This window comes from Trachurus japonicus, chromosome 4 (assembly GCF_045865225.1).
Source record: "Trachurus japonicus isolate A0001 chromosome 4, Traja_1.0".
In the NCBI taxonomy this organism is placed as follows: Eukaryota; Metazoa; Chordata; class Actinopteri; order Carangiformes; family Carangidae; genus Trachurus; species Trachurus japonicus.
Genome location: NC_140910.1, coordinates 19,017,853 through 19,089,272, shown reverse-complemented (window position 1 = coordinate 19,089,272; position 71,420 = coordinate 19,017,853). Strand labels below are relative to the sequence as shown.

Here is a 71,420-nt window from a genome sequence, read left to right as displayed (position 1 = left end):
ATTTTACTTTACTTGATAATGGTAGGAAATAATAAATAAGAAAAATGTAGTTACAAAGTCAATAATAATCCATGAGCCACTTCTTTAAAGAAACAGTATATGATCAGTATATTTTCAAAATTAATATTGTTGCGTGGCACATAATCCAAAAACCTGCAATTTATCAGTCGAGTTTTATAACATTAAATATTACTGTAAACAAAAGATAGACAAACAGATAGATATATACGTGGCAGGATGAAGGAGGGCCCGGGCGGGGTTTGAACTCTAGTCTCCCGGGCAGGGCCGTTGTATAGGGGAGAAAGGTGATGATAACTCTAGGGGCCCAGCGCCCAGTGGGGCCCATAAAAAACCCCAGTAGTCTAATCTTTGTATGACTGATTTATTCTGCGTAAGACCCTGACTAATACTCATAGTACACTGTAAAAACTCAACATCTTTCCAAGAATATTTGTCTTATTTATTGTCCAAATGTCTCATTTCTGGTCAAAACTAATCTCTTTCCACTTGTTTTTAGATCATTTTCACTTAAATTCACAATAAATAGAAAACTCTGCCAGTGAAAGTAAGTTTTTTGTGCTTGTAATAAGGAAGAAAAACTTGATCCACTATCAGATTTTTTCTACTTATTCCAAGTGAAAATATGCTTGAAAGAAGTAAAAAGTGTCTAAAAACAAGCTACTTTTAATATGATGTGTCTTATTTTAAGTATAATGAGATTTGTTTTGACTGGAAATTACATTATGACTAGAAATAAGACAAATATTCTTGCTAAGATACTTGAGTTTTTGCAGTGTAATGCTGCATTAGCATCAAAACAAAGAAGGCTAAATAAAAAACGATAATACATACGTAGTCTAAGAAAAAAAAAAGGAAAAGTTAGGGGGAGGGGCCCACTTTAGTATTCTTTAAGGGGGCCCAGAATTCCTAGCAACGGCCCTGCTCCCGGGTAAAAGTCATGTGTGCTGACCATTCGACCAAAGGGATATGCCTGTGGTCAAGTAGCCAGAGCACATGATCAATTGGAGGCATAGTGACAGGACCGTGAACTGTCATGGATGGATGGATGGATAGATAGATAGATAGATAGATTCTCCATCCAAAACACAGTCTTCTCTTGTGATGACAGTACATTGTTACATTGTTGTTTAGATCCTGTGCAGTGGTGCTGTAAAATAAGCTATCTACTAGAGAAATAAATACTTAGCAAGACAAATGCAAAAAAAGCAATTTTCATTTTAGTTTGTGAGAGAATAAATAAGACAAAGAAGCTAAAGAGTCTTCTCTGGATGCTTTAACGGTCTGTAGCAGTTATCTCTGTGAGTTTTTTTTACCATCTGAGTTTTAAGGTCACCTGAAACGTGCCAGCCCGTCCCACTGTGCCCCGGCTCACGGGCTTCGGTCTGTTGTATCGGCCACCAGGCCTTTTCCAGGAAGTCTGCGGTCTGCTCGCCTGTGGAGAAATGAAGGGTCGCCGCAGGAGATGTTTCCCTCCATAAAAACACCATGTGAGCAAACGCCGAGAGGGCCAAGCCCCATTAATGGCGCTGCGACTGCCAGGGCCCAAACTACAGAACATATTCATGTTAACAAGTGACCGAGTCCAGCGGTGACTGAAGTCTTATTTTCTTCAAACAAATAGAAAACGCCAGTCAGATGAGATCATTTCACTGAACTCCAACGCAAACCTTGTGCAAAGTTTTTGGAATTCCGCTAGTTTAAGGAAAATTTTAATGACGGACACTAAATTGCACAAACTGCAAGTTAAGGCGTTTTTTTTTTTTTTTACGACTCTTGTGCTGTGCAGAGCTGATGGTGGAGTCTGCCTGATCGATCGCTGCTGTTTGGTGATGACGGTGATGAATTACACCAAACCGTATTGATCTGAAATAGCTAATTTCAAGAAGAAGATGAACACTGCGGTGATTTACGACCGTGTTTGACTTTTCTACAAGGTGAAAGGGTCATGAGTCATCTCAGATAAACAGAGGAGCGTGTGAGCTGTTAACAGGCCACACCAATAGGATATTAGATCAGCAAAAAATAAAAGAAATAACAGCCAAAAAGTAATGCGTTGATACTGCGGCACGTGCAAGTGCTGATCAACATATCGCCTTGAAATAGTAAACTGACATTTGAAAGATGTCAGAAACTTCAAGTTTCTCAAACTTTAGAGTCTGCAAAGGAGAAGTCGTCATCCTGGCTGAAATACTTTGGTGTTTGGTGCTTCTAAGAGAACAATCGTGGCCCCCAAATCCTTCGCTGTACGCCCAAATCCTGGCTCCGCCCGTGTTCACACTGAACAGAAAGGTTCAGGTTTCATATTTTGGAGCAGGAATCCAAACAGTCCTCCTGCCTGTATATTTCTAAATCATGCTGATGATGAATGGATGGATGGAGGGCATGAATAGGAGCAGTGTTAGAGGTGCACGTTCATGTCCTTCACCACTCTTCAGACTGACTGGGAGGAGGAGGAGGAGGAGGAGGAGGGGGGGGGGCAGTGGCTGTTGGTTGTCAGACAACGTGCAGTAACATGTTGTACCATGCGCCTCCTTCACCTCCCTGCAGATCTACACTTCATCCTCCAGAACTAGTGCTTGTTTAGTTTATGTCTCCGCAGCGTGCCTTCCCAGAAGAGGCCGACCCAGCTGCCTCCACTCTTTTTTTTTTTTTAATTCCATTTTGTGCAGATATTTTTTTCTTTCTTTCTTTCTTTCTTTCTTTCTGATTGAAGCCTCCCCAGAGATCAGCGCTCCACACCGGCGGTGAGCAGTCAGCCGTCAGCCTTTCCAACAGGTCTCCCCAGCTGGGGGGAAAACGAGCCTGCTGCTGCTCCTCCTCCTCCATCAGGTCTGGTGTCCAGCTGTTCTGACACTCAGAGGATGGAAAGCTCCTCTCTTGGACAGCTGTGCTCCTCTTGTCCTACCAAACATTTACAGTGGGAGCCTAGAGGTCAAATATACAGTACAGTATGACCTTTGTAACTGATTAAAGTCCTGAACAAAGAGACTAAAACAGGGATAAATCTGTTAACTTTAGTTATAACTCTGTAAACTCTGTTTCTTGTGGACAAGTCTCTGCTATCAAATATTGTCTTTCAAAGAACCCAACTAAATGTTTGTTTAATACTGGAAAACTTTTAAGTTTCAGTCCAAGCTGATTTGGTGACACTTGTGGTTACAATTAATTTTAATACCACAGCAATTCATCATCCAACAGCTCATGGAGGCTGCCTACTTATTTCAGGACTCTCTTTCTAAAGTAAAGAGTCAAAAATGTTGAGACTAAGTTTTTTGACAACAGAAATGTCAGTGGCTTTTACTATTTCACAATAAAAAACCACCCTCTGTTTACCCAGCTTAAAAGCAACATGTTTGAGGATGTTCAATGAAGCTGATCAGCCAGTAAGAAATAAAATTGTCTGTGTAGAGGTGGCCGTGGACAACTCTGGCAAAATTACACATTATTTTTTCTGGAAGCTTCCCTAGAAATTACTAAGAAGTAATTAGACAAGTCTCTGCTATCAAATATTGTCTGTATCTAAATCTGATTCAGTTTTTTTTATTTTTTTTTATTTTTTTATCTATAAAAACAAAACATGAATGAGCCACACTGTTGCACTTCACAGCAACATGCTCCCAGCAATACAAGAGCTTCAAATGTATATTAATCCTGAAAAATAGTCTCTCTCTCAACTCTCCTGTCCATTAAAGGCCCCAAAAAATATACTTAAAAAAAAAAATCCTGAAAAATTGTCCACATTAAATGCTCCATATCTTCCTGCGATATTTACTAAAAAACAAAAAAGGAAATAAATATTAAATATTAAACTATATATCAGTGTATATACAACTTGTTAAATGGCAGCCCCTTATTGAGGGGGAAAAAGTAGTTACATTTTGAATTTTAAGTAGACGGCTACTAATCAAAATCCTAAGAACAACTATTGTAGGACCATGTGGGAGAAGAGTAATAGAGCAGCTCTTCCCTCCCTAAACATTTACTGCTGTAGCAGCCTTAGGAGACCTCAACCCCCAGCGTCTGAAAGGACAAGAGCGTCACACTCAGGCTGCAGCAAGTGATTCATTCTCCAAAGCCCAAAGATATTTGGTTTATTATCATGGGTGACAAAGAAAAAATGCAAATATACTCTTTCGAGAAGCTCATACAGTACTAGTGATTTCTTTTTAATTTTTGCTTTATATCTTTAATTTAAATTCTTTAATTTTTGCTTTTTAATTTTCTGTCAGATTAACAATTAATTGACTAATCAGTACAGCTCTGATTGTGCTGGGTAGCTTTAAGGCTAATTCTGAATCTGTGATCCTCTTATTTTCCAGTCGTACATTAAAAAAACTATATTCTTATTAATGGGGTATGGGTTTAAAGATAATTATCTCTAAATATCTCTAATTTCCATCTTAATCTACACTTATTGTGCACTTTTTACTCTCACATTTTAGCCCCTCTGACATCACGTTTTCCTCTCGGACAGTAGGCTATATGTTGTTGGTGAAAGAGTCTTTTATCTTTAAATCCTAACGTCAGCTTACTGGAGAACGCCGGAGAGAGTCCTGCTCCTGCAGATCAGCAGTCGCTGGTTTCTTACAGCTCTCGTCGAGCTCAGACCTCAGAGGTTAAAGAAGCTGATTAATCACTGATGTGTTGTGCAGGGATTAAATGCAGTTCTTGGATTTACCACTTGTCCTGCTCAGCTGCTGCTCGTGGACCCCAGCGACGACAGAGAGCGTTATGTAACTCTTCAGACTGTTTTGACATCAGTGGTCCTATCTGGGTTCAGACGGGCCAAGCCAACACCAGCAGAGTAAACTTTAGTCTCCGGGCAGAGTTTGTGTAAACAGGCAGCAAGAGAGCCCAGAACTTCTTGTTCTTCCTGAAGCTGTTCATCATGAAAAACAGAAACTTTGCTGGTGGCACATCACTAACTCCTCAGTGCTACTGGAGAATCTACTACATTTAATTAAAGTTGCATTCAGGCTTAAACTAAAAGTTAGTTACAAACTTTAAGTTGCTTGTTCTGTCTAACCAAATAGTCTCAAACACAAAAGACTTGAAACAATGAGTCGATTCACTTATAAATGAATTAACACAATATTTATTACTTTTAATAATATTGTTTTCAAGTAAAAATTTCATTTCCTGCAGCTCAAGCAAATCTAAAATATAGTAGTTGTGACTGTTCAGACATAATGAACAATCTGCAACCACTTACCCTTGCTCTGGGAGATTGCACAATATGCCAGAAGCATCATAATTAATGGAGGAGGAAAGCTGTTTTTTTGTTTTTTAAATGACTGACTGTTTAAAAAAAATCACTGTTGGAATAATTTTGTTTTCAGCCACATTATTCTTTTTATTCCTACTTTAACAGTAAGGGTTAGGGGTCAATAATCACCTTTGACCCGGTGCAATGATTACATACTGAGTCCCAGTTACCCAGGTGAAACTAATTCATGCTTGTGAACAGGTTGCCATGACGTCTTAAAGCATTGATCCCTGTCAGGGGTGGCCATACTCAATATTAGTCACTGAGAAAATTTGGAAGAGTAATATTGGACATTCTTATGCATTTTGTTTTGTTTATATAGTATACATACATACATACATACATACATACATATACGTATAATTTGTGGTTGAAAAGTTGCAGCAGATCAACTAATGAATGAATGAATGAACTGTCTCAGCTCTGGTTCAGTGACCTGCAGGATTTGATCTTGAGATCATGATGATTTTGACACAGATGTGGCATGTTGAGAGTTGGGGAAAGTGAACTTGTGGTGTATTAACACACTGACTGAGAAGAAACAAGTAAGCACAAAAAAAAACTGAATGTGTGTATAAAAGTCAGTTGGGATTATTATCACAGCAACTGTTTACATCAAATGTCCTCTGAGTTTCTTCAGCATCTGCTGCTTCCTTGTAGGAGGTCTATCTTTTCATCGTCAGAGATAGAAAGAAATTTATGAGCTGCAGGTCGCCGGGGCCAAAATCCACAACATCCTGAGTTTGTTCAGAGTGAACCTCCATCCAGAGGAGACAGAACAGCCGGCCTCATCCAGAGCTCCATCATGGACCAACGGCACATCACTCGCTGGTCCCAGGGTCCGGCCAAAAACTCTGTGGGACCTGTCTGCGGGCCACACACTGACCAATGGGCTCTCTGGTGGGTCCGCTTGTTTGCTTCACCAGACAGCTGACCCTCCGGGCTTTCATCGACACCGTCACCATCACCGCATCCACAGACGGTGACTACATGGTCCGACTGCTCACACAAACCATCGCCCCTCTCCCCCTTCCTTCCCTTCATGTTTGCTTTTTCAGGTTACTGACAGACGTTAGTCGCTGCTGGTCCGCTGCCTGACTCCACCTCCACGACTGGATGCCACCATGAGGCAACCCTCTGGCCTTGTATGGAGCTCTGCACTTGTGCTCATTGGGGAATTACTGTAGGAGCGACAGCGTTTCATACATCCTAAAATGTACAAATCTAAGTTCAGAGGTTGGAGTCATGGGTTTGTAAGCACGAGGTCACATGGTTTGATTCATAAATTCTGTGGCAACACAAGGACATTGATCGGTATACTACACTGTACAAACTGAAAACCTGTTGGAGTAAAATTTGATGCCTTAAAGACTGAACGTTAAAGGGATAGTAGCATTTTTTTTAAAGTGGGGTTGTATGATCTACAAATAGCCCCCAAGTACTTTAATTGCAGTAGCAGACTCTCTACACTCCTCCCGTTAGCAACGCCAGCCCATAGCCCTGCCCAGAGATTTACAACATACATTGTTGTGAATGGACCCAAAGAAATGGCTGGAAAAACACAGTTTTTATTTGGACCTAACCAACTGCTGATCGGCGGGCGCTAACCCTGGGCCGGAGGGATACGTGAGTTGGTTAGGTCCAAATAAAAACTGTGTTTTTCCTGCACCTTGAGGGGCTGGAAAAAATTGTATTATAGTGAACAATGGAACTGTGTATTTTTTTTCAGGTAAAACCTCTTTTAGGCCACGAAAATAGGCCGTTTCTTTGGGTCTGTTCACAACAATGTATGTTGTAAATCTCTGGGCAGGGCTATGGGCTGGCATTGCTAACGGGAGGAGTGTAGAGAGTCTGCTACTGCAATTAAAGTACTTAGGGGCTATTTGTAGATCATACAACCCCACTTTAAAAAAAATGCTACTATCCCTTTAAAACACAACACAAGACAATTCTTACTTTCCATTTTCCACTAACTGTATGTGACATAAGAAACTGTGCCAAGCAGGGTGGTGCAATGAGAGCCCTGTTATCCTCCAAATCAATCACAAGCCGTTTGCATCTTCTCCTTCAATGATTTCTCTGTCCCTTGCAGATAAACATATGTAATCAATTGAGGAGTCTTAGGAAATAACAAGAATCATTTTTATGTTGTTATACCAAATAAGTAGAGTGTAAAAAGCCACTCATTGACATCAGCCTCAACCAGTGTTATCCATCTTAGACCCATTTATATTCCAGCTTCATGGTTGTATACATCCACCAGGTTCTCAGGATGCAGAAAAGTCTTGAGTTACAGTTTTTATTAACCACGAGAACTGTATTTTACATTATGATGTCACAGTGAAGGTAAACTTTGCCCTTTCGGTCATAGAAAATCATTATCCAATGATTTTATCCTTTTAGACATTAGTGTTGAGTTGTGTCATAATTACAGAATTAATTCTTGAGTTATGGCCAAAACCATGTCTGGTAAGTCACAGAAAAACTTGACCTTTACAGACTTCCTCACAGCGTTACTGAGCCATTCATGTTCACAAATTATGTAGGAGAGACCGATGGACCACCCGAATGCTTTGTTTCCACGTAGCTCCATTTGAATCATTTAAAGTCCATTCATTCCAGTATTAACCTTTGTGATCGCTGACGTGTTGAGTCTGTTGGAAACTTTGAACTTTTTTGAAGTAGATTTTGGTCAGACTGTTTGATACCAGAAGTTAGCATAAAAACAAATCAGCTAATGGGCTATTTCACTCAAATCAGTCACTGGCCAATGAAATTTGACTCATTTTATGATTAATAAATCAGTTTAAGTAATTGAACACAGTTAATTTAATTGTCATTTTAGCTTGCAGGTTAACCCACCGACTGTACATCAAGTGGGAAGTGGCATTTCTGTGTCTATCCACCTGTAAATAATACATACATCCCCTTGCGTTGAACACTAGAGGGCGTATTACATAAATTATCTGCAGTAGAATCACAGGCACAAAGCAGAGATGTGTGGAAATAAGACAGTAGACTTCATACCTCTGGCCATAGTTATGGAGGTACACTGCAAAAACTCAAAATCTTACCAAGAATATTTGTCTTGTTTCTAGTCAAAACAATCTCATTATACTTAAAATAAGACTCATCACATAAAAGCTTGTTTTTTGACACTTTTTACTTCTTTCAAGCAGATTTTCACTTGAAATAAGTAGAAAAATCTGACAGTGGGGCAAGTTTTTCTTTCTTATTACAAGCACAAAAAAAACCTGCTTTCACTGGCAGATATTTCTACTTATTTCAAGTAAAAATTAGTTTGAAACAAGTGAAAAGATCTAAAAACAAGTTATTTTTTAGGAGACAAGTCTCATTTTAAATGGAAAGAGATTAGTTTTGACTAGAAACGAGACATTTTGACAAGAAATAAGACAAATATTCTTGGTTTTTGCAGTGTATGAAGTCTGAATAAGAGTCTGCACAGAGCACCGAACATCCCAGGACTTCCACCAGACCAGGACATTCATCTAAAAAGCTCACTGACAGCTTATGTAGCAGAACAGCTGCTAATGGGCGACACAGAGCTTTCCTGTCAGAAACCTGAGAAAATGATGGAGAGCTCTTTAATGGTCTTTGGTAGATAAATAGCTCCTCTCACCTGTTTAGTGTGCCAGGTGTGGAAACAGAGGAATGAGGAGGACGATGTGCACTTCTTCACAGAGAAAAAAAGTGAGCGTATACGAGTAGTATCAAATCAAAAAATCAATCAAAATAAACTTTAATGTCCCCGGAGGGAAAATTGTCATGGACAATCAATGCTGTACATCCTGCATACAGATTTTAAAACCATACACCATTTCACATACTCACACACACAACCAACAGAGATCACTTACAGACAGTACGACTAAGTTCCTGGTTCATACAAAGTAATAAATAATTATAGTAATAAATAATTATTGCACTTTCTCCTATAGCCTATTGCATCTTGCCTCTCAGTATTGCCACAGTCTCTGGGTCTAAATTGCACCTTTTGTATGTGTGGACTCCACCATCAGCATCAATTTAAAGGTGCCGAAGGAATAGTATATGTATCTATTAAAAAAAAGAAAGACATTTATATAACAATTAAAATGATGGATATAATACAGCAACACCCTTAAACATCATTTAAAGTACACAGATAATGACCAAATACCTATAAAAAATAAGTAAAAAAACTGTTAAAAAAAAAACTGTGCTACTGTTTAGCAGATTTGTTAAGCAGAGCAATAGATGGAGGCAGGAATGAATGTTTATAGCGATTAGTTCTGTAACTGCTCGCTCTGCTGTATCACACATGGTAGCTACAGTCAGTGGCTGTGTGGAGATTTTTCCACAGCCAGACAGATCCCACCACGGCGGGTTTCACAGGGACGTTACGGGAAGTGGAGGCTGCAGCAAGTCCTCTGGTCTCGTTTTAACTGGAGGAGAGCGTGGAAAAGGAGAAGGAGGAGGAGGAGGGTTTTTTCTGTGACTGACTAAACATTCCCTCCTATGGGGACGACATTGGGGTTACAGCATCTTCAGGAATGTGATCCTGTAATAGAAAGTTCATCTCAGCCTCTATATTTAGGATGCTCTCCATCAGTCAAACAGCAGATGCTCTTTGTTACATCTCCCCTGCATCGCATCACATCACGCTGAGTGGTGGTGGTGATGATGATGAGGATGTTGATTATGGATTTTGCTGATAGGGTCAAAGTGTGTGTGCTCTTCCTCACGATCTCATTCCTGGGCGACCATGAAGAGGGGAGAGATTTCAGAAAGACGGTGGAGCTGTTAAACTGCTCTCCATGACCAAGAATCTGGGAATGTGGAGGGGAGGACTTGATTAGACTAAATGTCTGGCCAAAATGTACATGTGCCCGGGTCTCTGATGGGAATCAACTAGCAGCAAATCATCTCTGACGACCACTTACTTCACAGCAAAGACGTTTTTTCCACCAGTCTTACGCATTAAGAATCATAGGAGAGGCATTCCAACACATTTCATGCAGGGAGCAACTGACTGTGTTATCATTTGCTGATCGCCTCTCAAACCACTTTTTCCACATGAAGCTTCATTTACCAAATATAATCATACTTAAGTTGAGGAAACCGGTCACTTGAAGACAATAAACTTGATCTCGGGTTAAAGGCGAAAAACCACATTAAAATAAAATAAATTCTTCTGCCGTCTCGAGTCTATTTACAAGGAGGATGTTTGGATAGAAGTTTTAATGATGGTGAGTTTTTCAAGTATAATACTCAAACACTTCAGATTAGACTCCTGTTGTGATTCTTTTCTCTTATAAAAAGGACAAAGGGATAACAAGGCTGCACAGCTTCAGCTGCAGAGAAACAAAGGAGCTACACACTATGGTTCAGAGAATAACTCATTAAACAGAGTCAGTTTAATGAAGTTGTTATTGTTATTTAGCTAGAGCAGTGACTGAAGAATCTGGTGCTGAAATGAGAAACTTTGGCACTGACAGAGTTGTAATCGAATAGAAAAAAATGCATTGGCACCAAATTAAAAGTTGCATTGAAAAAACAATGTTTTTTGTCATTGGTTTTGACTAATTTTCCATTTTAATTGTTTTCCACTGATATTCTTCTGATATTTTTTCTGATATAACTACTACTAAGTATTCAATAAGACTGTTACATAAGATTTTAGGCTGAAAGCCACGTTTTTATGGCCTGATTTTTATAAAGTATTTCAATGGCAATGTGCCCTTTTTCTTTTGATAAATTGCTGATACAGTCATTATGTAGTTTTTGCGCTGGTTTTAAAATTTGAAATTTAAATCTTATTTTTGTTGTGTTTAAAGCAATCTCAACCACTTTGGATGGTGCTTGTCATGGGAATGAGTAGATATAAAAACAGTATAACATGTAGATTTGATCACTGAGCCGTCCACATGGTCCACCATTAACACCATATCTAATCTGAAGAATTTACCGGGCGTCTCAAAGCATGGCCAGTGCCTAAGGAAATGATTTTTCAGTAGATATCTCTTTGGAAAATGCATGTTGTGTTTATAAAAGTTCATAAACATACGATAAAAACTGCATTCTTAGAAGCAGAAAATTAAACTAATGTTTATTTCAGTAGACAGAAAGTCTCACTGTCACTGAATTAATCTGAACAAGAAGTAAACAAGGAAAGACAAAATGAATGTTCAAACAGAGGAACCGACTTCAAACAAAGAAACCAACCCACTGGAATGGATTTTAGACTTTAAAAAAACAACAACTTCTTACAGCAATTGATTTCCTGACTTTTGACCTTCCAGACTCCCACAGAGTTATTCTTCTGAAGGCAACCCCCCACTCCCTACCAGCAGCTCCCCGTGTTGTTTAGTATACATACAGTAGAGTCAGCTTACTGTACGAGACAGACTGCTGGGCGGACGGCAGCAGCTGCTGCTGAGTGCAGAAAACGTAAACCAGTGTAAATGAATGGGATTAGAGAGATTCCCCCAAAGCATTCCAAGCTGAAATATCCACTCAAATAAACACATACTCTCCAGTCTCTCCAATATATATCATTTTTATTTTACGGACAGAAAATTATACAATTTGAGAATGTAAAACATTCCTCGTCTGGCAAATGAGGAGCCAGAGCAGGAAAGAAACGTGTAAAAGAGGAAGTAAAGTGTGGGGTGGGCTGGAGTGGGGTGGATAGATGGATGCACAGAGGGAGAAACGCTGGACCAACATGCTGAGATCTCACTTCTTCTGATGCCTGAGGAGAGAGAGAGAGAGAAAAAACACATGCTGATTAGAGATGATTTATTTAGTAAAATAAAAACCATAAAAATGTTTAAATATCAAGCAAACGTCGAAAATTCAGGATAATCAAGTTAAATGTTCCATCCAGACCTCTCTTGTTAAAATCATTTCCACTTGGAATCAAAGAGACGTATCCCACTCACTTTTCAAAATCCCATTTGATTAACAAACTAAAGCAGCACAAACCTGTGTCCTCTCACAGTCCAACCACCGAATTTCAGATGGAAGAAACTCTGAGTTAATTGTTATGTTGAAATGCTCATCTGAGCTGCCTTCAGTTATAACTGTGTGGTCACAGCATTTAAACTTTGTGAGGAAAAAAAACCTCTCCCTATTCCAGGTAAAACATTTTATATTTAAAGCAGAAGTAAGCGATATTTTTGTGTTAATATAAGTCTTAAATAGTTATATCTTCCGACAGCAATCACTTACATAGAGTGTTTTGACCGAAACACGGGTCTGTCAGTCACTCTGCTCTGCTCTGAGCCGAGGAGAAAACTTTTCTCGTATCCTACAAGTTTTATCCAATGAGGAGAGAGAACGGCATGAAGGGCTGTGTGTGCAGCCAAGGGATGCGCCTGAATGTGGTGATGTAGGGACGAGGACCAATAGATCCATGACGAGGGCGGGGTCTGCTAACTCCGTCGGCTGACAAGACGTTATGGTGCGTTCAGGGCAACCCGTAACTCGTGGTTTTCCGACCTGTGAAGTCGTACCAGTTCGATCTGGTACGAGTTCACGGGTCGGAAGTTACGAGTGGCCGTTATAGTGACTTTCACAGGTAAAACAGGTCGGAAAAACACGAGTGGGTTGCCTGGAACGCTACAAAGTCGTAAGTCGTGACTTGAAGCTGTAATTTACGGTTTCAAAAGCCTGCCTGGAACGCAGCATTAGCCAAAACGACCGGATTGCTTACTTCTGCTTTAATCATTTAACATAATACAATCAAAAATAACACTGTAGAAGACAAACGATTTATATAATATTTATCTGTAATAATATTTATGAGTAAGTGAGTAAGTTATTGAGCTAGTCAATTATAGATTTATTTGGCTTTGTGTACACTGTAATTCAAGTGATATAAACTTCTGTTAATGAAGAAAATAATATTTATTGAATCTACAGAGTTGACAGGACTGTTGAATGATGCAACAGCTGAAAACATCTGTTTGAGACTGGACTGTGACGACTGCAGGGACGGACGGGCAGGAAAACCTTTGTTCAAGGGCATCGTGACTGGAGATGCACGGCTTCAAACCCGCGACCTTGCAATAATGACTCGGTCACTCCGACCACTTGGCTGTCTGAACCCATAAGTCAGCCTGACCACGATGTCTGCAGTGTTTAATCTGTCACGCAGCGCCCCGGACCCCATAAAGAGATGACATAGTGCGCCGCGAGGCCCTAATTTGGTCATTGACACCTCATCGGTCTCATCACAGGCCGCGGCGAGCTCCTTCATGGGAGGCAGGCTGAGGCCAACCCAACACAAACACGTTAAAGCAGCCAGGAGTCATTAAGCATCCGGCGTCGCTGCTGAGTGCAGCGGGACGGTTTGCCCTGCGAGCTGGTGGTTGGAGATGGCAGCGGCGTGTTTACATTCCTCAGTCAGTGTAGGGTGAAACTGGGTTAGGCTTGAGAACAGCAGCACAGCTCTGCATTATGTGTTATCACGTAGCACTACTTCCTAAGAAAAATAAAAAACACCTCGCAGCTGTATGGGAACGACTTCAAGCCAGAGCAATATCGTGAGATCAGTGACTCACTACACACACACACTGTGGTTGGGGTTGCTTCTGAAACTGCTGTAGCCTCTGGGTTTGTTTGTTTCCGCTCTGATGTACGATGAGAAACTGATAGATCGAAACTTGGAATATACTCGATCATCTCTCTACAAGTGAATGCACCTGTTGTAACGAGCCCGTACATCCCTCTTTCATTCATCAGTGGTCTTTCGCTGTTCCACCTTTCGTTTCTGTCTTTAGTTAGTTTTGTTTGCACACTGCGCTGACTCACAACGACTGCAGAATGGGAATTGCATTCTCTCAGATTTTGTTTCCACCACTTTATTTACGGTATTTATTTACGGTATTGTAAAAGCTATGTTTTGATGTACAGTATTTTTTTCTTGATAACAACTGTGAACCAAGAGGTCGATGTCAGCTGTGTAATGTAATCTCAACTTGGATGGATTCAGGTTTATCCACATCAGCTGATATCTGAACCTCTGGATTTTAAAAACAACAATGTGACATTTCACTGTGTTTCACTAAAAGCTTTTAAAAATCTCCGGTTTGGATGAAATGATTTCAAACTTTTGATTTTAAAAGACACAGTGACGCAACAGGTGAGACAGACAGATGTGAAAAACAACTGGCATGGTGAATGTTAGCCAGCACCTTGTTTTGCATTAGTTATGAATGAGTGACGAGGCTCGATTTCGAACGATTTCTTTGAACATACCTTTGCTGTGAGAACACCTCTACTCGTCGATGTACTCGAAGGGCTCTGGGGGCTCGGGCTCCTGCTCTTCCTCTTCGATTTTGGGGCCATGAGCCGAGACCGGCTCCACCAGCTCCTCCTCCTCCTCGCTGGTGTCTTTCATGATGATGATCCCGCCTGTCGGCAGCTGGTGACAGACAGAAAGATTCATCAGCCAATCAGAGTGGAGTAGGAAAAAAAAAAAGGTCTAAACTCTTCCAGACAGGCTCATGTATAATTTCGATATTTCTGTTTAAAGTTTCTTTGCACAAAGACAGAAGTGTTTACATCTCACTCTTCACTCTCGGTAAGTTATTTGGTGCTTATGTAACAGCTGCAGAGAAACCGGACTCGGCCTCAACAGACTGCTGTGCTGCAGTTTGGCTGAATTACAATGACTAAGCAGAAAGCAGGTGATGCAGCAAACTGAAAGGTAAAGTGCAGACATCTGTCACAATCGTAAGAATTTCCTCTTAAAAGTATTAACATTGTTTAACGCCCCGGGCCAGACTAATCTTCAAGGGGGCACAGAGCCAAAATGAGCTTTGAACTACTGTGACAAGAAATGTAATGACACACAATCCACTGTATAGACACAATATTTCAATTTGATAAGTGAACACGTGAGGACAAATTAAAAACAACATGTGGGAGGATTCAGTCATTCAAAACTATAGGTCATTAATATGTGAACTGTTTGGAGCTGAGCGACTCCAGTCGTTAACCCTAACCCAGGACCAATGAAAAATTAAGGACAGGAAACTTCATATTAATTTAAGTTGTTTCCCATAATAAAGCTTTCAATAGACCTCCTGACATTGACCAGAAAACCCCTTCACTTCCTAAATCCGTCTTTGTGAGTAAAAACAAAGCCTTAAAAGGGAGGCGGCATCACAAAACTGTAGTCAAGCGTTGGACACCGCTCTGGCAACTTGATACAATAAGTCGCACAATGCAATGCTCTGAGCAAAGCTTACTAGACACAAAATCAAACAGTACTTCCTCTTTACGGGACCGGGGTGAGTGCTGATTGGGTGACTGCACGTCGTCCTGCCGTTTACTGCGGAAAACTGTCAACATTTACAGCAGGACCGTGGCTGTCTGGTTTATAGGCCTGAGGAAAGGGGAGTTTCTGGACTCGCAGATGCTCAACAGAGGCCAAAACCAATGATTTATCTCAAAGGGAGAACTCCTCTCAGAGATAACTTTACAAAGTTAAATGTCAACAAGTTCACATGAAGGACACTCTGGTTATTATTGTGTCCATGCAGGTGCCTCCCCTGAGTTTTTAGATATAAAAGGTGTCAAACAAAGAATAAACACATTTAAATACACCTTATTTGGGATGAGGCATCAATGCCTTCTATATTAAGATCGTTTCGTTTTCTCTTCCATGGAAAAAGTTTGACAGGCTATACCTGGTGTCTCATCATCACCAACCAAGCATGTTGAGTCCTTTCACATCGAACCAGTTGGGTGAAAGACCAAACGAACTCTGGTGTGAACTCCACAACCACACGCCTCTCACTGAGCACTGGTTATGGTTGTAGATATGTATTATTTTGCTGTGAATTCAGAAGCTTACTGACTATTTAATCTATCTTGTGAGCTGTTTTACAGGAGTGCCGATTGTTTGTGAGCAGGGTAACACGGATACAAGATCTTCTGATAAGACTTTTCTGTGGGATTTCCTCAGACCAGTCAGAGTGTAAACAGACGGGCGTGGTTACCGGTTTGAAGGGCTGGTATCGGCAGGTCTCTGGCATGTTGAGGACTTTGAGCTGAGCTGGCATCACTCTGGCCGGGTTCTCCAGGAGCTGGAAGTTTGGCTCTGCCTCCTTCTTCTTTTCTTTCTCCTTCTCTTCATCCTTCTTCTCCTTCTCGCCCTCCTGGACCTCCTGTGACAGAAAAACAGCATTTTCCACATGAGTGCTTCGCTTGTACTGCTCTTGTCCCCGGTGACTCTGCTGCCGTATTGACGTCTCTATTGTTTACTTACCTTTTTCTTAACATTTCTCTTTTAAAGTGCTTTATAGATTGTATTGTAAAACAGAAATTTTAATTAGATTTTTCAAGATAGAAAATTGCTGTTCATTCACTGTGATGGCCAGTATAAACCCAACTTACTTTCACCACAATGAGAATCTATTTTTCTAGTGTAAATTTGACATTATTTGACAGTTTGTGGGAGTTATGAGCAATAAATTCTAGTTTCTGTTGTGATTCAGTCCTCTCCTGCTCCTGCGCCCTTGATGGCCGGTGATTTGTTGGGCCATCAGGTCAACGGTGGAAAACTATAAATAAGACAATGAAGGACAGAAAGTGCCACAGGAGCTGGTGATAAAAAGTTTTGCATTTCAAGATCAAACTACATCATCTCCTGCAGATGTGTCGAGACACTGACCCCGACTTTTCTCCTGACGTTAAATGTAGTGATTAAACCTGTGTGTCTTTTATTATCTTTACCACCAACAGCAGTGTGTTACTAGACCACTTCCCATTTAAATGTTCTCATCCTTAGACAAGCACATTGACAGGTGTTGATTTACAATGCATACGTGCAAATTGTATTTTTATTCAAAATGAATGCAAAATATTTAATTTGTCATATTGTGTAAACCATATCAGAAGTCTTACTTATTCTGTCTTGATCCATTTATCCCGACCATTCTAGTGAATATATTTTAGTGTTGGTTAACGCGTGTAGAAACAAGAGCAAAAAAGAAATGTCGAGTCATCTTTTTAAAAGCATCCAGAAGAGGACGACCAGTTCTGAACCATCCGACCTCAGTTCGAAGCATTCAGCTGCCGCCTCAATGAGTTAAGCCAAATAAAATCAACAGCCTGAGATGTGAGCAGCACGCTGGACATTTCCAGGCTCATCTCTCGACACTGGAGCTGAGATGTAGCGTGGCAGCGTAGATCACACACGCTGCAAACGCCCAGAGAAAATCCCAATGAAAGTTACATTGGCTCTGGACTGACAGAGAGTGAAAAGACTAAGACAGACTCTGTATGAGGGTGAATGTACTGTATGGTGTCGAAACAAACAACTTTACCTACATGCCAGAAGGTATCGAGTGATTTTTACAGGCATGTAAAAGAAAATAATGTGGCACGCAACCCATAAATAAAAAAAAATACATTTTTCTTTTTTTTAGGGAAACCAATTAAATAAAATGAATGACTTAGAAATGTAAAGACGTTATTTTTTAAACGGAATCGAAAACAAATAATAAAATAAAATAAAATAGGGCCGTTAGTTCTGAGCGAGAAGAGGGCATTTCCACTCACCACTTCCATCTTTTCCTCCTCCTTCTCTTTCTTTTCCTTCTCCTTCTTCTTGGCCTTGGCTGTGATGGAGAGAACGGCGGTGGATACCTGCCATGCAGAGAGAGAGCGTGGAGACATTTCCACCATGTAAGACAATACCAGAGACACTCAGACCTTCTACAAACACGGCTTAAAATGTACAAAACTAGTCGACCACAAAATAAACGCTGCTTGGTCTTTCATTACTTCCTTCATGAGCATCTATGACTGTGAAATGAAGCAGAGAAAAATAGGCCATAGATGCTAAAATAATAAACACGACGGGCAAGAAAATGAGGAGTCTGACAGGGAAGGGTTTGAAATGATTCACAAATCAATACGGAACAAGATCAACTTTCCTCAACTAATAATTTCAGTACGAGGAAAGCAAAACAAGTCGATCAGTTGTGGCGCCTCGGTTCTCACCTTCTCCTTCTCCTTCTCCTTGGGAACCTCCAGCGCTGGTGGGTAGGCGAAGGTGGAGGGCTTACAGTTGGAGCGGTACTGCACCTTGGGCATCTGGACAGAAAGACACAAAGATGGTCACTCACAACTTTACAATGATCACTGCCAGGTCCACTGTAATTTACTTTTACTCAATGTTATGACTCATAATTTGTTGGTTGCTATGTTTCTGACAAACACCTAATTTTCCGGTGACTTATCTAATCACCTATTCCTAGCCTGAGGCCTGTGTGAGATTGATGGCTGCGGTTTGAAGTGACAGATCTAGACCAGGATGACGTGCCAGAATAATACCTGCATCAACTCGTAAGGCTGAAACTACGGTTAATTTTCCAATAATGGTTTATATCTGGTGGCTGTTAGGTGAGACCGAGAAAGGCAACAAATTCTCACGGTTGAGGGGTGAAGATTGAGAAATGTTTGGCGTTATGACAAAGCTGAATTTCTTATCAAAACAGTTGCTGAATATACAGACTGACTTGATCAATCGACTAATTGTCCTGATGTTAAGTATTTTGTCATACCAATTTTGAGTGAGTGGGTTAGCCTAGTGGAGTTTTCTTGAAAACAGTGAACAACAATAATAATAATCTTAAAAAAAGCAATTACTGTGTGCATCCTTCAAAGCATTTCCTTCCATATTAAACATTTGCCCATTCTTAGAAAAGCGTTTCAACTCATCACTGTTCATCCATGTCCTCCTATTTACCAAGACAAGGAGGGACTGTAGAAAAGCTGCTCTGGGCTGCTGCTAGAGATCAACATACCCACAGGGAACTTAAACTAAGACAGATCTTTTGATATGTGCTATCTAAAACTGGCGTGTAAATAAACCACAGGGTCAATTTACAAGCTACAAAATGATCCCTGGTGACTGTTTTGTCAACTGCTGCTTCCAAAGTCAAGGACAGAGTCGACCAGACAGACTTGTTTGTTGATGTCCTCTTCTCGAACCTGAACACGACTTTACTAAACACTGAAATCAACACAGAGCTGAAGTACGGCCACTTCTTCTGCTAGCTAGCTTTGTTAAACTTGCTCGTTCTGCGTCAGCACAATAGGAAACACACATTTACTCCGACACATGCAGAATCTTATTTCAGGAAAATCCCCAATGAGAAAAAACCCACTGATGTATCAGCAGTTGTGGAAAAGGGAAATAGGACACGATCTAAACTTTGGGTGGACAATGATAAAATTTTTTCTTTTTACAATACAATATAAAACCAAAACGTTCATTCATATCTATGTACTATTGGTTGAGTTAGTGGTTGACGTCCTCTTGTACCGCTGTCTAACAGGTATTTTGCCTCAAATCTCCTCTTTACTCCAACACAGTAAGATTCATACGTAATTTTATCATTTAAACGTTGAGTTACTTTGTCTTGACATGAAAAGGAACGTGTTGTACAAGACTTGGTGCTGCTTTAGTTGTTGCGCAAGAAATCTAAGAAAAACACATTGTATCCTGTGAAAGACAGGATAGTCAGAGGTGCAAAGACCTTCAGTTATTCAGATTTTTATATAAAATTTCAAATGAATAAATGAATATATAAATGAATGGTCATGGGGTATATGTCTTCTGTCCATGTGAGCCTTCGATTTAAACCATCTCTGTGGTCCAACGGAGAAGCTAAGCAGCACCATGTGTGACTGATCAGGGGCATACCTTATCTTTCTTATTCCCTCATAACTCAGCCATTTAACTGCATTATGAAGGCTGAATAGAAGCAAAGGGTTTTCTGCTTGTATAGCATTAGTCCAGGAGCTAAGGTGCTGGTCCGCTGCCAAGTAAGAACAGTCGGTAAATGGCAAGGCTGTCCTTTGTGTGGTAGTGACAGGTAAACTCTGAGAAGGTTTGTCCTGTGTAGTTCAACAGGTGCTGAAGAGCCTTGGCAGAATGCAGCACGAGGTTTGTTCAGACCTGCAGCTCTCCCACTCCCTATTTGCGCACTAGCTCTGGTGTATTTATGCTTTATGGGCTTTACACCATTTATTTTCTACAGCGCCTTGTTAAATTGGGGACGCACTATACACAAAGGTGTACATGCGTCCCTGGTGTCTGGCGCTGTTGATTCGGGTGGTAATGAAGAGATAAAGCCCAGCTAATGCCAGTTTAAGACCCTAATATGTCACACTGATCCCTTGGCATGAGTGTGCGAGTGGCGGGGGGCCAGAGCAGCCCACAGTCAGGACGGCCTCGTTACGGATAGCCTGTTAGTGACAGTTTTTATCAAGACAAGAAGCTAAATATTTTCTGCACCAAAGGCAACCGGCTAAAACAAACTCAGTGGCCCAAATTAAGCAGATATATTTTTACCCCTCAGGTCAATTGTAGAAACGCAGTATTCTTAATTTAAATTCATATTATCATATATTAACGACTGCCATGCAGGATAATCTCCCCATGACTTTAGCTGTTACTGAAGATAAAGGACAACGTATAGAACTGCCTACTGAGCTCATCATAATCTTTCCCTGCTTAACATAGGACTGAAATAGATGAGCTGCCATTCCACTGAGGAAGTTCCTGGTAAAATTTAGCAGGCAGGAACTTGTAGTTGGACTCATATAGGGCCCACTGGACTCTTGAGGTGACGTAATGTGCAACAGTTTCAATCATCAAACTTAACTGTTTTGTTTATAGTGGTGTGTGTTTTTTAATTAAAAAAAGAAAAAAGAAAAAAAAAAAGAGCAGTTTCAGTCGTCACATAAACATTGTGCAACAATTCTGATCGGCACATAATTGTTGTGAGGCAGTTTTCCTTTTACTGCTCTTGTTTTTTTCCTGCAGTGTAGATGCTTTCTAATAATGCTAGGTTTTAAAAATGCAATTTACTTTGGGGCTTTCTCTTGGCATCACATCTCGCTTTGAGTATACCCAATCAGCACAGAGTAAATCTCAAGCCCCACCTGGGAGTTTATCGGGGCCGCTTGGAAACGCCCTAATAGACGACTATTTACAGTAGTTTTTTTTTTTTTTTACAGATGTTCTGTGTGACTTTTATCATGATATTTTCAAACCTTGGGAGCAATCTTGTTATCAATCAAGATCAGGTTTGATGGTTACACACTCAGATACTTTCCTTCTGCCAAATCTAATACAAGTCTTAACACTTCTGTACCTTGAGGTCTTTGTTGAGGCCGATTATAGCAGTTGGTGTAAAAGCCAATGACAGGAAGTGGGAGAGCGGGAACCAGAACCAGAACTGGGTGAAGACCAGCAGACCCACCACCGACGGCATGTGAGTGTGACCCGTCCTGGACTGCAGAGAGATGGTCACGTTGCGTCCACCTGGAAGACAGACAGAAGGAAAGTTAGAGAGAGGGTTTCATGATGTTGGTAGCAAATTTTCTATCAAAGGACAATTCCAGGCGAATTCAACTCGGGGGTGTATTTTCATATCATTTTAGGTCTAAAAGAAGGAATCTGAAGATTTTCAGTTTAATCGCTCCTGTTTTGCGGTAGTTGCGTCTGTCTCCACATCGCCACGGCAGCAATGAATGGGAGTGGATGTAAGTTCCGCTGTTTAGGCTGTTTACATCCCTCAAAACCGCAATTTTTTTCCACAGACAGCGTCAGATGGCTACTCAAACATGCACCGAGAAGTTTATTTACTTCAAGCAAGCCGACATGTTTGTAAAACTAGATCTAATTCAAAGTCTCCTGGAGTCTCGCGCGAGCCCGAAGTTGCAGTGCTGGTGTATTCAGGCGCAGTAGGAGCTACCGCTTGTGTCATAAACACAGGAATATCAACTCTTGACTTGCTTGAAGTGTACATTTTTTTCCACAGACAGCGTCAGGTGGCCACTCAAACATGCGGCGAGAAGTTTTTTTTACTTGAAGCAAGTCAAGAGTTGATATGTGTTTATGACACAAACGGGAGCTTTTCCCACTGCATGTGAACACACCGCGCACGGCAACTGGGTCTCGCGCGAGACTCTGGGAGACTTTGAATTAGATCTAGTTTTACAAACACGTCGGCTTGCTTGAAGTAAATAAACTTCTCGGTGCATGTTTGAGTCTCCATCTGACGCTGTCTGTGGAAAAAAAAAATTGCGGCTTTGAGGGCTGGAAACAGCCTAAACAGCGGAACTTACATCCACTCCCATTCATTGCTGCCGTGGCGATGCGGGGACAGACACAACTACCGCAAAACAGGAGCGATTAAACTGAAAATCTTCAGATTCCTTCTTTTAGACCTAAAATGATAGGAAAATACTATACTATACTACTATACTGAATTCGCCTGGAATTGTCCTTTAACCTTATTTTCACAAGTTGTGTCATACGGTACACGTGATGTTGACACATTATTGCTGAAACATTTCAAGAAGCTATGTCCTTGTCTAAATGCATACCAAAGCCAAAAAAAAAAGCATTCCATTGACTTGGAAAAACAATCAAATAATATTTACAATTGAATACAGTAGTTTAATATAACAATTTAATCTGTGCCAACCAGTCAGGGCATGTGGCCGCCCACCCTGAGAGCTGTTGGACGCGTCATCCTGTTAAAAAGGGAGTTTCTCCTCTTCACTGCCAGCAAATGCTTGCTCGTTGTCAGAACTATTGAATTTCTCTCTATAATATTGTTAGGCTTTGAGATAATAATGTATGGTTATGATTCAGCACTATTAATTAAACTAAACCCAATACACAAAATGATCCATGACGTTACACTAAGGTGATAAAATCAAGATATAAAAGAACACCCGGTATACAGAGGCTATAGCAGTGGTGTTTCCTTTTTGACACAACAGACTTGCTGCGACATGCACCAACAACTGATCAGAGAATTAGATTTTGACAAATTGCAGGGTTTTGTATAAAATGTGAATCAGGTCAGACTAAAGTTGAAAAGAAGCAAGCATGCTCAGCAAAATCTGAGCAGGGTATATCCCCTTTAACACTGACTGTGCATGTAAATACACTGTGGTCAGTTAAGGGCAGTTTCCCCATTGGGAAAAAATGTACTTTTACGTTTCAATTTGGTCACTACGAAATTATGGCTTGGGTTTTGTATGTTTTATATAGAGCCCCAGTGGAAATCCACATCTTAAAAAATCTAATGGTTAAAACAGCCTTTACTTTGAAGTGACAACCATCACTGATAACGTAATGAACCGTTTGCTACTTGGCACAAGAATTGTGCAACTAGGGATTTGGAGCTTAATGATAGTGCAGACCAGGATGGTCACCACCCTGTTAAGGTTGTCTTGTGGCTTCAACCTCTCTGATAGATTGATCCCAGGGTAGGAGTTAAATTATAAACACATACTGGCAAGCTAATTAAAACCAGGAATGCATTGTCTACAACATCCTGAATTAAATTTGAAAAATAGCCTCTATTCACTCTCACTAGATTTCAGATACACAGGAGATTAATTATTTATCTAGATCAAAAGAGGTGTGTCAGCTGTCCCAAAATAACAGATACCTTTCACAGCTGTGGAAGACGTTAAAAACTCCCTTTTGCTTGATTATTACCAAAAGATTTTCTGTTTTCTGATATCTTGCTAGAGCTACGCATTGAATTAAGAACTAAGCAAACTTTATTAGATATATATACATTTTTATTATTAGGTGTCCACCTTGCTAAGATGAATGCAGTTTAACCCTTCTGTCCCAGAATATACTATTTACAAGTTTATAATGTCCAGCTTATAGTATGCATGCAGCTTGAAAAGTGAACAGGAACTGCTACTTTTACAAAACAGCGTACCGGTATATTCATCTCTCGTCAGTCCAGAAAAATAAAAAGGCATTCTTTCCGATTATTGCAACACTTTTTCCAGGTGCAGATGTTAGATTAGGATGTGATTAATAATTTTTCCGAGGAAATAAAACATACCAAAAAATATTTTGCAATACTAAAATAGGTTTCTGCATAACCTGTGGCCACCCATGATGGAGGTTAGTGCTCTACCAAATAAGAACTGTGGAGGCCAGTGGAGCCGACCAAAAAGATGATGATAAACAGGGGTCAAGGGCCTGTTGAAGCTGAACAAAAGAGTAACACACCACCCCTGGCCTTTCTGGGACAACCAGAAGGGAGGAACCGCAAAAGGGAAGACAGAGGGAGGAGGAGGAAGAGAAGACGGCCTTGATTTATCCATCATTCTGGAGAAAAGAGAACTTTTGTTTGAAGGTGAAAGGTAACCGGCGGGGAGTCGCTTTTCCAGCTAAAAATGAAATCAGCTGCCATTGTCCTGCTTTGCACCCACTCTTTTCTGAGGTCACTGGGATGATTTAATGATGCTGCCTTATCTCAACATCTGAAGTGTTGAAACTATTCCAGCCAGACAAGCTGAATGTTGGCCAGAGTGAGTCATGAGGTCCGCTCGCTGGACAACTACAACCGGGCGCTTAAGAGTCTCTTAAAAACTTGAGAAGAGGTTGAGAGCACTTGACACACACACACACACTCAGTTTTTGTGAAGTCTTATTTTGGTAGGCCAATTTTCATTCCAAGGAGTTGGTGAGGGGGGCACCGGGATAGCACTGATCCCTAAAAAGGTGTAATGTGACTACATCAACAACTGGTTTGCTTGTTGTTTTGGTTTCAAAAGGATGAAACAAAGGGGGCATGTTTCACTAAAGGGATGAGAGTACAACCACTAATTAAAGCTAATTAATGGACTGTATCAATTAGTGAAGGAAAGTCTATAAATGCGGGCTGGACATGCGATGGTGGGAGACAGCTGGATACAGACAGTGTGAGAAAATGAGCAAAGAGTCTGACATTTCCTTGGTAATGAGCACCAGAGATCATGAAACTGCCCTCTAATGGCTTCCGCCCATCAAATTAAATACAATTACCCCTGCACCTCAAATGCTCCTAACTCCTTACAAGAGCCAGAATACTAAAACATTCACACCACATGAGCCTGAGCATGTCTGACATTCAAAACAGGGGTGGTGTGTTTCCTGACCAAATGTATTTTAAGCCGAAAACTACACATTGAACTGTACTGAAAAAACACGGGACGGCGCTGAGAGAGTTTGGCGTGGAGCGCAGCAGGGAGAGCTGGGAGTCTGAAAAATGACACCGGTGGCGAGGGTTTGTCTGGACGGCCTCACACAGGGTTATCTTGGCATGTTGGCCTGAGTTTATTGTGGTTAATGTGCCTGATTTGATATATGATTGATGTCCCGTCTGTCATCAGGATGGCTAATCTGCTCAGTGCTGCAGCGGGGGCGGAGTTCTTCAAGAGGCAATTTCATAAGTGCTGAAAAACGCTGGTGAGTCACGACATTGTGCACACACACACACACACACACAGTGGAGTGGACTTATCACTTCAAGTTGAAGTGCAAATACAAGAGTCATTTGAGAAGCTGATCAGGTGCTACAACTTCTACAAGGCTGCAACACCTGATTGTGTATTTAGACAACACTGTGTAAACAGAGCTGGTTTCTTTCTGCCTCAGCACACACAAGGTCTTATGTTGGAGCAAGAAAATGGGTTTCTGCTCCTGCCTGCATTGAAGGTTTGTGTATATACATGAGACTATGGGTGTGCTCACTGTGTGTGCAGCACTGCATGTGGACGTGATGATGTGCAGCTCTCTGGGACCTCACACACACACACACACACACACACACACACACACTGTATGCTTGTGTCCACAAACACCCACACAGACACACAAACACAGAGACTATCAGACAAACAGTAATCACCAGGGGGAGACCAACAGGCCATATGGGCCGAAGGCTGAGCAGGGCGCAGCTGAGCTCGGACCGCCAGGCGCTAATGCACCTTAACATGATCTGTTCCAGAGACACGGAGCACGGGTGGTCAGCCAACGACGGTTACATGGTGTGTGCTTGAGCAAAAAGAACTCACACACACACACACACACACACACACACACACACACACACACATACATACATACATACACACACAAAACCACAAACCCACATAACCATTTCAGCAGTTGACTTGATTAACTGTGTAATTAAGAACGTGGGTCTTTTCGGAGGTGAAGCACAGGGGACAGGCATCTCTCGGTCAGTGACAGAGGATCCAAACAGGTAAATGTGTCTTGTTGTTGTTGCTGTTTAACAACTTACCTGCGTCGAGGATTCCCTGGGCCAAGATGGCGCCAAACTTGGCCATAACGTCATCATGCTTGTCATTGATCACCTTGGCATAAAGCTGCCTGAACTGGTTCACCTGAAACGATGCAGAGATGAAGAACATGTAAATATTTGCTGGTGTGACACTAGTGGCGGACCACAACATTGATTTGATTTTTATTTGTCTCAAACAAGCACATCAAAAGACAAACAATCTATGTAACAAGAAAAAACAATAATGATACTGTGCAAGTTTGAGAAGGGGCTGAAGGAAGCAAAGCTTATCTAGTTCAGCCCCCCCTTACATTGTGATTCATGTCATACAGTACATCTGTAGTTCCATACAATTCAGAAGATTAAAAACATATTGCTTCAATATGAAATAAGACCATGATTATAAATAAAAAGAGTAAAATTAGCTGTCAAGTTCTTTATAGCTGTCCAAGAGTGTATGTTTGTACTTACGGTACTTTTAAATTGTTTTAAGTTATTGCACATTTTATATCCTCATCTAGTCTATTCCACATTTTTACACCACAAAAATAGATGCTAAAACTTTTCAGGGTAGAATGGATGGTAGATTGTTTAAAGTTACAGTTCCCTCTTAAATCATATATGCTTTTTCTGACCATAAACATTTTTTGGATGTTTATTGGTAGCAACCTATTCCAGGCTTTAAACAAAATCTGACCTGTTTTGAATTTGACTAGGTCCTCAAATCTTAAAATACCCAATTTTTGGGGGATTTTTTATTATTGGAATAATGAATTTTGTATATTGGTGTCAAAGTAAAAAAAAAACATCACTAAAAACATTACAACAATTCTATAGTATTTTTTAATTCAGTTAACATTGAAGAATTCACTCGCAGTCTGTGCAACTCTATCAAGGGCTCTCCAAGCACTGAAATGTGTTTTACATTTAAATGTGTACAGCAGAACAATGATGACAAGGCCTCATCACCGTTGATGATGTTGTAGTGTACCTCAACAGCCTGTGTGACACTTTGTGTACACACTGTGCTGGTTCGTTGTCAGTCAAATAGGCCAATTTACCCCCCTCAAAGTAGAGATCTAAGACTGTTGTTTACAGAGGTGGAAAATTCAAAGATTGAGGCTTTGAAATAAACAGTCATGGATGCTCTATGTTTGAACAAACCCTGCATACCGCATTGAGCTTTAAGGAATGCTGCTGTGCAGATGAGGAGGCTTTGAAATTGTGTCTGGTAAATCTTAAACCTTTATGACAAAGTATGAGGCACTCTGAGGGCGAGTGTATGCAGTTATGCCTCGACTAGTCACTTGTTGTTCCTCTGTGGCACAGATGTCTTTTCTAATGTCTTTACAACTCTGAAGCTTTCTGTTTTTATCAAACCCATCTCCTGTCTTACCTTTTAGTGACCAGTCTGTTTATTTTGCAGGTAACCAACCCATCACCAAGACAGAAAACAGGGCAGTACTGATTTTGCTCTATACCCTTTTCTTTACTGGGTCACACTGAAAAGAAAATTCCTCTGTGGGTTTTATCTGTATACACTAGACTGTATCTTTGATCAAATCGGTCATCACTGCAGGCTGTACAACCCAATTTAATTATGACCGAGTTGTAAATCAAAATGTCCAAACCGTAACCAACGATATACGAACATTTCACACATACCTTTGGGCAAGTGACCTCCGTCTGTTGGATCATGATAAGGGCAGAGGCAATGAGGGCACCCTGTCTCACATAATTCACAGGGTCATTGGTCATGGGCTCCAGCAGATTGATGGCCTCCTGTCCAGGGGAAAACAGAAATAAATGATACAGTTAAATGGTTTACAAGATGCACAATAATTACAGGGCTATTCAATTATCCCAAATGACTAATTCTGTAGTAGTAAGGACTGTCTGGCCATATTAAAACAATCTGGAGTGAAAAGGTTATTAACACTTTAAAATGGATCTTTTAAGACTTCTCAGAGTATCCGTGCTCTTTTGATATCTATAAAATCAGGACCAGTAATGAAAAGCAAAGAAGTAGATTCGCTAGTTTTCAGATTATAAAACAGACAAAGTAATTCCCCAGACCAGGTTCTTTACTTTACACTATTTACTTTAGACAAACAGCTGGAGAAATTGCTGGCCCAACGTGCCACACCACAAACTCTGTCATCTAAAAACCTGCTTGAGGGCAAACAGACACAGGCTATTTTAAATACCAAAGAAAGCATGTTTTATCAGTGAAGCATCAGTTGGAAAAACCTTTGTGAGATAAATCAATGAATAATGGTCATCCTCCAAGTGTGAGACAGTGTAGGAAACAGGTTGTAGTGCCGTCTGATGGGTGAAATGAAAACCATCCCTTTATTGCTGAAGGCTTAAAGCAAATGGGCTGCTAAGTGATGGGGTGTAAAACATACTGTATATAATGCCGTGTTTGTTTTTGTTCTCTAACAAACACATTGAAGAAAAATAATCAATTTGTTAAGAAGCAGGGGAGCAAGATAAAAATTCTAGCACTGACTGGCTTATTACATCTATAGCAACCATCAGAAGAATGATCCATGTTAAATCTGATGTAGCTCTGTAGACGTAGCTCTGTCGAGACCTGTGGTTTCTCAGTCGTACGAGACTGACGCAGATACCAGACCGACAATTTGCTAATTCTATACATTTTATATTTTGCCACTCCCAACAGAGCAGATGAGTGTAACAGGGGCACTGCTGTTTGGTTAAATACAGGAAAGGGATTATCAACAGAGGCAACCAGACCATGCAAATTAATGACATTAGTGTCATCCATATCTGGTTGCCTGGGACGACAGTAACAACAGTTACGACAAGCCCTGCCTTCTTCAATTTCCTCCCATGATCGCTGTGAATGAAGTAGTGAGTGGGGACCACCTACTCCTTCCCTGTGCAACCCTGCTCCTTCCTCTGTTCTCGCTGAGCTGTAATGGCTGTAACTCACACCACTCGACTCAGAGGGAGGCGTCAGCTCCGCCGAGGAAAGAGAAACAAACTAGGATGATCACAGTGGAGGTAAAATAAACCATGTTTCATCAATGCTCTTGACTCAGCTGGCTCAGAGAGCCATGTCCAGGGACGATAAGTCAAGAGTGTAAAGCCAACACCAGCCGACCACATCCTGTTCCTGATAGGTTGTCAGGGGGTTTAATTGAGGGTATTTACTGTCAGGCCCAATCAGAAGAGCAGGTCGACACAAAATGTGGTCGTTTAAGATCTTCCTAATCCATGTACAGTTGTGGACTGTTTTCTACAGACTTGTGCCTCAGCGAGAGTCATTTCAATTCAATACTGCTAAGAACTGGCTAGAGGCTTGTGTAAATAAATGAAGAGTGCAGAACACACTTTACCACCACATAATTTCCATTTCAATACATATTTATAAAGCTGTATCTCATGACAGTGTACTGAAACTGTTCCTGTGAGTCCGTTTGGTGTTCAACATACATTTACACTGGTAAAAAAATATATATTTCCATCCAATTTACCAAACAAGCTGAAGTGCATTTAAGATTTTCGTTATGGCACAAACTCAGCATAAACAAACTGATGCCAGAAAAAAACCAGAGCAGCTTTCCTGTGCAGCTTTTTACTTCTTCTTCTTAACGTATACAACAGATGAGGAACACTAGTCTTGTAAAAATATCCAAAGCCCAAGGTGCACAAATGATGGCAAAGGAATACACTCCGTCTGAATAGGTGACCCACTTCTGCTGCCACAACATCATTACTCTCACTAAGGACCGAATGTGCTCAAGGTCTTATTCTGCTAAAACCAAGCAGTGCCGCTTTGGAGCTGACCAGCTCCGTAGAACGCCTCCGTCAGATCTGGTCCAAAACACTCTAGTGCTCCAAGGCTCGACGTGCAATGAGCCGTGACCCTACTTGGGCTATGCCACCTGAGACTCATCAACCCACATAGTTTAAACAACTCAGCGACTGGCAGCACGCACCACTTCTGTCTTCTTCACTCTTTCTTTCCGGACTCCAGCGAATCCAAACACGATGACAAGATACAGCCTGGCGACTCTGAGCCAATTTACGCCCATTTATCAGCATGTGATTCCAGAGCTTACCACAATTTACTGGTTCCTGTGTGCCAACTCTTCACGTGAATTATTACAAAATGTGAAAAGATCAAATGTAAAAATGGTTGTTTACTTTCAGGGATGCAAACGGGTCAGGACCAAAAAAGAGAGGAATTTCCCGGGGGAGGGGGTGCTCACCATTAACAAATAAGTATAATATCACAGAAACGTACTCAATTTCCAGTAGTTCAACCCCAACCAAGTATTGGGTGCATATAGGTGGACATAGTTTTCAGAAGGCCAACATTTCTATATTAAAAATGCTTAAAAAAAAAAAATCCTTTGCAATATTTCCATTTTGGAGATACTGATTTTTAGGTCTTCACTGAATGTTAGTCATAATTATTACTATTAAAATAAACTGAATAAATAAAGACATTGGATGTTTCATTCAGTGTGTAATGGACATATATAATGTGTTAGTTTCACTTTTTGAATTGAACACATTCTACATGGCGGAGGCGACGTCTTTCCACTCAGGGCTTCCTTCACCTCTGAAACGGGGCAGAGCTCCGTGGGAAACACCTGCCTGACACAGCAACGTAGGGAACCGTGCACATCCGCGGCGCACAGCTCCACGGACACGCACGGGGGGGGGAGGGGAACGCCATCGCACCGACTGCACGCGGCTCGCCTCAGTTTCACGTGATTGTCACTGTCAGCCTGTTAAAAAAACATTTTACTGACCCCAGTTGAGACGCTGAGACCCCCCCCCCCCTCCCAAAAACAAAAACTCTTCGGATCTGAACGATTCACACAAGTCACCTAATTGGTCATGAAAAAAGCGAGTTTCGCTTTTCGGCGCGCTGTTTGCATCCCTGCAGTCACTGTATACATTCATCAAGGTAATGGGTGAAGCACTTAAAAGGCAACGAGTCGATATGAAGGTGGCACGATATGAAATTGCTTTAAGGCAGGTCAGTTTCAAACGCACTGATCCAGTTTTGTCCGATCCAATCCGATACCGATACCTGGGCTGAGCGCATCGGTACCCGATACCGATCCGATAATACTGTTGAATGAATGAACCGTATATCTTGCCATGTGAGTGAAGGCTTCAGGCTTCACATTAACATTTAGCCTTGTTAAAAAAAAGGTAACAAATTAACACAGATATAATTGTACTTAATATTATTTATTGTTTAACAAATAACAAAGTGTACATTAGCAGCAAAAAGAAATAAATAACACTAGATCGCTGTAACTGTATTGCTATGTATGATATTAATAAAAAAGAAATGACTGGATCGGAATGCTGGATCGGCCTCATTCATCCGATATCCGATCCAGCTAATTAGTCAATATCGGAGCCAATATCCGGATCGGTGCATCTCAAGTTTCAAATGCTGAATTTATGATGCGTCTAAAATCAAATATTTTAGCTGGTAAACACACATGGAGTACACTGTGTATATATATACTTGCAGGCATAGTGCATGAAACCTGATGGTGGAGGGTGACAAGTGTTTTTCTTACGTAAGAGTGAAGAGTGAGTATGGATAATTTCAAGACAGCAATGTGTTGGAGCATCATCTGAGGATAATTACAACCGGTGTTTGAGCCAGAGACTCACTCCCATTTCATGGTTTGTGGTTTCTGTTTGTTCTGATGGCGTCATCATGTCTTACAGGAGAAAAATGACGACCTTTTCTCCGCTACTTCGACACTAAAGAAAGTGAAAACACCTGCAGCACAGGTAATCATTTGCGTCATGAATTTGCATCACTGACGCACATATAAAACCAAGAAACAAATAGGGCACACACCATAAACGAGGACAGCAGGGGCCAATACTGCCTTTGTGGACAAAAAAAAAAGCTGTTCAGGCATTTCTGGTCCAGCCTTACGAGGATTATTAATTTTACTAATGAGCACCGATTCCTGCAGGAGTACCGGTAAGCTCTGTGCAGCCATCTCATTAAAGAAAAACTCATCATTTACATCTTGAAACAGAGATTACTTGCAAAAACAGAATGTGGTAATGTGATGCAAGGTTTTTTCCACGCAGCTCATTTGTGTATCACGTCTTTAACAGCACCTAGAAAACCACTGCTTTATCAGACCCAGGCTATTATTATACAAAGATCAATCATTTCATTCAATCTTTCTTTCTTTGTGCAACGTTGAGTGAATCTGCTGCCAAAACTCTGAGGTTCCTGACCTGCCTGGTGGACCCTTATTGTGACACACCACTGAGGTGCAGTGAAGTCAGCTGAACACTGAAAGGTAGCGTAAGGTAACCAAGGAGCGGGGAGGGGAACAAAAGGAGGAGGCACTCACCTTGTTGCCTGTCCCAGCACAGCAGATGCCCAGGGCCATGGCAGCACCGCAGCGAACATGAGGGTTGTAGCTCTCTGACAGGAGAGACACCACACTGGGACACTGCTCTGGGGTCCTGAAGAGAGACAGAGAAAGAGAAAAAGAAACATTGAGGCTTAAGGAATTGTGGAAAGAGGACAACAACATGGGCTTCTTCTTACCCTTTGCGATCATTATATAAAATGTGAAAAGGGAAAAAACTGATAAAACGAGCACTGATACCTTGAATTGTGATCATAACAGCGAACAAAATATTATTACATTTTCTACAGATAAAGGCTACCTACTGGTTTAAAATCAGTTTTTAATTCATAACAATCTTTGTTTGACTGTGGTACAACATGTACAGAATATTTTCACAATATATACACACCAATTGACAAATCTTTGTACAGTATATCTTCCAATTTATAGGCTGATATTTTTGTGGTGTTTCCGTGTCAAAAAGGAACTGTAGGAGAGAATTAAAAAACGTCTTGTTTTTTGGAGATTGGACCAGATAAAGTGTAGAGAAAAGAGAGAACCGGTACAGTGAAAGAGCATGTTTATGAAATTTAGGCTTTGATTTATGTCTCTTGAAATCCTCCAAGTCCTTACGACTTTTCTCCCCAGTGGTGCTGCTGATGTTGGAATAAAAGAGAACAGCAACCATGGAGCCAAACTATCCAAGACAAATCTTTGGCTCGAGATATAATTGCATGCACATTATATTAAAGAAATATAAACTGTTTATCATTCAAATGAAATAGTCAAGATGATTGGATTATAGTCAAATAGCCCCCAGGAAAAGGAGCGTATGCAATAATTAGATACTTAAAATGAACTTGATGGAGCTAAATGAGATTCTTGAGTGCAGTGCAAACACAAAAACTACAATTTAAACAGGACTTTTTTTTGCTCCCCAGTCACAATGAGGTACTCTTCAATCAGTATACAAGAGATACTAGTAACACCTAGGTGACACTGAAGTACAGTCTTCAGTCTGTGAGTGAGTGTCACCAGGTGAATGCAAATGCCAACCACACATTAGGTGACGTCCTGATTTCAGCATAAAGATGAACACATCAGTCAGTTTACCATTGCTAGAAACTTTTAGATTAGTCTTATTTTGCATTACTCCTTCAGAGATATTCAATTTGAAAGCACGTGGGAAAAAAGGAATGTGGTTGAAGTAATCCTTTTTTTTAATTATTAAACCACAAACCTTATCTGACAATTTTCTGGTTATAGCCGCTGCTGATAACACTGACTTGGGCCTGATGGACGAACTGATTGATGAGATTACACAGAGCCTTTGAATTTCACAGAAAGGTTTGATCTGGATCAAATGGCCAATTGGGAGTGAATCAATCAAATTGTTAATCGCTTTTAGGATTTTTAGGACCAGTCAGAAAGCTAACACCATAATCTATCTCAGAGATCACCAACACCCACATGCTGCCTTATCCAGATTCAGATGAATAACAGGTAATTATTACGTTTTGATGTCGTATCTCCATTTTTAACCAGTGCAGCTTCCCAGCCTTTACAACGGTGATCACATGATGCTTCTAAATCAATGATTCATGTCAACAATTTATGTCAGTCAATAAGACACACATAGTGAGTGATAATGTTGGAAAAGTGGGGAAGCTGTTCACTTGTTAAGATGTGTTTGAGACTGTTGAAGATGACCATATAGAAAGGTTTTAAGAACTGCTACCCCTCATTACAATTTCTAAAGTTAAACCTAAATATACATTTTCAAAAACCCTCTGTTGTAAAGCCATTACAGATGTTATTTTCCAAGCGTTTTGGACCTTTGCCTTGGTTTTTACATGGAACTAAAAGCTCATCCATCGCCTCAAGCAAAAACAAGAGACGGATGCTTGGAAGAGCTGTTTATGAGCAAAAATGAAATGACTTTTCAGAGTGACAGCTTTAGTAAAGACACCAGCCTCTACTTTGATTTCTCTTAAGTGGACCTGACTACTGAACCCAAATAAAAAGATAAAAGTAGAAAACAGAAAAGCTCAATGCATTGTTTTAATAATTACAGTTACCTTATAGTGAACTGGCATTGAAGTTTAGAAACGTGGCCAAGATGAACTCATGTCTTCACATTCGATTTTAGTGGTAGTTGCTTAAATGTACATCATGTCCAATAAACATGCCACTAGGACTTCAGTTAACGCCCCATTCAGTCTGGACCATTAAATGTCCTTAATGATGTCTGGAAAATGAACTCTAAAAAAAAAAGAGTAAAAGCTTTTCTGTGTTGTGTTATCGACTTGTCTCATGTTCTTAAAGCCTAGTTTGTTTGGCGTTAGTAGCCTGGCTCAAACTCTACATGAGGATTTAAGATCACAAATGGCATTGGGAGAATCACAGGGAGATCTAGGCTGCCTTTCAATTTCACCCACATGGATTGGGTTTATTTTATTCTGATAGTCGGACAATTCCCTTCTATCCATACACGCATGGGTGCTGACAAGATCGTAAGGCCTTCAGAGACAAAGATGAGATTTTGACCTACAAGATAAAACTGGTTTGACTGGACCAAACATGTTACAGGTTATGTATTCTCAACTCCTGCATTCAAAGCAAAACTAGAGCATGCTGTCAATATCCATTATAGGAATAAAAATGTATAAACTACTAGACCCTCAAAGGTTTATGTCCTTATGATACATTTTGAAATCAATGGGGGGCTACAGTAGCTTGAAGTATTACATGAGAAAAACTTTTCCAAATAGCTGAAACTAAAGTCTTTTCAACCTTTTCAAAGTAAAAGATAGACCAATTACCTTAAGCCACCAGCAAAAATGGAGGAACTCAGTTGGAAAGAAAAAGAAATCAATATTCAGCTTTTGTTTCGTCTGAAAAAGCTGTGAAGCGATGATGTCTGTATTTCAAGCCAAAGTTAAATATCCTCTTAATGTGTTATGGACTTAGAAACAGAATGAACAGCAATACTATTAAGAAAAGGAGGGATAAGAAAAGAAAAGAACTGAGATATTTATCAAAGATGTTGCTGATGTTAAATGTAACATCAGCAAAGGTTTGTAAACTCCTGCTGCCTGCTTTAGAAATTTGAATGGAACAAAATCCATTATTATTTCTTTTGAAAGGGATAAAAAAAAAAAAAGTAATTCAGCGTGCCCTGGACACAATGAAACTTCCAGCAGTGTGCAGTGAAGCTGCCGTACTCAAAGCTTCTTGTATGAAAGCTCAGAGACTTTGTTGGTCATATGCAGTAGGATTAGTAATAGAAATGTTTAACTTGAAGTGCAACAACAACATACAATGCTTTTACTCGATTGATTAATGTTCTTCGACCGTATGTCCATGCTTCACATTTATTATGGTGTAAGTGACAGGCTGGTAAAAAGGTTCAACTCCCCCTAGGGAGCAACATATATTGAAAGGTCAGCGAAATACAGCAGGAATATAGCTTCGCTAAACAAATTATAGATGGTTTTGCCACGTGAAATGTGATTGTGGTAGTTATCAATGCACTCTCACTGCAAAAGGGGAAGATCTGATTAGCTTGCTTCCCGTCTGTTACAACCAGTCACCCAAATAAATCTTGAAAGCACCTGGACAATGTTAATATTACACAAATTAAGAAGCTGTGCAGCTTTTGTACACATAGTTGATATTTATATACAATTCAAAACCAAGCAATGTATGGCAGAGGGTGAAAGGGGAAGACAGAAAGCAGCAAGTGACAACAACTCTGCCAATCACAAAAGGGAAAGATCTGCTATGATATATGTATAATGTTTGATTAATACTGGTCATTAGTGGGGGGAAAAAATGCATGAACTAAATGCATTAATTGTGTAAGTTTAAGAGTATAAGGCTACAATTGGTTCTAATCGAGGTATTGTACTGTCAGTAATTTATAATTAAAGAAACATTATGAATCAGAAGAGCATAATACAAAATATTATGATGATGATTTCACACAAAAAACCAAGAACTGCTGATTGTTACAGCCACTGAGGGTCAGGCTGAGCCAGCAAGATTGGATATTGTTCTTAAAAAATAAAATGTGCCTGCGTGGCATGCATTTAATGTGAGGGCAGAGGTCAGCATACTTTTAGCAGTACACCAAAAGCAGCCACTGGCATAAAAAAAACAAACAAACAAAAAATCAACAAAGTTTGTGCTGGTTAGATTAAGTGACCACTGCTGCTAAAAAAAAAAACATACAAAACTGAACCCATTTGAAAACAATGACCACAATAGACCAAGAGGATAAAATAGCAATGTAAGTGAAATAGGGAACATGTTCAAATAACACATTTGCTCTTTGGACAGTTCTTTACCGGGTGACCTAAGGATATACAGATCCAAGTGGGGCGGGGGATTACTGGCAGTATTTCTCACATTTCCTTGTGAGAATCACTCAACATCATCTGGTTACTGTAAACTCATGAGATTGTTTATTTCTGTCTTTTAATGTCTTGCATCTGTTTAAAAAAAAGTAAAACAATGAATGCACACAGAGTATACACATTTTGACTTGTTAAATCAGCGAGATCAAAAGAAGAAAAAAAACAAATATGTTCAAAATTTCAAATTAAATTATCTAAATGAAATTAGGATTGTATTTAAATGACTATTGCAGCCTGAAAATATGAGCTCATTGAGGACACACACACAAAAAAGATTTCTCCCTTTGCGCCACTATTACCTTCCCCCAGCACTGCTTGCCTCAAATAGAGGAGAGAACAGAAAGTGACAAATATAAACAGTGGGACGGCTGTGTTGAAGGAAATTACCTCCCAGAACCACTGGCCTGTTGCCAGAATGAAGACATTCATCTGTTTTGTACAGAGTCTGACTCACGGGCATGACGGAGAAAGAGGGAGGGGAGAACCAGAGAGCGAACAAGACGGGGAGAGAGAGAGAGCGCGAGCGAGAGAGAGAGAGAGCGCAAGTTGATCACAGGCTGTGAACAAGAGGCAGCGAGTGGGAATAGGAGAAAGGCAGACGAGCCACAACATCTGAAAGTTTTAAACCTGTGATCGCGGTAGGTGATGCGAAACAAGACTGGGGGTTCTTCCAGCTGGTGGAAGCCAAACAAATTCCACATCATGGACTGCTTCAGACAGAGACAGATTTAGGTTTTCGCTGATGAGGGAGGGCTTTCTTTGTCACGTTCTTTCTTGGAGAAGAGTGGAAATATAAAGGATGAGATCAGGAATGTTAAAAAAGATAGTAAAGCAAGTGGTGTGCAAACACTGAAACGCTTTAGGTGGTTAGGCTGCACCATCTTCCAGCATGAAATGTTGCTTTAGTGTTTATGAAAAAACGTAGCTACAGGGGAAAACACTTCCAAGAGTTGAAACGTCAGAAAGCGACAAACTTTACCTTCGGGAGCAGGTAAGACATTTCTGCAAAATCACAATTACTAATAGTAGTTGACACGTCGTCGTATTTTTCCAATTGCTCCAGTGTGAGCCTGTAATTCCAGATTATGTAACCCATTCCAAATAAAAAAGGTGTGTGCATCGTCTTTACAAATGAACATGTTCAGACTGTGATTTGAACTTTGTATCTAAAAACTGACTTTAAGTTAAAAAAAATATATATATATACTTGTATTAAAACTTTGACAAATTAGTTTTTTGATTGATATTGACTATTAAGTAACAGCCGAAATGGAAAAACAATGTAAGCTACTGTATCCTATATTTTCTAGCTTGGTAAATTCCTTTGCCATAATGTGGAAACAGTAATAATGAGTACATAGGAAAGACCCTCTTCATTTGTAACCATAAACATCTCATTATTATGTCAACATTCAGACCAATTAAAGCCAATGGGTGACGACAAGGTATCACTGTTCCCTTAACTGACCTGTTTGTTCTGTTCAAAGGATGCACCGGACGACAGAGTTAAAAATGCCTGGGAAAGTGAGGACCCCCGCTATCGTTTCACTGTGGAAATACTAATCGTGTTGGGATTACTGCCAGCACTTGAGTCCTCAGCAGCGTTGGACGGACCCGTTCTCAGTGGACCCTCTACCGATTATCCGCTATTGGATTCGATTCGGTTTGTACATTAAAACGAGGGATGACGCACCCTGTCCACTGGCCCTGACTGAGCTGTCCCGCCCTGCCCTCTGGCCTTGTCCGTGGGACCCTGTGACCATGCTGACCGAGTGTCCAACACCAGGAACACCAGAGCCCCGATCCACGCTCAGGCCTGCTGTAACCTCTGCAGCACCAGCATGTCTCAGGCAGTCACGACCAACAGCTCACGGCTCGGAGAAGAGACCGGGGCTGAGCTGAAATGGGCCGCCCTGCTTATCGTCATGGTCATCATCCCCACGATCGGAGGTAACATCCTGGTCATTCTGGCCGTGTCCCTTGAAAGGAAGCTGCAGAATGCCACCAACTATTTTTTGATGTCACTTGCTGTTGCTGATCTGCTGGTGGGACTACTAGTGATGCCTATTGCCCTCGTCACTATTCTCTACAGTAAGTTTACCACTGTTTGAGGACCCTGAATTTTTTTGTGATACATTTTAAAAACAACCATGTGTTTTACAAAAGCAATAAATCCTTGACTGTGCTGGGAGAAAGTTCAATGCCAGGATCAGTTCCTTTACACAACTCTGATGAAATATTAAACTAAACGATGAGCATTACCATAACACCTAGCTATGTTTGAACTGTTCTTAATCTGTGTGGGTTTAGTAGTTTTGAACTAGAGAATTAAATTAAAAAGACAATCAAAAAATAAAAATATATTAAAAACCTATAAAACTTCGAAAACCACTACTTACCACTGTGCAAGGCAAGCATGTTTTACAGTGAGTGAGTGTGTTTGTTGTAGACATAAGCAGTGGCAGTAATTTTACAATTTTCCGTATCATTGGAAAATTGTATGCAACTTTTATTAGCCTTGGTAATCTACCAAGAAAACAAGACAGCATGCTTATGGGTAGTGAAACGGGATAAAAATAGTTTGCGAGGAACACTAGATATAATCGCAACTCTCTGTAAACAAATTACTCTTGATGAAATATAACAAGAGATAGTAGGCAATAAACACACTACTTCCTCTGGCAGTGCTATGGTAGCAGTTGTACAGCTTACATTGAACTATTGGTCACTGAACTATTGGTTCTCCACAAGACCTGCTATGTTTTACTGGAAGGCCTGCTGCACGAGTCAAACTGTGCATCTTAATGCAGAGGGCACAATAATTCTGATATTTGGAGGAGGCCCTGATCCTTACACTGGGAATAAACACAATGAGGTGTAAAAGTATATATACTGTATGCCTGCCCTTTTTCTGTGACTGAAAAAGGTTGAGCTTCATTAAAGGTACATGGAAGACCATTTAAAATAGAGCAGTCTCATTTCTTTGGATTGATAGAGGGGTCATTCAAATTTGTTAAAAACTTAAAGGTTTGAAAGTGATTGTATTTTCTTACCTGAATGTGTCTATGTACACACACACACACACAATGGAAAGGAACTAATATAATTATTCATAGACTGGTTCTATCACACCAATAATTATATCCACTAAAATGTTGCATTTGAGGGGAAAAAAAAACTCTTCCCTTAGCAAATATTTTTCGGACTCAAACAGCTGTCATTACTCTCCTTTTTAGGGAGATGAAGCTCACAGCACTGAGGTGAGAAAGGAGAGGTCGTGGGGACATAAACATGCACAAACACTGTTTGTGTGAAAGGCTGGTGTGAAGCATAGCAGGGCCATCAACAGTATGGACATTCAAACTGCCAGACAGAGGATCAGTTTCTCATGAGGAGCACTCAGTCGTGCAGTGCAGGACCGGGTATAACCGTCTACGGTTAACCAGCAGAGCATCATTCTTTAAGGCCCCCATTTCCCGAAATCACAGAAAACAACTTCAGATAACAGATCAAGGTCATTACAAGGCCACAAAGCCTCAAAGAAAATGCTTCATTTTAAATTTGAAAAGCCAAGATAAGAATGTGATCACAATTACACACCTGTAAGCACTGCCAAGCATTTTCCACATCTGTTCCACAGCTGCATTTAATGCATATCGAAAAACCTGATGTTTAAGCCTGAATGTGAGCGGTGTTAAATGTTGTAAAACAACAAAGTATCAAGATATTCTTTTCAGAAGACAAATCTCCCTCTCTAATTGTTTAACTTTTATTTTAAGAGCTGTGGGTCAGAGGATTTTTGTACTGCGCAGTGCTCTGTATCATTTTGAGTGACTGAGTTGATTAGACGCAAAAAAGAAAAAATAACAGCGTAGAATAGATACTTGTTTGCTGATAAAACTAAGCTTATTCCCTTGAAATGGCCTGTGCTATAATATAATTAATGTGACTCTGATTGCAACACAATACCATGAAAACTAATACAAACACACTTGCTCCAACGCAGATGAGATAAAAATGTACATGTTAAATAGATAAATAAACACATTAAAAACATGTCCCTTTCAAAAGCCTTTTGGACCCTGCATACTGTGTTTATTGAATAGATATGGGGCTGAGGTGAGGTCTTAACAAAAAAAAGAGATACAGTGGGTCTGCTCCGAGAGCGAGCGAGGTATTTGTCAATGAAGAGGCCAACCAGATGAAAACTAATCAAAACTATGACTCAAAATTTCCCCCAAATGCGACAAGAAAGTGGTAGAAGGAAAAGAAGGGGAGGGTGGCATAACAAAAGAAAATTATGTAAAGGAATAATTCCAACAACAATCTTTTGCAATGTTAATGGGTGACGGGACAAACGCCAGAACAATTACTTGCCAATTTTATGCCTGGAACAGAAAATAAACACTACTGTTGAGCATAGTCTCCAGCACATCTACAGAAAGAGCTTGTAGCTCCATAAACAGTCAGTGAACCCTCCTTTTTCCAGTAAAGTCATTCCTCCCAGAGATAAACAAACACCAATCTTTTGCATGAGTGTTACTTCTAATCGCTTGCCATTGTGGTACATCTCCCATAACCAGCAGTGTGCAAAACTCAAGTTCTTTCTGGATTCAAGAGGGATAACTCATTTTAGTTATATATCATATCATTTAGTAAATGTAGAGACAGCACCAAAGATGCATAAATGACATAGAAAAAGTAGACAATTAGACAATATGTATACGTCTACAATATGCCTCCACCAAACAGCCCAGTTGCAGGATATATGGTCGCAATCTCCATTTCTGTTCCGCAGTTTAAGTGTTGAAAAATGGCCAGACGCAACTTTATGATGTCAATGTAAAGCTGAACTTTGACAATTTACCAATACCTTTAAAAAGTTGTAATTTCATCCTATAAAGACATTAGTTGTAATATATGTCATGGCTTGTGCTTGAAATTTGTAATTTATGGCAAAAAAAAACATCTTGTGATGCCATCATGACCTTGAACCTTAAACTCACTATTATCGAATCAGGTCATCTTTGAGTCAAGGTGACTGTCTGTTACAAGGCATTTTAGAGATAACATGCTCACAATAATGACGTAGACAAACATGCGGACAACCCAAATACATAACTGGCACTGACTGTCACTGGTGCAATGGCATGAAACAAACTTGCGAAAAACAGAGATCACTATCTTACTAGAATAATTTCTTTCTCATCTTCCCTTTAGACTCTGACTGGCCTCTTCCGGATTTCCTCTGCCCCATATGGCTCTTCCTCGATGTGCTGTTTTCTACCGCGTCCATCATGCACCTATGCGCCATTTCACTGGATCGCTACATTGCCATCAAGAAACCGATTCAACACAGCCAGTACAAATCCAGAGCCAAAGCGATGGTGAAGATTGCACTGGTGTGGCTCATATCCATTTGTAAGCTCAATAACTCACATTTAACTTTTCACAAAACACGTTTTACAGGCCTCTGGGGTAGTCCTTATTTTGATAAAACTATTTCACAGGAAGAGTCTGATTTCTTGACATAATATCAATGGACAGACATTGTTTATAGACTCAGAAATATTTCCTAGATGTAATAAAAAGAGATGCTATATAAAAAGCAACCTGTAAGCTATAGTAGGGGACTCGGTTACGGTGGACCTTGGAGAAGTTACTGATAACGATACAAAGCCTTTAAAGGATTGGATTTCCTGCCTGGATCAAACTGTGCCTTTTTTCTGCATAGACCCCATCTGAATATTGAGGTCCATTATTCAAGACCCACTAATCATTAATCATTTTAGCTTTCCCACAAGAAACTACAGAATATAAATATGGACCATTTCACCAAAGCATTTACTGCTCGGTTCTAAGATCACAAAAAGCCCAGACTGTTTGGCTGTCGGGTTTGATTTCATTTGAGTTTCATTTCATGAGTAAAACCAGAAGATCAGATGGAATGAAGGGAGCAGCACTTAACACTGCTGACAGCAGAAGAGCTTTTACCCCGTCTGTGTACTGTTGTGTGTTCAAGAGGCATCATGGCAAGCCATGGATGACCACTCTCCTTGATTTAAAAAAACAAAACAGATGTTTCTTTGGTATTCTTTACACTACTTTTTCATTAAAAACGTGAATCTTTTTTCAACTATATATAGTATAAATATAAAGTATTAACATTGCCACTCATTAACTGTTATTGTCATTTTCTAGGTATCGCAATCCCAATTCCAATAAAGGGACTTAAGGACTACCATCTTACCAATAATGTCACCTTCAACAGTAACCACACCTGCCTGCTGAAAACCGACACCTTCCGGGAGTTTATCATGTTTGGCTCCTTGGCGGCATTCTTCATCCCTTTGACAATCATGATGGTCATCTACCTGCTCACTGTCCAAGTGTTGCGCAAAAAGGTTTATTTACTCAGGTCAAGGGTATCTCAGCGCTTTAGCTACCCGACAGTCTCCACAGTTTTTCAAAGGGAACATGGTGGGACGTCGCCTCAAGCAGAGCAACAGAACATGCTAGACAGCAGACTTCCCAGGATACCAGAAAAATCAAACACAGGAACAATGAACTCTCCTACAAGAGATGAAATGTCCTTTCGCAGAATGTCAACGATGGGCAAGAAGTCAATGCAGACTCTGAGCAATGAGCAGCGTGCCTCAAAGGTGCTCGGCATTGTCTTCCTTCTTTTTGTAGTAATGTGGTGTCCTTTCTTCATTACTAATATCACTTCTGTGCTGTGCACCAGCTGTGATGTTAATGTAATTGCACGCCTCATGGAGATTTTTGTTTGGGTTGGTTATGTATCATCCGGTATCAACCCTTTGGTCTACACCCTGTTCAACAAAACCTTCAGACAGGCGTTCACGCGTTACATTACATGCAATTACAAAAACCCTGCAAGTCAAAGGCCAGGAAAGCAACTAAGGGCCTCAAATGCAGACCGGACATTTACCCGGATTTCATTCAGGTCTTCCATGGCAGAAAACTCAAAACTGTTCATGAAACGGGGAATGAAGAATGGCATTGGAGCAGTGAGCTACCAAAGTCCACTAAGGAGCAGGCAAACACCAGGACAGTCATCCGGTGGCGTTGTGTTAGACACAATCCTTCTTACTGAAAATGAAGATGGTAAGCAGGAGGAACATGTAAGCTGTGTATAGAGCTACTTGAAGAAAATTCTCCAATTTAAAAGGGCGAACTTGAAGTGGATGAAGTTCATGGTGCAAATTTTATATCTCTTTGAAGACAAATGTTAGCTCTACCGTCAAAATTCACAATGCACGGAAGCTGCTGTTGTAACTCTTTCAATGCCAAAACGTAAGTCAAATCTAACCTGATGTTGCATCAGCAATGTTTTTCATGACATAGCAGGGCAAGGCAATATTTCTAAGTGTGTCATTTCGGAAAAACACACAAAATGGTATTTTTATTTCAATGTTTAAAACCGGTTCATTATATTTATGAACGTACTATGTGGTCAAAATACCACTCAGTGAGTGTTCAACAGTCTGCTGAAAAAGCAAGACCGTTCATAGACACAAAAAGAGTTTGAAGACTCTATGAAAGGTCAAATTTCAACTGCATTCAGGCCACCAGACCAAATGTGAGGAATGAAGACTTTATGACCGCCTGTAAACTCTATGAATACAGTATACAATATATTCCTTTCCTATGCTGAACCTTTCAACTTGGGCTATCTAAATATGCCGTAAACCATTGCAGTCTACATTGCTTATACTTCAAAAATGGCCACAACTACTTTTCAAATCTCTTTTGCAACAGACACATGCATTAACAAAATGCATTGCACTCTTGATATGATACTTGTTTTATTTGCTGGAACTTTGGGAAGCGCTCTTGTATGAGTATTGAAGCAGCCTGATGTTTTGACATGTTAAAAGGTGTCCATGTTAAAGATGTATATAAGTATGAACAAAATCCAGAATAAATAGAAACTGAAACATGTTCAATAAAATATTTTCTGTGTTGCTAAAATGAAAGAAAACAGAATCATATTGGAATAATTGTTCTTTCACTGTTGAGATCTGTACCATACTATTTCAAATCAAGTACAAATACTAAACCACACTGACCAAAGCCCAATGGGGGGGGGGCAACCATACTGCCTTAGATGATATAAAAATACCTTCACTTAAAAGTGACTCACGGGGCTTATCTACTGTACTACAGACCTACAAACAAAGCCAAAATTCAACCTTGCAAATGAAATTTGAACTATAAGGAAATAAGGAAGAAGGAAGGAGGGAAGAACTATGTGATTTAGATAGAACTCCTTGCTCTGGTATGCATGTTTGGAGAATGAAACCTGCCTCATTGCTAAACAGGTTTTATGTTGAATTCGTCAGAAAAGCAGAAATATAAGACATCTTGGGCGGGTGTATGCTGCTTCTACGCAGGTTTAGAGAGCAGCAGCAGTTATCCTTGAGCCATTAGGGTGGGAAGCTGGAGGAGAGGAGGCCAACTGAATTGTTCTGGTTCAGAAGTCTTTCTAAACACTGCGAAGATTTACACAAGGTTTATCTAGCGGCCAATTGATCATGGAATATCACATAGCCTTTTTTGGGCTTAAAAATGTACACCAAGATATTTGTGCATTGGCTGGGCTCTCTGTTTAACACTACTCTAGTCTCTGATGGCTAAATCCCTATAAATAGTCAGGGAAGAAAATGTGTGACTGACAATGACAAGAACGTTCAGCCTCTGCTGACAGAGGAATACCTTCCACAAGGACCAGGAAGTTATTGCAGTTATTGAAGTCATCCTAGACAACTGTGTACCTAAATCCTCCTATTGCCCCAAAGAAACATGTTCATTTCCATATGGATCTCTAAAATCTAAAAAAAAAAAGAAACGCTGATCCTGGCCTACAGAAACAAGAATATTGAACAAACAAATGGTTCATTTTAAAAAATAAAATAGAAAAGGCTCCTGAACGAGCAGTGCTGTGCCTATTCCGCAGAACAGAAATCAGTATTTTTAGTTGCTCTTAATGACTTTGTTTAAGCTGTTTTGTATGAAAAGCAGTAAACAAGTATTACAGTGACATATGCATGCTAAAGACACTGAACGACCTAGGTGATTACACTAAGTATTTTACAATGGAGTCTTTTTCAAAAGAAGATCTTAAATTACAGGGCTCCATCGCTGGCGATAAATAATTATCTTGAACATGAATTTTCCATGCTTTAAATATTTCACAAAGTGAGCAGGTGAAACTACACAGATCTATCAGCGTTTAGTTTTGTGTGAGAGTGTACAGGCAGCTACACTTTTGGGAAAAGAACTAGTGGTTTCAAAAAGAGAGGCCTCTGGTGGATGCAAAGAAAATGAGCAGGATTCACAGGTCAAGTTAATTAGACTGAGTCTTACCTGAACAGGATGAAACCGATGGACTCAACAGCAGCTCGTCTGACGTCATCATTCACATCACTCACCTTGATAAAGAGCAAAAGGCAAAGTAGTAAAATAACCGAAGCCGATACCAACAATCATGAAATCCTGCAAGTAACCTTCACAATAAAGCTGCTCATGGCCAAAGTATGAGGCTAATGTACGACTAGTGGACCGTCTAATAGCTTTAGCTTGTGTAAAGGCACCACCTACAGGACGACACATTGAACTGTTCACACCTCTGAAGAATGTAATGCATGCAACGCAGCCACTGAAAGCACATTACATAAATCCTAAAATTGCATTATCTTTTCTTTTTTTTTTTAACTGCCATGTGGAAACCAGTTGAAAATGTAATCACTCATTTCTGGTGGTTCTATCAATTTGCATTGGTTTAAGTAAAAAAAAAAAAGAAATTAACTTATTGGATTCAGAATTTCCAGTCTCAAACAGTCATTAGAGACACTGTTGTACTCTGTTTAAGACAAATGGTGTCTTATTATTCAAGGATAATCAAATATTTTCCTACTAATTGAAGATAGCATCAATTGTATTCAATAAACATAAAGTAAGATGAATTATGATGCCAGCTACAATAACACAGCCCTCATGGCCCTTGGCATATGCTTCACTGCCAACATGATAAACCTGTCTCCCGCTCAGTGAAACACTCACCGCGACATGTAGCAGGCGTCGAATGGCCTTGTTGTTCCCGGAGCCGCAATAGGCCATGCCCACAGTGTACATACCAGAGCGCCGCAGGATGGGGTCCTATCATACAGTGAAAGGAAGCAGAGCTTTGAGTCTTTGTGATGTACAATTCAAATAAACATAATGAGTCATTTCCCATATTCAGCTCTTATAGGAAGGTTTTTGGCACAGAGTACAGAGGAAGAGACTCCCCTATGACATGAAATACACAAACACAACCTGGGGTTGTATGAGTACGTGCAGGACTCGTCTCTGCAAAGTTATGGAGCGTCATGACAACAAGATTTTACAATACCCTCCTGCCTTCATTTTCTTTTTAAATTCATTCAGCCATCAATATGTATTGAGTTACTTATTTGCTCCAGAGCTGTAAAAGCAGTCAAATACAATCTACACTGTTGTTGGAAAACTATGCAACTCTTACATTATGGTGTACATGAGTGCATTTCAGCCTTACCTTGTCTCTGCAAAGGCTTTCAATGAGGGCATCAGCCTCCTCCATACGTCCATACATGACCAGGGCAATTCCTACGGCCAGGCCGCGCAAGATTTTCTCGTGCTGTGTCTCCTGAGCATAGCCCACCATGTCCTCAATGGCCTGGGCAGACTTAGAGCCCAGCATGACCAGACCCAGGGCCAGGCCTGCAGCTTCACCTGGGAGGTTACATGATATCGTGAGAACTGTTCAATCAACAGACATTTACAAGTATACACAGCAAAACTGGAGACATGTGGCCAAAGCGCAAGCCACAGCACACAGGAAACAACTGTCTGTTGCTCTTTGTTTTTGTCTGTTTGACCACACCTCCTTTAATTTTTACTACCGACTCATTTTATCATTCAGTTCTGAAGAATCAGATAAAGACAAGCAGGAAGTAAAGATACTAATAATAGATTTTTTTTTTTTTTACAGGTTTATAGTGAGCAAATTACTGGTTACTGGTTGGTCAATTAAATGAGATTTTGTCTATGGCCTACGTACCAGTAACAGCATCATCCTGATACAGGTTGGACTTAAGAAGGTCATAAACATCCTGTCTGGCTGTGCCCAGTGCAGCCAAGCCAAGGCCAAGGGCCCCACCGTGACGGACGATCTGTGGAACAGAAGAAAGCAGACCATGTCTCACCATGTGAGATGGAACACAAAACATAAAACAAACCAAATGACACGGCGACTTGTCAGACGCTGTGGGGCTCAGCGAATCATTTTGTGATTCCGATTCAGTTGTGTATTGGACACTAAATCAGCATTTGCACTAAACATCAAAATTACTCACGTCATTGCTGGCGTTCTTGAGCTGACTGAGCAGGTAGTCAATAATGTCGCCACCGTGGTTGGCATGAATGAGTCCCAGAGCGTACAGGCCTCCTCCCTCCTGGTACGCCGAGCCAGGGGAGGTGTCTTTGGGCAAGTAGGTGGCCATCAACTGGAGCGCCTCTTTCTCATGGCCCTTTGAAACAGAGCATGTTCAAATTTAAATAGGCAAAATGGAATAAACTTTGGTTTTTTTGTGATTTTTCATTATATTATCATCACAGTTACCTTGTGGATGACACCCAGACTTGCTGTGGCTGTGAATTTTGCCCAGTTGGTGGCTCTTGCAAGCCATTCTAAGTTTTCTCTGTGGAAGTTCAAACAAAAAAACTTGTCATTTAGGGTGTGTATGTCTCCAAATCTCTCCATGAAATATAGGAAATAGGTTGTTGTTTTCTGACACAACAACACACGTTACCTCAGGAACTGGTCACTTGTGGTTCCCGTGTGCATGAAAGAGTTGGCTATTACTGTGGCCGTGTGACAAACCGAATTTCGAACTGCATCCTGAAATTAAGAAGAAGAAAAAAAGGGTTAGTGGACAAGGCAACAACACATTCAGTGACAAGGCAAACATTAGTTTTGCATCTTCATGAATAGTTTACCATCAATTATGTTCTCCAAACCGCTCATCTTGTTGCAAGCCTACTTTACCTTTGTGTTTTTGAGGATCATTAGGTCTGTGTTGTTATTTCGGATTAAGAACTGCAGGTGCAGCTCGATGGCCATCTCCCCACTAAGGATTTTGATCATCTTGGCATTCTGGTCTTTGGGCTCATCTTTCTACAAAAACACAAAAAAGCAAAATAGCAACATGGTAAAAAATCAAAGCTCTCCTAAAGACAAATGACAACTGGCACCTAATATCACAAAATCCTGCAGTACCAAATAATTTGAAGATCTTACCGTCTCTGCTGGCTTCCCAGCAGGTGAACTACCAGCCTTGTCATCTGTCTCCATTGCATCACTGCAACACACACAAAAAACAACTTAATGTGTTACAGTCATTACAAGAAACAAAGTTAATGCCTAAAACAAGCCTCAGTGGAGTTAGTACATCAGTTCCTGTATACTCATAAGCATAATTCTGTGCCATAAAAACAGATATTGACCTAAAGAATAAATCACATCGAGCTAAAAAGTCCAACCCTGATTATATGAACCTGTGTACATGTTCTGTGTAGTGCCCAATGCAGTCTGCTTCCTAATAATTACTAATTATAGCCACATCAAGAAGGTTTACAGACTCACAGAAAGTCTAAACAGAACCATTAGTGATGAAAAAGCCCTAAGCCCTTTTGACAGAAACCACAGACACAGTGTCTTAACCAAGATACTCGAGTGTTCTTGTTATTGTCCTTAGCCCACCTGTCTTTGTCAGGCGTGGGCACAGTTCCTGTGTTTGTAGAGCCAGGAACTGCGGGAATAGGCGTTCCAACAGTCCGCAGGTTCTGGATGACAGAGGAGAGGAACTGCTGGCTGGCGCTCTCATACAGGTCAAAGCAGATCTGATAGGCCATCAGCAGGTTGTCCTCCTTCACTAGTTTCTCTAGGATGTCACTCACAGCCTGTGGGTCATCCAGGAATATCAGGCACTGCAGAGGTGGGGAGAGAAAAAGATCAGAGATGGATTTTAGGGTCACAAGTTATTTAATGACAACAGCTGTTCTCTTGTTTAACTACTTGAAGGGTACAAGTAATGAATACATTACTTTCCGTTTTTGTTGCTGCCTGCAATTAAAATTCTGTGCAATTTGAGAAGTTGTTGAAGCACAAGGCTTACATACTGGAAAAACACTTAAAATTTTGTAAAACAGTTTTTAATAAAGTAGTGAATTTAGAAGTGCATGGGTTCTGTTTTTTTATTTTCATCGTGGTATCGAATGAGTGATTTGAAAATTGTGGAAATTCATTGTCAATGGTCTCGATTACTGTAATTCTGGTGTCGTGATAAGCCTACTGCTAAATAATGCATGAATTACATAGCTCTTGGTATGACTTGGGATACTGCAGCGTTGGCTAACAACAGAAACGGTTGTTATCATAAAACTAACTTAGTAACAAAGCACAAGGAATCAAAAAATTCAGTAAGTTAAAAAGTATAAAGGAAAAGTACATGTTAAAATTCCCTGACAACCAATGACTAGTTGAAAAAGCACCAAATAAAATTACATAATACATTTCAGAATTTTATTTTTCCTTTTGAATATTTGTTTACCTGGCAGACATTGATGAAATCAGGCTTCTCCAGGTTCATGTAGAGCTTGACCAGCACCCGCAACACCTCATTACGGAACTTCTTGTTCTGCATCAGGGACATGCAGACCTTCAGGCTGTAGGCAAGGAGGCCGCTCACATCGTTCTGCATGAGAGGATGAAGAGAAAAGTTACCAACATGTTATCATAAAATGGAGGGAGTCATCTAAGCCCAATTCAGAGTAATTTATAGTATTGGCTTAAACCGATTCAAGTGAGCATTATCATGCAAAGTATCCTGGACTCTCCAGACTTAGGACTATTATGTTCAGCATTCAAGTTTCCAAACTAATGTCAGACTCGGCTGTGAGTAATAATAGCTGCTGACCGATTCTAAGATGGTCTTCTCAAACATGTCAAGGCGTCTGGTCTCCAGGGCAATGCCAATGGCCTGCTTGTACTTGTGGTCGTCAAGGCAACGCAGGAACATCTTGTTGACGATGCCCTCGAGGCGAGGGTCAATGCTTTTCTTCTCCTCATCCTCTGGCAGCTCAGCATTCTCCACTCGCAGCTTGGTGTAGTGGTCGATGCATTTGGCTACGAGACAAGAAAGAGTGGGTGAAAAGAGACTCTCCACTTCAATCCTGGATGCAGCAAAGTAGTTCAAGTCTTACTCTTTATGTGATTTAGGACTTCTCTCTACCAAAGGCCCTGCCAGTTTTGTAAACTGATGATTTGGTGATGGTTTTTCCACCTTTTTATTTATTTATTTTAAGTGTCCAAACAACAGAAATGTCACAGGATCATAAAAAAAAGGCAGGTAAGTTTGATAAGTGAGGTTTAGTGTCTTCGATTCATTACTCACCAATGATGGTTTCCACATACTCAGAGTCATCTGTGACATTGAAGAGATCTCCAGCTCCCAGAGCGTAGTTCAGAGATTCCTCAAAGGCTCCAAGGTGATAGAAAACCTTTGAGGCCACCAGGGCAGCAAATGCTCTGCTCCGAAATGTTTCATCCTCATACAAGACCTCACTGTGAGTAAACAAATGGTTGCATAAGAATGAAACATGAACGAGATATATTTTGGTATTACTATTGAATTTACATAAACAGTGTACATTTCTTTAGGTGGTTCTTTTTCCTTACTGCAAACAGAAATCAAGACAGTTGTAGCCAGATGCAACAGTCTGAAGCCAGTTATACATTATGCTCACGGTAGTTGTACTTACATTTTATCGACTGATCCTGAAATCTCAGCCCAGAAGTCATTCACAATGGCATCTAGCTTGTGCAGAGCAAACTCCTGCAAATGAAACAAAAATGTATTCACATCGTTTCCCACATATCTGCTCATTAATTAATATCTAGATTAGTTAACTCAAAATCATCTGTCAATGAAGTAAGTTGATGTGAACTTGTATTTCAAACTGAGCTTGTATTATAGGCTATAAGTCTTAGTCCATCGTACATTGGATGATTAACCCAAGAATGCACATGGAGAACAGACAGATTAATATAATTTATGAGTCTTCTTTTCTGTATAGAGCAGGGGTGTCAAACATGCGGCCCTCAGGATGAATTTGTCAAGTGAGAAAATTTGAAATTGCACATATCTTTATCAAGGAATTTCAGGTTGTTCATAAATGTTTTGTAAAAGGATAGTTCATTAACGGTAAACATCTTAATAATGTATTTAAACAAAGTGAAAAATTCAAAGTTCCTTTTATTTATATACTATCAAGCTATTATTTTACTGGTCCGGCCCACTTGAAATCAATGTGTGCTACGAGTTTGACACCCCTGGTATAGAGGATGCATGCATGCAAAGCTCCCCATTAGTTCACAAGGAGCCAGTGCACTGCTGTGTGCTTTTGAATAGTGTTGCAACATGTGGGCTTGCCACCTTTGGGCAGCTGGTCCATCTCTCAGTGAGCTGTTCTTACCTTGAGCTGAGGCTCCTCCTCGTCAAGGAGTGAAATAATTCCGGCTAAAAGAAGAAAAACAAATTGATTAAGTGGTTGATCGACTCAAGAAGTTCATGGAATTACTTTTTCATCAGTATAGATTTTGAAGATCAAACATTTTTACAGGACATACAGTAAGAATAACATAAAAAAATAAAGGGTGGAGAGCTTTTTTATACTGTCACAAAAATACATAATCTATCCATAATTGTTTCCTCATTAACCCCATTAGCCTCAATAGATGCTTGTGTCATCTTGGTTAGATTCACACAGACTAATAGGTTAATCTAACTGCCAAGCATCATATCATGGCCTTGTCCAGCAAGCAAAATGAGCTGTACAGTTTGCTGTTGACCCTCCTCCTGTGCATGTCACTAACACAGTCCAAATGACCCATGATGACCATCAGTTAGGTTGTGTCACATTCATCTCAACTGGCCTAAAGACTTCAATAAATAACGGTGTCTATTACCGGTATTTAGTTGTCAGCAAATGTGTTTTGTAACACTTCTGTAGGTGACCCTTAGGCCAAATCAGGTTGTGCCACTAAAGCACCATAGTGCGATATGGTATCAACAACAGAACTTTAATAACATGCATTGTGTAGCTTTAAAAAGAAAAAAAAATAGATAAATTTAACTATAAAAACAATAAAACATTAAATTAGGTTAAATACAGATCCATTTTCAGGTTTTTAGCCAAGTGTTTAATTAATGTATAGTCTCAACACTAATTAAATGAAAGTGGAGCAACTTGTGTTTTGGCCAGGGGCTCATTTGATTACTCGAAAGTGTGATATTAAAAAAATAAGGGAACACCAGCTAGATTTAATGACACAACTCTGATTAGAAATTCAGATTATTGTATCGTAGCAAATAAAGCAGCAGGAATGATCACATCTGACCGTGTTTTGACAAACGACAGAGTTGTATGCATCAAATAAATAAATGATAAAAGGACAGAAGACATTACACCACCTGTTTTAGTAAACGAGCTTGAACACAAAACATGACCAGCAGCAAAGCTCCTGAACAAGACAGTTTGTTAGCATTATTGTTTCTAACTTACATCTTATTTTAAATTCCAGCAATAGAACAAAAATTAACGTGGTTAAAACAGTTTCTTCCTTACAACAATGAAACACTTCAAATAGTTTGTTTTTTTCCCCCATAATAAGAAATATTTCGGTGGATTTATAACCTGTCACCGGCCGCCTTTTGCTACATTAGCCGTGTGACTCAGCTAAATCAATGGCAGCTAGCTTAAGTCACGGCTACCACAATAAAAAAAACACTTTTCCAGACTTACCGGCGGATGTTATCATGACTGGCTCTTTATTCCCTCCTCAGCCCCAAAATCCTGGTCCGACGGTGGGATTCCGTGCGATATTTTGGGGGGTGTTTGACAGAGAAGACACAGCAGTTGTAGTAAACAGAAAATCAGATGCAGCGGTTGCTAACTTCTTTTTGTCCAACAGCGCCGCTGAGCCTGAGCCCCCCCTCTAAAGGACCTCTGGGCTGGGTGGCCTCATTAGCGCCTGACTAAAAAAAACAAAACAAAAACAAAAAAACACAACAAACCATTATTTTTATCTGATTAATCTACGTCCATTCGACAAACCTGTGTTTGTTTGACAAAGTAAAAATATTTTCTGACCGTTCTTCATAGCATTTGGGCGACATTATGGTAATATTGTAATATACCGTATTTATGGACCGGCTTCTCTAGGGACCACATAACCATGCTGCGATACCATAGTGTGATACCATAGGTGTGATACCCAGACATATAGAGGGAGGGTTATATCAAATACGTTATATATTAGGGTTATATCAAAGACGGTTTATAAACGTATTTTTTTATTTTTATAAACCGTCTGAATATCTTTGGTTATATGTCTATGGTGATACCTATTTCTTTTCTTTTTTTACAGTCTATGATACTCGACTCTTGGATCTACTCATATACTCATATACATAGGCTATACATTAATGAATCGACTGGCTCCATCACAAAAAAGAGAGTAAGAGACACATATATCTGATTACAAATATAAGAATATATGATGAATTATAAAATTCAGTCTGAGATTACTTTATGACCATCCCATTTAGCATTTAATAGCTATTGCTTGTGGGTTTGTTTTGTAGTTGTCAGTATATGTAGATTTGTTTATTTATTTATGGTTATTGATATTAAAACTGCATTTCACTTCTGTGTGCTTCTTTTGAATTGACCAATGAAGACTTGTGAATAAAATGTTTTTAAAAAAAGGGGGGGGGGGGTTAAGGTTAATCAATGTATATACACAATTCACTTTCCAACTAGTTTTGCAGTTCATATTGCAGCATGGTACTCGGCTGTTTTTATGGTATGAAGTAATGAACTAATGAGGTTGTCATGTTGGCAAATGTAATGTCAGTCCAACGTTGGCTAAAAGATGTTTCATATCATCTTTGATTTTTAGTCTGGTGAGAATACAGATAAAGATTGTCCTTTTTCAAAAGAGATACACATATGTTTCATTGTGTTTATTTATATGACCAATTTGTAATCTACATTAAAACTAAAAGTTAAAAGCAGATTGCACCATTTCTGTTAAATATAATGCTTTTGTCAGTAGCACTGATCTAAGGCACAAAATATCAATAAATGAAAATTAAAAAATAATTAAAAGGGCTGGGTCCCTCACAAATCCCAGTTAACACTGTTATCTGTGCAGTGAGTACAGTTTTTCTTTACATAATTAGCTGTGTGATAAATTAACAAAAAAACAATATAGGAATATGCAAAATACTACACACTCAGTGAGCACTTTATTAGGGACAAATCTTCTCTACTGGATGCAGATGTGGTGTACTGTAGATGCAGATGGGTGCAGATTTGATGACTGTGGAGGCCACTGAAGTTCACTGGACTAATTCAATGTTTAGGATATTTTTGCTTTGTGACATGGTGCATTATCAAACTTGAAGCAGAGATGAATAAACATATGTGCAGAGTTCCTAATAAATTGCTCACTAAGCATACATGTAAACATAACATAATGTATGTCTTAAAACTCGATTTTACACAGGGACCCTTTTACTGTACGACATGGTCAGGTACAGTGATAAGGTAAAACCTATTTCAAGACCCTTACAATGTCAGTTCATGTTGTGCTTTAATGGTGTTTATTCCCCAATTAATGCTTGACTGATTTACCTAGGATGAAGCAGTTGATATACATTAAGCCTAGAGGTCTTGAGGCCCGCTTTGTCAGGTAGGTAAGCCTGGCCTGCGACTATGGATCATGTTAAAGAAATACTTGTGTTGTAAAATGTTGCTACCCTGCATTCTCGACTTGTAATAAGCTAAAGTGCAAGCATATGTGAAGGCATCTAACAAAGAAATACAGTGATGTTAGTGTGACACAGCTCGTATGACTGACTGATATGCACGTACACAACAAATCCCTTTGTAACTAACCATCAGATATCAGAGACAATGTGTAAATCAGCAAGATAGCAACAGAGTTGACCATTTAACAACGTATTGCTCAGAACAAGAATCATGTTGGCTCAGCAGTGAGGATATTGAGCACCGTTAAGAAATACTATATGTACTAAAGTTCTGGAGCACCATTAGGCCAACTTTTGTCTTCACAGTAAAAACGGGATGGTCCACAGCAGTCCACAGCCCTGCAGCCGGAGGTCACGTGTCCTGACATCAGCTGTTCCCCTCAGCTGGCTCTCCGTCCACATGACGCCCTACAGTTATGGAATTGGTTTTCAGAGGGATGCCTTCCTCTACACTTCCAGTGTCACCTGAAAAAACAAAACAAGGGCATTTTCTTACAGTGGAATTAAGTTTAATGAACTCAATAAAAAATCAGACAGCAGTGGTATCCAACTGGTTCTCTTTGTTTCCTGCAGGATTATGGGATTTACCAATAACATTGTCAGTTTAACATAAAAAGCTGTAAAGCTGTTGTGTGTAGATTCAACAAGAGTTTTATTTTTTAATTTATACATCACTATCTGAACATGGGGGGGACTAAGATTTCCACAAAAAAGTAAAATTAGTCACTGATCTACCAAAATGCTGAATATTGGCCATGTTGTTATATTCAAGTTGTTCTTTTCTGTTTCCTGTAGTACAGAATTAACTGTTAATCATCTCAGTATGAAACGTAACCCAAAGAGAAGCTGTTTGGGGAGTTAACGTGTTAATGTCTTTTGTCTGTCTGTTGCCCTGGTAATAGATTGGCAACCATGCCTTTGGCCCAAATAGTGCATTCTGGGATATGCTCCAGTCTCAGGAGAACCCCAGGACGGGACAGGACTTAAGTGGTGTATGAAACAATAAAAGAAAAGAAAAGAATGCATCTTTGGGAAGATGCGTGCAGCTACCTCTTTGCCTGATGATTGTAGAGTTGTTGGCCTGGCCTGCGGCTCCTCTTCTTTGAGGCCAGGATAAACATTGGAATGGCCAGAGAAGCGGGTTCCCTCTATCCCCGGTATTATCTAAAAGGCAATAATAAAGTCTTTAACGATTTGGCAGCTTATGCAAGGGACTGATTGTGTCATGAATGCTCCTTTTGTTCCTGGGCCTTTGCAGCCATGCCTGGGAAGAGAAATGTGTGCAGAAATTCACTTGTGGTCTTGTGAATGTCATGGATTGACCCAGATAATGGAGCAAACTAACACAAATTAGTGTTTTCCAAATGTTTCTGCACTGTGATCACACATGAATGGATTTGCAACTGTCCCACCGTAAACAAACAAAGGTATTTCATTGTATGTAAACCCTTTATATTGCTGCAGGATTGTGTGAAATCTGTGCATATTTAAAGTGTTTTGTAAGTGTTACAATCTGTAGCCTGTGTTTATTTTGGCTTTGGCTGTCAAGTAGATCTACTGTATGCATCATCAACACAGCATGGTGCCCAGGGTTCAAACTTCATGTCAACAAGCACCTGCTCTGATGACGTGTTCATGTGTTAAGGCAAACTGAACAGCCTATTTCATAACTTTTACATTAGTATGTTCGACCTAAAAGGTTGTTACAAGCTACTGTACTTCAGTTGGGCATGGACATTGTGTGTTATTACACCTGCTGTTTGAGATGACTGTATGACTTTGCAGGCGTTTTGCTTGATGCTGAGAATTTTCTCCTTCGTCTTGGGGATGAAAGAACCGGCCCATATTGTCTCTGGCGGATGTTTATGGAACACGGAGCGGATCAGACACTCCAGGAGTTGCGCACACCTTTGCGTCTCGGCGCTCTCCTGTCTGGCGCGTATTAATCCAATCAGGGCCGGTCGGGCGATCCGGGCGCGTTTCGTACGCGCCTTCACATCCTTTAAGATTTCTCTTACGCACACGTCGTTGGACTCTTTGCCGACAAATGTCTGTCTGAAGATGAAGATGATGATGGGGTAGTCTATGGCTCGCTTGACGCTGTAGACGTCCGCCCTCCTCTTCGCTGTTTTCTGTGCGATTCCGTTGTGCGTCGTCGGCCGCTTCTCCTGCTCCTCCAGCGGCGGGCACGCTCTCAAATCCAAATCCAAACCCTTGGGCCTGGCTGTCAGGGGGATTTCATTAGGACCTTTAGCTGCCTCTGTCTTGCTGCAGCTGTGGGTCGCACTTGCAGCGTCCTCGCTTGGATCGCTTGGATCAGAGGAGCAGCCGGTCTCCCCGTTGCTGTTCGCGTGGCTGCTGCTGCTGCTGCTGCTGCTGCTGTGGTGGAACATGTCACGTATGAACTCCTGCAGTATTTCAGCGTCATCCGCGTCCACCTCTTTACTCTGACAGGCATCGCTGACCAAATAAATCCTCTCTTTGCCTCCGATCAGGGTTATAATCCTCTGAAACTCCCTCTCCTCCTCGGGCAGCGTGTCCTCGAGGGACTCCTGCTGCTCTGCCATCCCCCTCGCGATCACGGCCGCGTGGATCTGTTTTGGATCGTTTATTTACTATTTGCCAGTCAAGTCATCCGCCGCTGCTTCAGAGACCCGGTGAAGTGCAGGGAAACTTCCTCACGGTCATCGTGGACACCAGTGAAAGGGAGGAAATAAAATACTCAGCGCTCATTGCTATTGGACCGATTCAATCAGTGGGCGGGGCCAACTGTCAGCCGCTGCATGGCGCACAGGCACAGGCGAGACCATGAAGTTAATCTTTAATGGTTAACCAAACACAAACATTGATTTGAGAAATTAGATTTAATTAATTTACTCAAGAACAGTTACATGGTGATGAAGAAGACAAAGCAGAGTTATTTTCTCTATAAGGTTCTCATAAGTAAAGTTAGAGACGCTGTTTGGGCTGTGGATGATGAAATCTCAGGGTGCAGAGTTCATTTTTTTTATTCCCACTATTCTCATGGAAAAGGGTCCTGTCCTCCCTCGAGTGCTGTAGACTCCTGACTTCCCACAGGAAAGACAAAAAAGAGAGAGAAAAAAAGCACACACACACACACACACAACAGTCATTAGCACCCACTTCAGCACAAGAGCTTTAATTGTGTCCCCTGCTTCTTCCACATATTTGTCAGAAATAGTTTTCAGTAATGCTCGACTTCTTAACTCCCTCCCACCCCCGGCTCCTCCTCCACCACATCAAAAGTCAAAAGTTGAGTTCTCCAGAGACTGTAATCCTTTAATCCACTCATGCCTCTGGTGTAATTAAAAGGTGCTGTCAGTCTGAGATGCTCAAAAAGTTCACGGATTGAAATACGAATGAAATAACTTCAGCTTCAGAGTGTGTGTGTGTGTGTGTGTGTTTGCCTCATTGTTTACTGAGGAATGAATCATGTACCATGACCAAAACCAACACACAGGTTTCAGCATTTGCCCTTTAGACCCAGAGACCATTGATTAGTTAGGCAGTAGTAGGTTTATTGTTTGGCGTCTCTTCAGGCAAAAATCTCCATGTGCTTGTCAGGTCATTAAAGTCTGATAGTACTGGCTAATTGCCTCTTTGGGTTTTCAGTCATTTAAATCATATAGAAAAAAAACATACTGATAGCCTATTCATTTTATTTATTTTTCAGCCAATATTGATTCTCATATTCCAGTTAATCCCTCCTACATCATGCACCACATTTCCTGAGTAGACAGGACAGATTAAACTTTATTACATGTCTTTAAAATGATTTGGGTGTGTTGTTTAATCTACTGACCTCTTTGCTCAGGGAGAGGAGGAGGAGCTGAGGGTCAAGAAGCTCATCCGGTCCACTAAGAGATACACGGAGACCTAGACGAACTTATAAGTCACAATGAAAGAAGAAGAAAAAAGAACAAGTTACACAATAAAAATGACATAAACAACTTGTTTTACCTTAGTGTGTTTCAGAATTTTCATCATATATGTTATAAGTACTTTTTTTTGTTGTTGTATTTTTAATATATGTATTTCTTATTTAGAGTTTTTCCCTCTGCCTCACGGGGTCAAGTCAGTCCATATTTCTTCCGAACGGTGAGGCAGCATCTTCCCTTGAAAGAATAAATAATTTAAAAGGAGCAAAAAGAAACACACAAGATGACTGAACTGGCTTAAGCTTTTTTTTTTTTGGACCATGGTCTGCCTAAAGGGATGTGGGCGGATGTGGTAAACAATGACTGGCTATACACTCTGCTTCCTTTTTTTTCTTAACTCCCCCTTCTGGCCACAGTAGCTATTTTTAAGTTTTTGGCCAGAACACACCTGTCCCAACAATATTTTGCTTTCTCACTGATTCTCACTTTTTTTTCTAACTTGTCCCTGTTGACCTCCCAGAACAAACACAGAATGAAGCTGAGTTGTGCTCATGCTTTCCATCCACTTGCAGGGAACTGCAAACTTCCAGTAGCTTTGGCATAAATATAACCACATTTAAAAAGTAGCTCTGGCTGGAAGTCTTTGTTTCGCTGCCATCTTGTGGTTAAAGGTTTTATCTGTTTGGAGGGTCTTACTCTAACAGTGCAGTGTAATAACCTTGTGTTATTGCTCTTCTACTGTTGCACAATATCAGCCCCAGTAGGTTTTTTAAGCCTTCAAAAAAACATTTAAAAAAAATATATTGTGAGCCAAAGGAGAAGTATAGCAGTTAGGTGGAAATGATTGTATCTGGAAACACGAGATGATGTCTGTAACTCAGTGCCTTACATTATCCAGTTAATGTGTTTTCATTTTAAAGCCTTAAATTCACTAATGGATGTTGATAGATATAAACACGCAGATAGTTAACCCAATCCCTAACCCTTATATCCATCTGATGCAAGAGGAGATTGAAACAAACATTAGTAGCTGGTCCAGCTCATCTTCAGGTCAGATAATACTTCATCATGCTGTGATGAGGGTGTGGGGCAGCTGTAAAACCTGTGATTTTCTTATCTGACACGAGGTCTCGGAGAGAAGAGAGGTCAGAGGTCGTCAGAACATTTGGAGGCAGAGCAGAGTCTCCGGCGCCAGAAGAGTCGGAGCTTCTTCTCCTGCGGACATTATGTTCTGTCAGGTTGGAGTCACCTCGAATCTGCAGTGGCCCTGGCAAGACTGTGGGCAAAGCACAGACAAGATGGGACATGAGATTATAATTCAGACATTATTAACATAAAGTCAAATATAGGATGAATATTAACTCGGCCTAGTTTCCTCTTCAAGCAAGAACAGAGAAACACTGATAACCTGTGGCGAAGGAATGCTGCGGGAGTGGTTGTTTATTGGACGACCTGGAGGCAGTTCCTGTCCACGGCTCAGATTCCTCTGCAGAACCTGAGACATTTTGTTCAGTGGATATTAAATCAACAGGACAGAGAGGGGAAAAGATGATCTCTCATCACACTACTATAGAAACATGAGTGATTGAAATGTTAAACATCATAATAAAAAAGCAACACAATAATGTAATTTTGATATTAAACACCACAGTGCTCAGCTTCTTTTAAAGATAAAATCAACCCCATCAACATTGTTAAAAATCATGATGTGACTGTATCTGCATTGACACTTTTACTTCTTTTGTGTCAAGGTCGCTTCACTTTTACTTTGTGGAATCCATTTCCCAGACTTAAACACTGGACACAGAACTTGTTCTACATCAGACAAAGCCACGGGTAACTGCTAGATGGGGAATAAAATGGATGCAGCCTAGTACCACGATGTTTTGCATGGCGATACTGTATCAATACACAGAGATCAATCCTTTAGTCTTGACTGTGTTGGTAAGTCTGCATGTCTGACAATCCCTCAAGAATAAAAATGTGGGATGATGATGATTTTCTCCTTAAAACTGAATGACCAGAATCACACCTAACAACCCAAACAAAGAACAATATAAATCACATTTCTTTAACACATAATTTCATCTTTAGGAGTGATCACTGTATTAGTCTACTGAACACCATACTATCACAAAATGTCAATGATACTACAATAATGTGTGGCAAACAGCATTACACAACAGTGTACAATTGTCTTACCAAGGAACACAGGTTGAAGAAGCAGGAAGAAAAACAATTGTCCAAAGCCAATACAGGTCCAGCTTCTCAACCACAGAGCCACAAAACAAGCTGTCGTCATTGTCAGTGTGAATAGAAAAGTAAATCCAGCTCTGGAGGTGGTGGGTAGAAACATTTGATGCCCCAGTTTTAAACCTCACACAATAGACCAAACCTGAAATAACAGGTATTGTATTACATCTGTTAACAAAGGCTGTTACATGGGGGTTGGTGGTAGTTCTTTGTGGGGAAAAATATTAAAAAGTTAGCCTTGGCACAAAAGTCTTGTATAGGAAGGCAAAGCTTTATTAATCACACCCCCATGTATAGTGAAAATCTACGCAGCTCTTGACAGTTATATTTTATGTTTCCTTGAAGTATTAAATATAAGAATAATCAAATCAGATATTTCAAGAGTAACAAAGGCTTCCTGGTAAAGCAACATTATAAAAGCAAGGTTGCAGTAAGTGATACTACAGTTCTGTTCACAATGGGATGGTTGATGAAAGTAGCCTACTCATGTGCCTTTGTGTAGCTACTGAGGGAAGCTTATAAACCAGATGGAAGAAAAGGTTACCAGAGTCGCCATGAAACCACTAAACTGTAACAAAAGTACAAACATCACTGAGAAGTGTAGTTAAGTCTAAGTAGAAAGTTTTCTTCATGATATGCTTGTGTGGCTATTGTCAGAGATTCTTTTGCAACTTATGAAACTCTGAATAATCTTCCATATCTTTTGATTGACCTATGGTTGCCATTGTGTTCAGGGTAACAGTAGATTAGAAGAAAGACAGCTATAGGACTTCAAAAGTCTTTAAACTTGTAATTACTTGCTAGCAAGGTAAATAGAGTAAAACTCTGCCTGCATGTCCCCAGAAAAAGTTAGAGATGGGGTGAAGAATGATCTCATGTTGACTTGCTTTCATGAATAATGGAGAGCAGACAGCATTGCCGGGCTACTTGCTCTCCTTTGCTCCTCACTCTGCTTTGATGGAGCTACTGTTTATCCAAAATGAAACGTAACATACTGGATATATTGTTTTCAGGGCCGGCCCTAGCATTTTGGTGGCCCTAAACAAGATTTTTGTTTGTGGACCAAATCACTGGTTAAAACCGGTTAAAACTGAACACAGACGTGTTTATGCCCTCTGAGGTTTGAGGCCATTTTCTCGACTTTTACATATTTTCTTAAATGTATCTTTTTAAGATACTTGCAGATGTAACAATACTCAAGTGTTTTATGTCTAAATATTAGAACCTCCGCTGTAAGCACACTGAGGTCAATTTGTCCTAGAACACTGTATAAAGAAATCATTTAGGCCAAATGCTGGAAATTTGAGGTCTGCTTTTTGAAACATTTCAAATCCCTTGTGAAAACACAGCTTCAGTCATGAGAATGAACTGTTTTGGTGCTTGAAATAGGATATGAATACAGTAATAGATACGTGTAGAAAACAAGTCTAAAATGAAATTTTGTACGTTTTGAGCACAAATGTTGTCATTCTGCCATTCTATTTTCACCAAATGTCTCAAATGTGAGATAAAAGAAGCTGAATATTGACTTCAAATTACATATAAAGCTCATAGCGTGCACGTGCAGACCTCAGGATGTTTAAATGACTTGATGGTCCCTGGTACCTTTCTGATCATGTGCCCCCCACCTAACGGCTGTGGCCATAAACAACCGCATAGAGTGTTTATGCCAGCAACCGGGCCTGATTGTTTTAATTGATCATTCATAATTGTCACTGTCACAGAAACTCTGAACCAGGTCTGCTCCTCAGTAGATCCTCTGTTTCTGTCAGATGGGGTTTTTCTTTGTGAATGCATGTAGCGGCGTACCGGTAAAAGCGAATGAGGATTCTGGAGAGAGTTTTTCTATTCCTGGAAACTTGCTATACACTTTTGGCAGTGATTGAACCTCCATAAACTATTTCTGGCCAACTACACCACACAGACACACAGTGTACTGCAGCTACTGGCAATGAGGAAGTGTAACAGGTGTAAAACTACTTTCAGTCATGGACGGCAGAATAAAGAGGCACCTTATGGCACCTCAGCAAGCTCAAAGTTGTTACTGGCTCGGATACTGCACTACTGATACATAAACAGATACTAATTCATGAATTCTCAATATCATAGCTCTTTACTATAATAAATTGGTAAACATATTTGTAAATATAAATGTTTGCACATAAGAACGATTTAAAATTGGTTTTGGTTTGAAGACAGAAGTTTGGGGTACTAACGTGTGCCGGTACAGAAATTGCCCTCTATTATTATTCACTATTAATATCATCTATTCAAAGTGCCTTAAACATGTCTTGTATGAACATTACTGAACTAAACATGTCAGTTTTTATTTCCTTTTTGTTTCATTTAAGACCTTATACCTTTGAGTCAGATGCATTTGAACCCTCACATAACTGATGCATATTTTAGAAAGCAGTAATAAAAAATTTTTTTTAAAAAGATTAAAGACAGAACAAAAGTATTTTCATTTAGTGTTTTAGACCCTTTTTTTATAACTACTGAAAATAAAATAATATAATAAATAATATTTTCAGCTTTTGAACGTGCTTCTCTCCTATATATATAATATTATGGATCTGTTTTATAGTCACTTAAATACTACTTGCTTCGCTGTATTTTTAAACATACTTTCAACTTTATATCACTGCTATTACTCCTATAGGCAAAAGCACATTTTCATTAAAGTCACTGATGTGTACTTCATTGCCTTGCATAAATTATCACCGCAACAGTTGCTCCTTCAGTTTCACCAGTGTCACCCCTCAGTTGAACAATAGCCTACAGATGGCAGGATTGGATAATAAATGCAGATTGTTCCCAAAGTAGCTGCTCTGAATGAAAAACTTGTGCAGACCTTCAGCCACTAGGTGGCAGCATTTCCCTGCTCAGAGAGACATTTCTCGCTCGTCTGATCTGAAACTCTGAGCAACCTAAGTCCCTGGTACTACCATCCACAGAGCATCATACACTGTGTTATCCAACACATCCCCAGCACCGCAGTGCACTGCCAAATATTCTCTCACTATCAGCACGTCATAACAACACAAGTTCTTTTGGGAGAAGGAATGATGAATATGATTAATAGGATGAAATTGGACGTGTTCTCAGAGTTGGGGCCAACTCTTCATGTTTGCAGTGTCATTACGACAGGATGACACATCCTTCACAGAGAAATTCCTGGGTGTGCGCGGACACCGCAGCACCATCTGTTTAAGGATGTGGGACATGGTTAAACTGGTTAAGCTGCTGATTTGTACACTGATCTTTAGAAATGATTCAAACCACACAGACGTCACTGATCTCCCATCAAAAGATGTTTCTCAATTCAACGGTCTACCTCGAATGTCAGTCACATGTCAGCAGGACGAGTCTGACACAGTGAAGGCTGTGGCTGTTTGGTGAAACTTTTGCCACACACAAATGGCTGGAACAGGGATGAGCGTGGTGGATTTGCACTTGTATTGCAATAGGCGCAGCTCGAGAGTCAAGATCATTAGACATGTGGTCATGATGCCTCAGCTCATTAGAGAAATATGGAATATTTTAGCTCCACCATGCACATGTGATATATTTGATTGAACATTTTATCAGTTTAGGAATTTCAATATTATCATACAGTAGATCAAAGAAAAAAGAGCGACTCTTCAACGTGCTACATTAATATGCCTCTTAAAAATTGATGCATTAAAACAACTGCAATGATGTTACAGTCTGAAAGAGCCTCTCTGCGGAACAACTTCTTTTAATGTTTTAGTATATCACATTTTGCTGGTTAAACGTCTCTTGCATAGATAACAATCCCAAATTCACATTTTACATGAAATTAAGAGTATTTAGAGTGCGATACTGATACTGTACTTTCATTAAAAAAATGAGATCTGAACAGTCCACTGTTCCCCCTGCTGAAGTCTCCTGACAGATCAGATGAATTCACGTAAAAGCTGTTCTCCTCTCACTTATATACTGTATCTGTTCAGTCCACTTTGCACACTTGTATCAAAATGCACCAAAAAAGCTTTGTACTTTCTGTGCAGAGTTGTTCTCCTCATTCTGAATATGTGTTGCCAGTGTTGCAATCTCTTGTCACATGTTGCTTACGGGATGCTGCCAACAAATGCTGATGATTTCCATACTTGACATGTCGATCAGAGGTGGTTTCAGAAACTTCTACTGCATGTGGTTTTTCTCCAGCATATTTAAAAGTCATTAGATGACCTCAAACTGCATAGTTGTCAAGTTGACAACATGGCTACTTTACTTTGTTTGTAGTTTCGATACTGCTGCAATAGTGCAACATCATCGTTCATCTGTGTTGAATGCAACTTTATTCGTCCCTCATCTGTATCCCCTCATCTAGCATTTCATTGCTGCTTGGTGTTGAATGACTTTGTAAACTGGCTAAAACAGTTCCCACACTACTGTATATACACACTGACTGTTTAAAAAAAGATTTGTCCGTATGCAAAACTCATTTGGCTTTTCTCATCTGTGGTTCACCAGCTAAAGCATGAAAATGTTTGTTTGAATTCACTTTTATTAAATACTCATTCATATATTCATATAATGACATAATATATAATTGTAATATATGAGTATATGACCACAATGTGTCTTCTTACATAACATATACCTAGAAGACACACACACACTAGTAAAGTAACGTTTGGAAACAGCTATTGTTCTGTTTAGAGACACAGAGTCAAAGGTCACTGTGTTACAAGTTAACTCGTAGGTGCTGATAACCACAGCACTGTTAACCAGGAGGAAAAAACACAACACCAGTGTCCTCCAGGAGCCCTGCTACTCCTCTGTCCATCCTTTCTTCTGAACTGAGACATTTACAAAGCCAAACAAACAGTCCACTGTAAGCAACTTTTCCAACCCAGTGGGCCTGGACACAGAGGACTTGTCCGTGGAGAGAGCAAAGGGGTGGGGGTGTGGGGCGGGGGGCCACAGATGGTAACACCTTGAATACGTCAGACTAAACCCACAGTGCATGACAGGTCGGAGGTCACCGGAGTCGACAAGCTCCACAGACATGAGTGGAGGATGAGGCGAGGTAATTACAGAGCAGGGAAAAGGCCTGGACCATCTTTCAACAACAGAGTCACAGCAACTCTCAACTGCAAAATACACAACAAACATAAATGTTAGTCAAACTGCACATAACAAATAGGTTTTAGTTTACACTCTTGTTTGACTATATACATCTAACTTAAAGAGCAGACGTTGTTTAGTTATAGTTTAACTGGGGTATCTGCTGTTTCACCAATCATGGCCAAAGTGACATTCATGTTAAAACTTGGCAGTTTTTTTTTTTTTTTCCAGGTGTGAAATTTTTACCAGCTGTAAAAGTGACATAACAAGTCGTCCCCTCTCAGCGTGCACTCTGCTTTCAGGAAACAAACTTTAATGGTAACATCTAAAACTTTTAACAGACTCTGCCCTTGTATTTAGTGACACGCTGTGTAGATACGAAACATTTCCATGGGCAAACAATAGGGACATTTTGTTGTCGAGGTAACAGCCTTGCCTCGGAGTGAACGTATATCATTTCATTTTTCGTTGTATCTTAACAATTTAGAAGCAGAAAACGTTCGAGGACGTTCAGCTGTGAGGCAGAGTTTTATGATGCAAATCTCTCAGACAAAAAAAACGCCAGGTTTTGAAATGCAGGCCTTGGCCGCATTAATTGAATTATCTCTTCTGGACCGGAGGCCTGGAGCCGTGTAAAGAATGGTGTGAGTGAGAAATAAGAAGAGCCATAGACCATGGCCAAACCTCACTTCAGCAACAAAATATCTGCCCAGTCATTGTGTGTTTTCAGAGGTGCACAGAGAGAGAAAAGGTGCTGCAAATAAGTGCAATAAGTGCAAATAAATTAATGTGCTGTACTTTTGTAATAAATTGAAGCTACTGATTGAGGAAGGTGGTGATCACGCAGACTCTCTCTCTCTCTGCTCGGCTTCTCATCCACCCGCTGCCCATAGAAAGTGAGGAAGAAGTAGAGAATAATGTAGCAACATTGCTAATTCACCAATTACTACCACTAATTGCTGGCTCCTGAGGAGAGGTTAAGGAGACGAGTCAGCGCCTCCCTGGGTGCTGCTGACTGGCCCTCTGCCAAAATGTCATCCATCCTGCAGCCTAATCAAGTTATCATATCAACAAATCTCCCATCAGGGGCCCCGGGGTTGACACTACCAAAAAAGACACCCAGAGGGGGACGACAAATTTCTAGCAGTGGGAAACCTGCCTGCGAGGAAGCCATGAAAGCTACCTGCAGCTCCTGGTGAAGCCCCCCGGTAACCCCCCTCTGGGGATGACACTTAAACTGGACAACGGTCAACTGCGGCCCTGCAAGTGAGCATGAGAAGTGGGGGACGTGGAATGCACATTATTTAGCGATGCACACAATAGTTTACCCCAACAAAAGCAAAGGGTGGGGGGGGGCATCTCGCAGAGTATGGAGAGGAGAGAAGGGACCGCGGACCCCCTGCGGTGGTGTGAGGGGACATGGGGTCAGGGTTTAGGACGCACGCTGGCCTCGGCCAGGGAGAGGGTTAATGTACTAATCTGAGGTCAGAGATGTCCCTTCACACTCATACATCATCGCTGACAGCACCAATCAGTGATGACCACTGGCACCAATCCCCCCCCATCATAAACACTGCTCATTGGTGCAATATAGCAAAATGACTCTGTGGCCAGGAAAGAGCGCTCTCTTTCTCTTTTGCAGCTTCCCTCATCACTCAGACATGTCAACAAAAAGACATTATACAGCTTTTCAGAAATAACAGGAGCCTGTCCGGTCATAAAAGTTTAATATCATTGCCTTTAAAATAGAATGACAGGGTTTTGTTGTTACCTCCCTACCAATGGCTCAGACTCATTTTTTTGTTGAGAAATCACATAATGTCTTCACAGCACATAGATCATTCCTAAACAGTGACTCAATGTGCTTTACATTAAAAAGTTACACCCCAGTTGTGGATGTCATCATCAGCCGTGATTTGATGTGATTTTCATCAACTCTTAATTTCATGTTGCACAGTCGGTCGACGACCAGAGAGTCTGTCTTATTAAGCGGAGCTGTATGTTTGTGTTTCAAGTGCTGACGGTGCATGGAGGCATGAGAGCGAGCATTCCCTGGATGCACAGGGGTGTCAAGATAAGGCGATAGGGGTGGGATCTGGCTCAGCAGAGATCCAAATGTTTGACATGGTCTTTCAGCATCCTGTTGTCTCCAAAAGCATACTTACACATCCACACACGCACGGCTATACAGAGCCCTGTATACACACACACACAAACACAAACACACACCAACTTATGACTCACACCCTCATCAACAACGCTGATAGCTGAGATGTCATCAAAAGGTTTTTGTTTTGAGTCTGCGATAAGATTTTTATCCCGCTGAAGTGCTGAGACGCAGCCTTGTAAATTACGGAGGAGCCTCTGACCTGCCTCGCTCGTTACTTCCTTTCATGGGCCCATTAATCGAATTATCTATTCATCGAAAAAGTGGAGAGTGCACTGAATTAGTGTCTCCGCTCTGCTACTTCTCAATCTTAAGAGTCTCCTTAGTAGCGAGTTGACTGGTTTCTATTGTATGGAGCTGTGTCTCCCTGGGCCTGTGAGGGTGGAAGGGGGAGACGGGGCAGAGCAGGTATGGAGCAGCCCACAGGGGGGCTAACCTTTGCCCCTGTTCTGGAGAGGGACTCGGGTCTATCCAAGCAACACAATACTTCCAACATACAGCCCTGGGTGGCTGCCTGCTGCTACCCACAATGAAGCTCTTTGCTGGGGTCTCTCTGGGCAAAAGGGCCCCCTGGTGCGCCGACTGCCATCCGGAGATCTTTCACCGCTTTCTCCCCTCTCTACCTCCGGCCCTCGCCTCGAAAGAGAGGAAAAACTCAATAACAGAGAAGATACAAGGGGAACAATGGTCTTTAGAGGGCATCTTAACCCGCAACAAACAGTGTCAACATCTGTGGGGAAGCGGATAGATAGACAGACACTGTGTCCGCCACAGACAGAAAGGACCCTTTCCTTGTGGGCAGTCACAGTGAAAAGGCTACAGTGTTGTTTTGTTGTGTAGGAGAGGGGATTTGGTCCCCATCCCTTTTCAGCTGCAGTTGAACCGCACTGTGGTGCCGGAGAAGCGATTTTGTCTCGCTGAAGAGCCGGGGCAAAAGATGAAGCAAAGCCTCGAGAGCAGGGCCTTTCTTCCCATGGCCCCGCTCTTTTGGAGGGGTGAAAAAGATTATTGTCGTACACATCGAGCGAAAAAACGCATCAAAGTCGGCGGGGAGTGTGGCCCAGATTGAGAGAGCGAAGGGTTGATGTTACGAGGAGGGGATGAACACGGACACATGTGGCGTGTAGCATGTGTGTGTGTGTGTGTGTGTGTGTGTATGCGGTGGCCACACACAAACCCAGACGCGTGGGAGTGTATTGGATTCTCATGGGCTGTCTGGGAAAAGACACTGTCCCTCTCTCTCTCTTTTTCTATCTCATTCTCTCTCAAGCGTGTGGTCTCCTCTCATGTGAACACACTGCCAGTATAAAGGATCTCTTCATCTCCCTCTTTCAGCTTTCTTTTGCAACCTGATGTGAAAAGAGTTCATTCACTTGGCCCTGCAGTCCAACTCCTACTCATCCCAATTTATCAGTTACCGCCAATTGGGCCTAACTGGGAGCTTGTGGGAATCCAGGTGCTTATCATTAATGCTGTTTCACTGTGGTTTGTGAGGATACGCGGGAGGAACTATGTGTCATGTTCCTGCATGTCTGCAAGGCCTTCGCCAAACCATGCTTCCCCTCTATATTACTGCATCCAGACACACACACACACACACACACACGCCCACACATGTAGTTACATATAGGGAGAGGACCCTGTGGTGAGGCTTGTGCAGACTGTCTTTTGTCATGCCAACGTGTGCAGCAACACATAACCTTCAATATCTCTGTAGCATTAAGGTTAGAACATCACAGCGTGCTGATCCACCAGTCTCGTACTTCTGTTTCCTCTCTGGCGTGTGTTTTCGGTCAGTATATCATAATATTGTGATATCATTAACTGCT

At 40.6% G+C, this 71,420-nt stretch overlaps 3 protein-coding genes and 1 long non-coding RNA gene across 5 annotated transcripts; 1 reads left to right on the top strand and 3 right to left on the bottom strand.

The window, feature by feature from the left end:
- Positions 1–11,830: 11,830 nt before the first annotated feature.
- On the bottom strand, positions 11,831–54,306 carry psmd1 (proteasome 26S subunit, non-ATPase 1). The gene is made up of 25 exons (XM_085774540.1): positions 54,143–54,306; positions 52,814–52,857; positions 52,100–52,173; positions 51,733–51,902; positions 51,256–51,464; positions 50,890–51,033; positions 50,040–50,266; positions 49,578–49,638; positions 49,326–49,454; positions 49,090–49,178; positions 48,900–48,978; positions 48,634–48,807; positions 48,339–48,450; positions 47,814–48,010; positions 47,321–47,416; positions 46,625–46,689; positions 32,814–32,928; positions 28,096–28,212; positions 26,431–26,533; positions 21,472–21,641; positions 18,308–18,400; positions 17,864–17,950; positions 16,300–16,467; positions 14,552–14,717; positions 11,831–12,041 (listed from the first exon to the last, which is right to left on the bottom strand). Exons 1-24 carry the CDS (start codon positions 54,156–54,158, stop codon positions 14,571–14,573), a joined length of 2,886 nt encoding a protein of 961 aa, XP_085630666.1. The 5' UTR covers positions 54,159–54,306; the 3' UTR covers positions 11,831–12,041; positions 14,552–14,570.
- On the top strand, positions 37,695–44,593 carry htr2b (5-hydroxytryptamine (serotonin) receptor 2B, G protein-coupled). Of its 2 annotated transcripts, none has more exons than XM_085774542.1 (4): positions 37,695–38,225; positions 38,722–39,325; positions 42,455–42,655; positions 43,436–44,593. In XM_085774542.1, exons 2-4 carry the CDS (start codon positions 39,076–39,078, stop codon positions 44,392–44,394), a joined length of 1,410 nt encoding a protein of 469 aa, XP_085630668.1. In that variant the 5' UTR covers positions 37,695–38,225; positions 38,722–39,075; the 3' UTR covers positions 44,395–44,593. The 2 variants fall into 2 exon arrangements, with proteins under 2 accessions (XP_085630668.1, XP_085630669.1); XM_085774543.1 differs by having other exon boundaries at positions 37,782–38,225; positions 42,455–42,636; positions 43,436–43,684.
- Positions 54,307–55,350: 1,044 nt separating the features above from the next.
- Positions 55,351–58,834, bottom strand: LOC146988832 (uncharacterized). Its single transcript, XM_085774539.1, has 3 exons — positions 57,929–58,834; positions 57,226–57,339; positions 55,351–56,640 (listed from the first exon to the last, which is right to left on the bottom strand). The coding sequence occupies exons 1-3, from the start codon at positions 58,740–58,742 to the stop codon at positions 56,543–56,545; spliced, it is 1,026 nt and encodes a 341-aa protein (XP_085630665.1). The 5' UTR covers positions 58,743–58,834; the 3' UTR covers positions 55,351–56,542.
- Positions 58,835–61,094: 2,260 nt separating this feature from the next.
- Positions 61,095–62,413, bottom strand: LOC146988831 (uncharacterized). The gene is made up of 3 exons (XR_015035723.1): positions 62,277–62,413; positions 61,483–61,569; positions 61,095–61,350 (listed from the first exon to the last, which is right to left on the bottom strand). It is a non-coding gene; the product is annotated as an uncharacterized LOC146988831 (long non-coding RNA).
- Positions 62,414–71,420: the final 9,007 nt, after the last annotated feature.

Coding starts and splice junctions, on each gene's coding strand:
- htr2b (XM_085774542.1), top strand. CDS start 39,076: ATGTCTCAGGCAGTCACGACCAACAGCTCACGGCTCGGAGAAGAGACC. Junction 39,326..42,454: donor CCTCGTCACTATTCTCTACA/GTAAGTTTACCA, acceptor TCTTCCCTTTAG/ACTCTGACTGGCCTCTTCCG. Junction 42,656..43,435: donor GGTGTGGCTCATATCCATTT/GTAAGCTCAATA, acceptor GTCATTTTCTAG/GTATCGCAATCCCAATTCCA.
- psmd1 (XM_085774540.1), bottom strand. Junction 48,451..48,633: donor TCAAGAACGCCAGCAATGAC/GTGAGTAATTTT, acceptor TCTGTTCCACAG/ATCGTCCGTCACGGTGGGGC. Junction 48,011..48,338: donor TCAGGATGATGCTGTTACTG/GTACGTAGGCCA, acceptor GTAACCTCCCAG/GTGAAGCTGCAGGCCTGGCC.
- LOC146988832 (XM_085774539.1), bottom strand. CDS start 58,742: ATGGCAGAGCAGCAGGAGTCCCTCGAGGACACGCTGCCCGAGGAGGAG. Junction 57,340..57,928: donor ACAGTCATCTCAAACAGCAG/GTGTAATAACAC, acceptor ATTGCCTTTTAG/ATAATACCGGGGATAGAGGG. Junction 56,641..57,225: donor TACAATCATCAGGCAAAGAG/GTAGCTGCACGC, acceptor TTGTTTTTTCAG/GTGACACTGGAAGTGTAGAG.